At 48.3% G+C, this 60,948-nt stretch overlaps 2 protein-coding genes across 2 annotated transcripts; one reads left to right on the top strand and one right to left on the bottom strand.

Moving 5' to 3' along the window:
• The first annotated feature begins 3,469 nt into the window (after positions 1–3,469).
• On the top strand, positions 3,470–7,669 carry LOC136452319 (uncharacterized). Its single transcript, XM_066452936.1, has 2 exons — positions 3,470–4,739; positions 4,976–7,669. Exons 1-2 carry the CDS (start codon positions 3,491–3,493, stop codon positions 5,008–5,010), a joined length of 1,284 nt encoding a protein of 427 aa, XP_066309033.1. The 5' UTR covers positions 3,470–3,490; the 3' UTR covers positions 5,011–7,669.
• Positions 7,670–8,032: 363 nt separating this feature from the next.
• Positions 8,033–20,693, bottom strand: LOC136452318 (ATP-dependent zinc metalloprotease FTSH 5, mitochondrial). The gene is made up of 7 exons (XM_066452935.1): positions 20,383–20,693; positions 19,426–19,513; positions 18,819–19,079; positions 16,841–17,077; positions 16,640–16,764; positions 9,400–9,876; positions 8,033–9,323 (listed from the first exon to the last, which is right to left on the bottom strand). The coding sequence occupies exons 1-7, from the start codon at positions 20,407–20,409 to the stop codon at positions 8,406–8,408; spliced, it is 2,133 nt and encodes a 710-aa protein (XP_066309032.1). The 5' UTR covers positions 20,410–20,693; the 3' UTR covers positions 8,033–8,405.
• Positions 20,694–60,948: the final 40,255 nt, after the last annotated feature.

Raw genomic sequence — 60,948 nt, 5'->3', positions numbered from 1 at the left:
GCCCAAACCAATATAAACCTTGTGTCCTTTAGTGCACCATCTGGGCCTAATGCGCAACAATTATAAATTTACTAGCCGGTGTTTGTTCGAAAAACCAACACTAGTTAAGAATGATATTCTTCCTCCATTAGAGTTCTCAGATTTAGAACAATGCAGAGAATGCATAAAAGAAAAGTATGTAAAGAAAATTAAGAAAGATGCCAAACGAAGCGTAGGAATTTTATAGATTATTCACACAGACATCTGTGTTCTGTTTCCTGTAAAGAGTGGATGGTTATGATTTATTCATAATATTCACAGATGATTACTCCCGTTATGGCTACATTTATCCAATCAAAGAAAGAACAGAAGCATTGAATAAATTTAAGATATTTAAGGCAGAAGTTGAAAACCAACACAATTTAAAGATTAAGATAGTCAGGTCCGACCGTGGAGGGGAGTACTACGGTCGGCATACCTCATATGGCCAAGTTTCTAGACCTTTTGCAAGGTTCTTACAGGAGAAAGGCATAGTAGCCCAGTATTCTACACCGGGCGAACCTCAACAGAATGGAGTAGCTGAAAGACACAATCGTACCCTAATGAATATGGTGCGCAGTATAATAAGTTACTCCACCTTACCGTTGAGCCTATGGATGGAGGCGTTAAAAACCACCATTCATATTCTCAATAGAGTACCAAGTAAGTCGGTGCCAAAAACACCGTATGAGTTATGGACAAGAAGAGTACCCTCACTAAACCACTTATGTGTGGGGGGAGTTCTGCTAAGGCTAAAGTATTTAATCCAAACATTGGGAAGCTAGATCCTAAAATAGTAAGTTGTCATTTCATTAGCTACCTAGAAAAGTCAAAAGGTTTTTGTTTCTATTGTCTGGACAGACATACAAAGTTTGTGGAAACGAGACACGCTATCTTCCTAGAGGATGAAATGATGAGGGGGAGCATGGTAGCTCGAGAAATTGACCTTGAAGAGAAGCGGGTGTATGCGCCCACTCCAATGATTCATGAGCCATTTTTCTCACTACCTGTTGTTGCTGCACCGACAGTGCAAGATACTATGGTACCAGCACCTGTTGTTATTCCGCCTGTGGCAACAATGAATGACGATGAGGAACCTGTTCTTCAGGATCCTATAGAACCTATTGCCACACATGAGAGGGAACAACAGCCTTAAACAGAAGATGTGCCAAATATGGAGGCCCCTAGAAGGTCTCAAAGAGTTAGAAAATCAGCTATTCTTGCTGACTATGAAGTATACAACACTGAGGAATTTCAAATGGAGGATGATCCCACCTCATTTGAAGAAGCCATGAGAAGTGATCATTCATCAAAATGGCTTGAGGCCATGGAAGATGAAATAAAATCTATGAATGCCAATAAAGTTTTGGACTTGGAAATAATTCCGAAAGGAGCAAAAACAGTAGGCTGTAAATGGGTCTACAAAATAAAACTTGACTCTCAAGAGAATATAGAGAGATATAAAGCGTGACTTGTGGCAAAGGCTTTACGCAAAGAGAAGTGATTGATTACAATGAGACCTTTTCTCCAATCTCATGTAAGGATTCCTTCAGAATCATAATGGCATTAGTGGCACATTACGATTTAAAATTACATCAGATGGATGTAAAGACGATATTTCTCAATGGGGACTTAGAGAAAAATATTTACATGGCACAACTGAAAGGTTTTGTCATAGAAGGAAAATAATGAATGGGATACCGCCTAAAGAAATCCATTATGGATTAAAACAAGCTTCAAGACAGTGGTACTTGAAGTTTGATCAGACAATAAAGAATTTTGGGTTTAAAGAGAATGTAGAGGACAATTGTGTCTATGTAAAGTTTAAGAATGAGAAGTTTATCTTCCTTGTCCTATATGTGGATGATATCTTACTTGCTAGTAGTGATGTCAGTCTACTACTGAAGACAAAGAAGTTTTTGTCCTCAAAATTTGATATGAAAGATCTTGGTGAAGCTTCGTTTATTCTAGGGATCGAAATTCACCGAGATAGAAATAAAGGGGTATTAGGACTGTCACAAAAGACATACATAGAAAAGATTCTAAAGAAATTTAATATGCACAAATGTAGTCCCCCACCTGCTCCTATAGTCAAGGGCGATAGATATGGGAATTTTCAATGCCCTAGGAATCAGTATGAGATTGATCAAATGAAAATGGTTCCATATGCTTTAGCTGTCAGAAGCTTGCAATATGCTTAAGTATGTACGCGCCCTGACTTGGCATTTGTTATCGAGTTACTTGGCAGATTCTAGAGCAATCCTGGAACAGAACACAAGAAATTAGTAAAGAAAGTCTTACGTTATTTGCAAGGAACGAAAAGCCTCATAATGACGTATAGAAGATCAGATTCACTCCATATAGTGGGATATTCAGATTCTGATTGTGTGGGAGATGATAGAAAATTCATGTCTAGATATATATTCACTCTCGCAGGGGGAGCTATTTCATGAAAAAGCTAAAAGCAAACCATCACTACATCGTCCACAACGTATGCAGAGTTTATAGCGTGTTATGAGGCAACGGGGCAGGTGCAGGTGAACTGGCTAAAAAGTTCATACCCGGTTTGAAGGTGGTTGACGACATCTATAGACCACTTAAGTTATACTACGATAATAATCCGACAGTACAATATGCTCACAATAATAAGTCAAGTGGTGCTGCCAAACACATTGGCATAAAGTATTATGTTGTGAAAGATAAAGTCTGGGATCATGTCATAATTCTTGAGCATATAAGTACCAAAAAGATGCTCGCAGATCCGCTTACAAAAGGCTTACCACCCAACGTGTTCAGAGAACATGTAGCCGGCATGGGTTTAAGGGAAAGCATATAATTTCTGGACAAAAGAAAACCTAAAGTTAAGTATCTATTTTAGAACAGAGTGGTGTGTTGTAGTTGTTAAATCTATCGACAATTAACTGTGATGATGAAACATGCTCTATGCGCTAATCTGTAATGAAATGAACAAAAGTAAATGATATGAAATTGAAAGATGGTAGGAGATTAAGGGGGGATTGTTAGATTGATCTCTAATCCCAATCTGGGCCCAATGACCCAGTTGGGCCTTTGATCCGTGCCCTGATCGGAAGTGCCTAGCCCACTGTGGTTGGAGGGCCTTTGTCACACTGCGCTATATATAGAGGTGGGGGCCGACGGCTCTGAGTACGAGGTTCGCCTGAGCCGAGCTCCCCACCAAAACATAAACCCTAATCCCGATCAGAGAGGGACGCAGCCAGTGACGGGAAGCCACCAGCTGCGCCTCCCCGCTCCACGAACATCGACGACTTCATTGACCTCTTCCCCAAACGTCGCTGCTCGTGCGCAGACTTCACCGACGAACGAGATGGTGGCTTCTGGACCATCTCCCTCTGCGGTGTCAGGTTCGACACGTTCTTCTTCTATTCCTCTCTGTCCCTCTACTCTCGATATCTCATTCACAGTAAAGAGAACCCGCTAGACTTAACCCTAGATGATCTTTTCGATCTCAACACAACCCTCTCTTCGAGTTCAACCAGTCCGACGCCGCCTCCCACTCCTCCGAATCCTCCGTCGACTTCGATGCATCCTTGGACGTGCCCCCCATCGCCGCGCTGTCGGCGGCCGTCTTACAGATGGTGAACATCAAGGCGCATGTCCCCGTCGAGCCGACCTCGTCGAATCGAACTACACCGAGTGGCGCTGCTTCTTCGATGCCTTCATCAGCAAGTTCGGCCTCGGCTCCCACCTCTCTTCTCCGCCAACCGCCGATGATCGCCGTGATCGGGACTGGATCATGAAGGATCAATGCATCCTCAGATGGCTATACAATTCGGTGTCCAAGGACGTCCACGCCATCGTCCGCGTTCCTCGCGCCACCGCGTACTCCATCTGGAACTCCATCTACGACCAATTCCGGGACAACCAACTGCATCGGGCTGTCTACCTTGAAGCCGAATTCCAGAGCTTGATGCAAGGCGACATGGACATCACGGCGTACACTGGCCACCTCAAGCGCCTGGCTGACGCACTGCGCGACGTCGGGCAGCCGGTCCGCGAAACATCTCAGGTGCTCAACATGCTCCGCGGTCTCAGCCCCAAGTATCGCCATGCTGTTCCAGTGATTACCGCCAAGAACCCTCCCCATACCTTCCTTTCGGTGCGATCGTACCTCCTTCTGGAAGAGCAGTATGATCGGGAACACAGCAAGGCGACCCAGCAACACGCCCTCGTGGCCACCGGCGCCGGGCGCGCTGCCGCTCCCCAAGCTGCGGACGGCAGTTCCAGCTCCGCCCCGAAGTCGGCGCCGCACGCTCCTGCAACCGCTCCGCGCCCCGATCGTGGCCCCAGACGTGGGCGTGGGCGCGGGCGCGGTCCACCTGGCGGTTCCAGCTCGGGCGCTCCACCTCGCCCATCGAGCCCTGCCTGGACACCGGGCCTGAACCCGTGGACTTGTATGGTCCAAGCCTGGCCCATGCCTTTCCGGGTCCCAGGCGCAGGTGTTCTCGGCTCTCGCCCGGGCGCCCCGGCTCAGCAGGCCTTCTACGCCGGCGCCGCGCCATCATACGCCGGTGCCGCGCCTCCAATCCCTGGCTCTGCTCCACCGCCTTCCTCACCGGATGTCTGGAACCACCAGGCGATGCTCGCCGCTCTGGCAACATCAGGCGTGCCGTCGTCCGGACCCCAGGCCACTGAGTGGTTCCTGGACACGAGCGCCACCTCTCACATGGCGTCGAATGCCGGTAACTTCACCCGCTCCCTCCCTCTTTCTCGTTCAGCGCCAATCACTGTCGGTAATGGCGCTTCGCTGCCTGCGACTCACCAGGCCACAACGTCCATTGCCATTGCTCATTCTCCACTTCATCTAAACAACATTCTTGTGTCTCCTGCACTTGTCAAAAATCTCATTTCCGTCCGTTCTCTTACTCGTGACAACAATGTTTCAGTCGAGTTTGACCCCCTTGGTTTTTCTATCAAGGACCTGCCTACCCACACGGTGATCCCCCGATGTAACAGCGGCGGCGATCTCTACCCTGTGGCGCCTTCCTCGCCAGCGGCGTTCGTTGCTACTGCTCCCACCACCGACCTGTGGCATCTTCGGTTGGGTCACCCCGGGATGTCCACTCTTCGTCAAGCTCTCCAACATCTTGATTTTAGCTGTTCCAAGTCTGCAACACATGTCTGTTCTTCTTGTCAGTTAGGCAAACATGTTAGGCTTCCCTTTCAGACTTCTGAATCCATTAGCTATGTTCCTTTTCAAATCATACACGCAGATGTTTGGACCTCTCCAGTTTCTAGTTGTTCTGGGTACAAGTATTATCTCGTGTTAATTGATGATTTAACGCATTATGTTTGGACATTTCCTCTGCGTTCCAAGTCTGATGTGTTTGCCTGCTTATTAGCCTTCCACGCCCATGTCAGCACTCAATTTCAACTTCCTCTTATTTCCCTCCAAACTGATAACGGTAAGGAATTTGACAATCACGCACTTCAAACTCACCTCACTGCTCATGGCATTGCTGTTCGTCTATCCTGTCCCTATACCTCGTCCCAAAACGGCAAAGCCGAAAGAATCATACGCACACTGAATGACTGTGTTCGCAGTCTTCTTCTTCATGCCGAGATGCCTTCTTCTTTTTGGGTCGAGGCCCTTAACACCGCAACACATCTCATCAATCGCCACCCTTGCCAGGCCAGCGGCGATGCCACTCCTTTTCAACGCCTCCTTGGCGCGCCTCCCACTTATGATCATCTCAGAGTCTTCGGTTGCCTCTGTTTTCCCAATCAGGCAGCAACAACTCCACACAAGCTTGCTGCTCGTTCTTCAGCTTGTGTTTTCCTGGGATATCCTTCCGATCATCGAGGCTACCGCTGTCTTGACCTCAGTACACGTCGTGTTATCACCTCCAGACACGTCACCTTTGACGAACACACTTTCCCTTTTCGCTCGGCACATGTCGCTGCTGCTCCTTCTTCATCCACGGGTACTGTTCAGTATCCGACAACAGACGCTGTTGTTTTACAGGCTCCGCCACAGCCACGGCTTGCAGCTCCCCATCCTCCACAGCAGCCAGGTCCACCTCCTGCTGCATCCAGGACACCCTCGAGCGCCTCCCTGCCGGCTCAATCGCCTACACCATCGCCTGCAGCATCCTCCCCTACTGACGTGCCTGTGCAGCAATCTGCCACTGTCAGCGCGCCTGCTCACCCAATGCCCACGCGTTCCCGCGCTGGCATCTTCAAGCCCAACCCCCGCTATGCCCTCGCCACGACATCGGCTTCTGCTCCAACCTCCAGTGCTAGCGCCGCTATCTCCCCTTTGCCAACCTCGGCACGCGCTGCTCTTCACGATCCCAACTGGCACGGGGCCATGGAGCATGAATTCCGCGCTCTTCAAGCCAACCGAACGTGGCAGCTGGTTGATCGGCCTCCCGGTGCTCATGTCATCTCCGGAAAATGGGTTTTCAAACATAAGCTTCATCCCGACGGCTCTCTGGATCGCTACAAGGCGCGTTGGGTGGTGCGCGGGTTTACACAGCGCGCTGGCGTCGACTTCGGCGAAACCTTTACGCCGGTCACCAAGCCCGCGACGATGAGCACTGTGCTCGCCATAGCCGCCTCCCGCAAGTGGCAGACGCGCCAGCTCGACGTGTCCAATGCCTTTCTTCACGGCCATCTTCAGGAACATGTCTTGTGTCAGCAACCTGTCGGCTTTGTTGATGCTGAACGTCCAAACGCCGTTTGTCTCCTCGATAAATCTCTCTACGGCCTCCGGCAAGCTCCTCGGGCCTGGTTCACTCGGTTCGCCGAGTATGTCGTTCACATCGGGTTCAAGCCGACCCGGTCTGATTCTTCGCTGTTCGTTCTACGACGCGGGAATGACATCGCCTATCTCTTTCTGTATGTCGACGACATTGTGTTGACTGGCTCGTGCCCAGCCCTCCTACACCAGCTCGTCAAGCATCTGCAAGCAGAGTTCGCGGTCAAGGACCTCGGCGAGCTGCGCTTCTTTCTCGGCATCGACGTTAAGCGCACCGCTGATGGCTTCTTCTTGTCCCAGCAATGGTACGCTGAAGACATCCTGGAGCGCGCCGGTATGATGAACTGCAAGCCGACTGCCACTCCGATCGACCTCAAAGGCAAGCTCTCCGCCGACGGTCCTGCCATCGACGACGCCAAGCACTACCGAAGTTTGGCCGGGGCGCTACAGTATCTCACAGTCACACGCCCCGACCTTGCTTTCGCCGTGAACAAGCCTGTCTTCATATGCACGAACCACGCGGTCCACACTTGGCGTTGCTCAAACGTCCGTGGCGCGAGCGAGCTAGGACTGTGGCTGCGCACCTCGTCGGATCTCTCCATTACGGCATACGGACGCAGATTGGGCGGGCTGCCCACACACCAGGCGATCGATGTCAGGCTTCTGTGTGTTCCTCGGTGATGCGCTGGTATCGTGGTCATCGAAGCGCCAGCCAACGGTCTCACGCTCGAGCACGGAGGTCGAGTACCGGGCTGTCGCGGACGCCGCCGCGGAGTGCATCTGGCTCCGTCAACTTCTCGGTGAACTCCAGTGTGGCGTCACCAAGGCTGGTCACCTACTGCGACAACGTTTCAGCCGCCTACATGTCTGCGAATCCCGTCCACCACAAGCGCACAAGCACATCGAGTTGGACATCCACTTAACGCATTCAAACGGGTGATCTGCGTGTTCTTCATGTTCCAACCGAAGGGACTGCCGACTCCGACGTTCCAAGCTTTGAGCTCCAGCCTTTGTGTGTGGCTCCGCTGGCGACATAGCGCCCCCACAGACTTGGGGGGGGGGGGGGGGGGGGGGGGGGGGGGGGGGGGGGGGGTTGAGATGTATACAGTTTTGGTAGAGCTAGTTATAGGCTTGGCGCGGTGACCACGACGTCGCCCACGGCCTGCTCCAGTGCGCTCCTTGTGCACACCACTGTATGCTGCAATACAACAACTGTTGGCCCTGTTCTACTCTTCTACAAAAAGGGATCTCATATCAGTTTGATAAGACATAACATACAACAAACGAGCATCAGAGGGGCTGATGAATCGACTCGGCAGAATGTGTTACAATTATGCTCTGTTAGGGTACAGAAGGCAGGCAGATCAAAATCTAACAATTTTTGGGGTGTAAACAACAGAAATTGTTTTCGATGTGGGTACAAAACTGATTCAAGCACCAGCCAAATGTGCCTACTACAATGCGTAATGTTTTTTGTTTCTGCTTTGCAGTGCAGGCACATGAACAGTAACTTCCATGCAATCAGTATGTTCTATTGCTGCAGCAGTTTAGCATACTACCGATAACCCTAGTCGACTGTCAATTGCTGGAACAGCTTTGCTTGTTTGGTGAAATATACACAGTGCAATCTGGTGGGGTGGTCCATGTGCTAAGATCCCATTCCAGCCACCCCCTTAGCTTTGGCTGCCGCCTGCTGTGCTGCCGCGGCTGCTGCAGCTGCTGCTGCAGCAGCTGATGCAGCTGGTGATGCGGGGGAAGCTGGTGCGGCTGGGGTCTTCTGCGGTGCTTCGATAGTATGCTCCTGTTGCTGTTTGTTATGTACCTGAGCCAATATGTTCATTATCTGAGCTCCTGTGAGAGTCTCATGCTCAAGAAGTGCGTTGGCTAGAGCATGTAGCTCTTTATTGTGTTTTGTAAGAATGGTCTTTGCATTATTATATGCATTCTCTAAGAAATTCTTCACCTCCTGCTCAATCACAAGTCTAGTTTCTGAGCTCAGGCTCTTTCCATCGTCCTCGTAGTTATAAGAAACAAGGCCGACCTGCTTGCTCATGCCATATTTAGTAACCATTGCTCTTGCCATTGCAGTTGCTTGCTGGAAGTCTGAGGACGCACCGGATGTCACCTCAGTATCCCCAAATATAAGCTCTTCTGCCACACGGCCTCCCATGCAGACATCCAATTTTGCTAGCATCTGTTTCCTTGACACACTAGTCTGGTCTTTGTCAGGGAGTTGGGCCACCATTCCTAGAGCCATCCCCCTGGGTACAATGGTAGCCTTGTGGACAGGGTGAGCTCCTTCTGTGTGGATAGCAACAAGGGCATGCCCTCCCTCATGGTATGCTGTCAACTTCCTGCATTCGTCAGAGATAACTGCTGACTTCCGCTCACTACCCATCATGATTCGGTCCTTCGCATACTCAAGATCATTCATTGTGACAGCTTTTGCACCATCCATGGCAGCCTTAAGAGCAGCAACATTTACCAAGTTAGCAAGGTCTGCACCAGAGAATCCCGGTGTTCCTCTAGCAATGATCATTAAGTCCACATCATCACTTTTCAAGATCTGCAATAAACAAATAGGATGGTAAGAGAATACAATTTCATTTGAATAACACAGTAACAAGAGTTCTCAAGATCACCTTTGACATATGGGATTCTAGAATTTGACGTCGACCTTCAACATCTGGGTTGGGAACAACAATATGACGGTCAAAACGCCCAGGTCTGACTAGGGCTTTATCTAGTGACTCAGGAAAGTTGGTTGCAGCAATGACAATTATCCCCTCGTTCTGCTTAAAGCCATCCAACTCGACAAGCAGCTGGTTCAAGGTCATCTTCATATACTGTTGATCCTTAGGATTCCGGCTCCCACCAATTGCATCTATTTCATCAATAAATATTATGCAAGGAGATCGCTTTTTTGCTGCAGCAAAAAGGTCTCGCACTCTCCGAGCTCCAACTCCCACAAACATCTCCTCAAACTCGCTTCCACTGCAAGAGAAGAAAGGAACACCAGCTTCACCAGCAATAGCCCTAGCTAGCATGGTTTTCCCAGTGCCAGGAGGGCCAACAAGCAAGACACCTTTCGGAAGTTTTCCACCAAGACGTGTGAAGCGCTGAAAACAAGAGCACAGTTTGTGAGCATCGTATGAAAAAACATATAATAAAAACGGTACCTTCATGTGTTGTCAAGACGAGATGAGCTTAATAACTCATAACAGAAATATATATACAAAATGGAGGAAACTCGAAAACTATCAAGTATCAACATGGCAAAAATATGAGCCTACAGCTTCACAAAAGCAATAGAAAGGGTAGGTCAATGATAAACTAATTAATGGCAACTTTTACTTAATCTATTCAGTAACATAAAGAACAATGTGGTTACTAATAGCAGGAAGAGTACTGCTGATAAAACGACACCAAACAGTCTAATCACTGATTTTTCACAAGTTTTGTGCAAACAAAGATATTGGTTGATGAGTCCAAAAGTAATACATGGATAAAAAAAAAGGGAGATTGAAGCATGTTAGTTTCACATCACGGCATGGTGATCATTCTTACACCCCCCCCCCCCCCCCCCCCAACCCAAAAAAACAGCAGGCGGAGGAAATATTCATCAAGTAGCATTGTTTGACTTCAAGAAATATACCATTTTTCAAGACTAATGATTTAAAAGTGTTAGAATTAATTGCTATTTACTTTTAATCACCTAGTTACTTGTGTAATCTCCTAGCTAGCTGTGCTGAGTTAATGCCCAGCTGGCCCCTTGGGGTTCGGCTGGCCTCTTGGGACTCGGCTGGCCCTTTGGGTCACCCTCCTCCTCTCTTTTTATATGTAATCTCTTCTGTAAACTCAATTCAAGGAATCTAAGCCTGTTAGGCTATTGTCTATCATGGTATCAGACTAAACCATCGATCGATCTGCTTCCGCTCCCACTCCACCCACCCCAGGCTGCTGCACGCGCCCATGGCCACCTCCAGCTCCTCCGCCATGGCTACCGCGACCAAGCTCCACGACGAAGCCCTCTCTACTGCCAAGCGCCTGGAGGATGAGGCCTCCTCTCTGCGCTCCACCAACACAGAGCGCAGCCAGCAGCTCGAGGAAGAAGCTGCCCTTCTCAAGTCCGCTGCCGCCGCCCAGGAGCGTGTCCACGCCGCCGCTGCTGCTCTTGACAACGACGCCGATCCTGAGGATGACGACGTCCACTCCGCACCGAGCATCCGGACGACGACGCCGATCCTGAGGATGACGACGTCCACTCCGCCTCCTCTGAAGCAGCGGCCATCGCCCACCTCCACACTCAAGCTGCTGCCGTCTAGAACATCAAAAACCTCATCCCTATCGTTCTTGATGTTCAATCCTCCAACTACTCCAAGTGGCGTGGCTACGTCCTCCTCCTCGGCCGTTTCGCCTTGAAGGATCACATCCTCAGCGACGACTCCCGCCCCTACGATCCGGCGTGGTCACGCATGGACTGCGTCGTCCTCTCTTGGCTTTTCAACACCATCTCCGCCAACCTCCTGGACATCATCCATGAGCACGACGGCCTCACCGCCCGGCAAGCATGGCTCGGGATTGAACAGCAGTTCCTCAACAATCGCGAGTCCCGCGCCATGCTCCTCGACGCCGAGTTTCGCACTCTCTGCCAAGGTGCCCTCTCCATCGATGACTACTGCCGCAAAATGAAGAGCATGGCGGATGCCCTCGCCGGCGAGCCCATCCAGGACCGAAATCTGGTGCTGAACGTTCTACGGGGTCTCAATGAACGTTTTCAGTTCATGTCCCAGCTCGTCACCCGCCAGAGGCCGTTCCCGTCCTTCGCCGATGTTCGTGTTGACCTCCGTTTGGCCGAGCTCAACATGGGGACGCCCTCTGCCTCTCCTTCGGCTCTCGTCGCCGCGCCCTCCATCAGGCCGCCCACTTCGTCCTCGCCTGCGCCTCCACGCCATCATCAGGCCACTGCTGGTCATCAGGCTGCTGCTGGACAGCAATCCAGTGGCAACCGCGACCGATGCCGCCGCGGCGGGCGCAGCTCTGGCGGCTCCCACAGCAGTGCACAGGGCGGGGCTGCACCAGCCACACCACAGTGGCCCTCGCTGCTCAACCCCTGGACCGGCTCTATCCACATGTGGCCAGGGTCCACCGCCGGCGGCGCCCGTGGCCCTCCACCACGCATAGTCCAGCCTGCACCTCTGCAGCAGGCTCTGGTGGCCGGCGTGCCACCGGCATACTTCGCTCCACCACCGGCTTCCGGGTCCTACTACCCGCAGCCCCCTCAGGCACCTCCTGCTTGGGCGCCCTGGACGCCCGAGGGTCTCGCTAGCGCCTTCAGCACCGTCTCCCTCACCCCACCTCCGAGTTCCTCAGATTGGGTGATCGACTCGGGCGCCTCCTCCCACATCACCGCCAACCCTGGTATGGTCACCGCTACACCATTCTCTTCCTTTCCCTCCTCCATTGTCGTAGGCAACGGGACCACCCTCCCTGTTATTGGCACCGGCTATTCTGTCCTTCCTGGACCCTTTCGCCTCGACAATGTCCTTGTAGCTCCCGACATTATCAGAAATCTCCTTTCGGTTCGAAAATTCACTACTGACAATTGTGTTTCTATCGAGTTTGACCCTCTTGGTGTTTCCGTGAAGGATCTCCGTACCCGGAACACCCTCCTCCGATGTAACAGCACGGGGCCTCTCTACACTCTTCAGCTCCCTTCATCCACCACTGGCTCCTACACCCTTGTCGCCACTCCTTCACCAACTACCTGGCATAGGCGCCTCGGTCACCCCGGCAAGGCCACTCTTTAGTCCCTTGCGCAGTCCTCCTCCATTGTCTGCAGCAAGCCTGAAGATGACTCCCTCTGCCACGCCTGTCAGCTTGGGCGTCATATTCGTCTCCCTTTTTCTATTTCGCTATCTAGAGCAGCCAAGAATTTTGATTTAATCCATTGTGACCTGTGGACATCTCCTGTTGTTAGTGTCTCTGGTTTCAAATATTATTTAGTTATTCTTGATGACTGCTCTCATTTCCTCTGGACTTTTCCCCTTCGCGCTAAGTCCGATACATTCCCCACGATTTTTAATTTCTTCGCTCATGTGTCTACCCAATTCGGCTGCACCATTAAATCAGTCCAATGTGACAACGGTCGCGAGTTTGACAACTCCGCCTCTCGTGCTTTCTTTCTTGCTCATGGCATCACTCTCCGCATGTCGTGCCCCTATACTTCCCAGCAAAACGGGAAAGCCGAGCGCATGATCCGCACTGTCAATAACATCACACGCACCCTCCTCTTCCAAGCTTCCATGCCCCCCTCTTACTGGGCTGATGCTCTAGCCACTGCCACCTATCACATCAATCGCCTTCCCACCAAAACTCTAAACATGAGCACCCCCTTTTTCGCCCTCCATGGCACCCTCCCCTCCTATCATGATCTTCGTGCCTTCGGGTGCACATGCTACCCCAACCTTTCTGCCACCACTCCTCACAAGCTTGCCCCCCGCTCCACCCTCTGTGCTTTCCTTGGTTATTCACCGGATCACAAGGGCTATCGGTGCCTCGACCTCAACACCAACCGCGTCATCATTTCTCGCCACGTTGTTTTCGACGAAACAACGTTTCCTTTTTCCCTCAGCCGGCCATCCCCTCCTCAGCAGGAACTTGATTTTCTAACTGACGACGACACCATTCCAGTGTCTCCCCTTCCTGCAGGTACACCCGGCGCTGCTGCCCCCTTCCAGTTGGTGCCTCTGGTACCATCTCTGGCACGCGCAGGCACGCCGGCGTCCAGGGCCCCGGTGCTGCCAGCGCCCTCCACCCCGGCACCACCGGCTTTGTCCCGGGGGTCCCCGGCATCCTCTGTACAGGCGCCCCCTATACAGGCGCCGGCTCCACCCGTCGTCCACGTCTACAGCCGGCGCGCTCCCCCCCGGTGATTGCGCCTCAGAAGCCGCCTATTATTCATGTCTACAGCAGGCGTGCTCCTGCTCCTGCCCCGCCACCCGAGCGCCCGGCAGGAGCGCCTCCTCGACGTTCCAGCATGGTCCCCTCTCCACCTCGCTATGTCAAGAGCGATCCTCCGGTTCCTGCTGGTGCTGTTTCCATTCCGCCGGTCGCCAACTCCCACGGCATGGCGACCCGTGGAAAAACAGGCTACCGGCAGCCTCGCCTCGCCCTGCATACCGAGGCCTTGTCTCCCCTACCGCGGTCCTGTCGAGATGCCCTTGCTGATCCTCATTGGCGCCAGGCCATGGAAGATGAATATGCGGCTCTTCAGGACAACCACACCTGGGACCTCGTCCCCCGCCCCACCAACGCCAATATTGTTACTGGAAAATGGATTTTCAAACACAAGTTCCATGCCGATGGCTCATTGGAGAGATACAAGGCTCGTTGGGTACTTCGGGGATTCACTCAACGCCCCGGTGTTGATTATGATGAAACTTTCAGCCCGGTTGTCAAGCCAGTCACTGTTCGGACAGTCATCACGGTGGCACACTCCAGGGATTGGCCGATTCATCAACTTGACGTGAAGAACGCTTTCCTCCACGGGACTCTTTCAGAAACAGTATACTGCTCTCAGCCTACTGGGTTCGTTGATCCTACACTTCTAGATCATGTCTGTAGACTCAACAAATCCCTCTACGGCTTGAAGCAAGCCCCGCGGGCCTGGTACAGCCGCTTTGCCTCCTTTTCTGATCTCTCTGGGGTTCACTGAAGCCAAGTCAGACACATCTCTCTTCATATTCAGCCGTGGCACCGAGACAGTCTACTTGCTCTTATATGTGGATGACATTGTCCTTACGGCTTCATCTCAACAACTCCTTCACCGTGTCATTGCTGCTAAAGTTGAGCATGCAGCCCGCGGGCCGAAGGCCCGATACGGAGCACGATTTTTTGGCCCGGCCCAAGCACGACACGGCCCGGTCCTCACCCGTGCCCGGGCTGGCCCGAAGCCCGTAACAGGCCGTGCTTGGGCCGTCACCTCAGCCCGCCGGACGGCACGGCACGGCCCGCATTTTAGTGGCCGGCCCGGTGCCCACCTTGGCCTGCTAAGAGCCCAAGAGGCTATAACCCTAGCTTCCAATCCTTTTCCCAATCCCCCTCCCGGCAGCCGGCACCCCCACGCCACGCCCGCACTCACCACTTCCCCTCCTGACGCGCCGCATTCGCGCGCGGAGTCGCGGCCTCCCTACGACGCACCCCCTCGACCCTCACTCACCGCTCTTCTTCTGCGGGACATCGCGTCCGCACCGTCGCGCGACGCCCGCCCTTCGCGGCTTCGACCCCACCTCCGACGCCTAGCGGCTCCCTCGAGCAGCGGCGGCGTCAAGCGCAACAGCGACCGGATCTAGGGGCGAGCAACCGAGCACCGGGTCGACCTCCTCCACGCCTCCTCCATGGAGCTTGTTGTTCGCTGCCACCTCCATGCCCCCATGCAGACATAGGCGCCGGCCACCTCCGCCTCCACAGCTCCACGCCACAACACTCCCCCCTCTCTCTCTTACCGGGCCGCGGGCCGCCCGACCTGCTAAAAGGGCCCCGTGCTCTTTGGGCTGGCACGGCCCGAAAATCGGCCCACGTGCCGTGCCTGGGCCGTCAGCGAGGCACGATGTCCTGTGGAGGCACGGCACGGCGGCACGACGGGCCATACGGGCCTGTGCCCTATCGGGCCATGCCTAGCACGGGCCCATGCCGGGCCGGGCCGTGCCGGCCCGTTGCTCAAGTTTAATTGCTGCTCTGAAAAAGGAGTTCGCCATGAAAGATCTTGGACCCCTACATCACTTCCTTAGCGTTGCAGTTCAGCGCCACAGGGATTCTGTTCTCCTTTCACAGCGTCAGTACACTCTGGACATACTTGCTCGCCATGGCATGAGTGACTGCAAGCCTTGCTCCACTCCAGTTGACACTTGTGCAAAGGTACCAGCTGATGCCGGCCCGTCTGTTGCTGATCCCACTGCTTATCGCAGCCTTGTGGGTGCCCTCCAGTACCTCACCTTCACCAGGCCCGACATTGCCTATGCCGTCCAACAAGTGTGCCTTCATATGCATGCTCCGCGGGAAACTCACCTTGTTGCTGCCAAGCAGATCCTTCGCTATCTTCAGGGCACCCTCAGCCATGGTCTAGTCATTCCTCGAACAGCCCCAACACAGCTCCGTGTCTACACCGACGCTGATTGGGCCGGCTGCCCGGACACCCGCCGCTCCACCTCCGGCTACGCCGTCTTCCTCGGAGGCAGCCTGGTCTCCAGGTCCTCCAAGCGGCAACCCACTGTCTCCCAGTCCAGCGCCGAGGCAGAGTACCGGGCTGTTGCCAACGGCGTCGCTGAAGCCACTTGGTTGCGGCAACTGCTCCAGGAACTTCACCATCCCCTGGACTCCGCATGCCTCATCTACTGCGACAATGTCAGCGCCTGCTACCTCTCCACCAACCCCGTTCAACATCAGCGCACCAAGCACGTGGAAATCGACCTTCACTTCGTCCGTGAACGTGTCGCCATGGGTGCAGTCCGGGTTCTTCATGTGCCCACCACGTCGCAATTCGCCGATGTCTTCACCAAGGGGCTCCCTTCCTCTGTCTTCATGGATTTTCGCTCCAATCTAAACGTTCGCTCCACCGACGATCTGACTGCGGGGTGGTGTTAGAATTAATTGCTATTTACTTTTAATCACCTAGTTACTTGTGTAATCTTCTAGCTTTAATCTCCTAGCTAGCTGTGCTGAGTTAATGCCCAGCTGGCCCCTTGGGGTTCGCCTGGCCTCTTGGGACTCGGCTGGCCCTTTGGGTCACCCTCCTCCTCTCTTTTTATATGTAATCTCTTCTGTAAACTCAATTCAAGGAATCTAAGCCTGTTAGGCTATTGTCTATCAAAAAGGTTTTACCTTGGGATCTCGAAGATAATGAACTATTTCTTCAAGTTCAGATTTTGCTTCATCAACACCCTTTACATCACTGAATTTTGTACTAGATTCCATGCTTGGTTGAACCTCTTCATTCAGACCAAGGCCTACATTCAATTCATAAATGGTTAATGGGCTGACGTTCAATTCAGAATTTAATACAGATCTTCCACAAAATCAAACCTTTGCTGATTCCTCTATCCTCGATGAGAGCACCGATGCCCGAAATAAGAAGGAAAGTTAGTGCAATGCTTCGGAAGGTACGCCAAAGCTGATCCTTAAATTGACCTGTTTCTGCTGTGACCATGTGAATAGGTGCATTTGCAGTGCCAAGAGCTCCAACTTTTGTCACTTGACCAGCATCGATTAATGCTGGAATGCTACTTAAGCTTTCTTCCCCCCTTGTCGAGGAAGCAACACCTGTACAGAAAATTCATAAGTAGAGTTTTTAAGTCATGTGAAACAAAGGATAAGGCATTATCAACTTAAGGAATGCTACCCAGGCTTCACTATAGGAATTTGAACTACAGATTCATATACACAGAAGATTAGGATAAGTTTAGCCAAGAGCACAAAAATAAAGTATTATAGAGAGAGCAGATTTCCTTGAATTAGTACTCTAAAAATCTAATGTGTTTGCCTGCATATATAGTATAAAGCAGCAATAAGTGGTTTAAGATTACCATTACTCTCACAATTCTCATTTTAGTAAAATTCAATGTCCAAGAATTTGATAACACGTACAAAACTAGAGATCTCTCTCCAATTACTAAAGAGATTAGTGTTTCAGTCATCCGTCCAACACATGCACCAAATCTGAGTGTTTCTGTTGTCTCAGGCACCAAAAGCAGTTGGAGTTCAACATGGACGATGCGGTCTGCAAGCTGGAGTCATACATGACGCCTAGCTTCATCTACAATTCTAATCCACACGTTGGGAAGAGAGAAGACTCTCGATGCGATGCGTGTTCTTTGGCAGACTCGCTTACACCTCAAATTAACTCTGATTGTTTTTATTCGGTGCTACGTACAAAGCAAGCACGGACAGTGGATGAATTCATGAAGGATGAGCTACCTATTTATTAGGTTATTAGTTTTCAATCTCCTCTCATCACTGAATGCTGAGCCCACCATCAACCAATTCACACACCACGCAAGTCCATCTCACCCCTCCTCACATTCGGCTGGTGCTGCAGCAGGCCAGGCCCCACGGCACTGTCCTGCACGCAGACAGCAGAGCTGGTGCTCACTGAGTCAATGAGCAGGCAGGCATGTGAGCCAGCAGCTGTGACAGTCATGAACTGCATGTGCCAGGCAGCAGCAGCAGCAAAGCTGGCAGCCGGATGTGCCTGGTGAGGCTGCCAGTGCCTCCGGGCCATAAGCATGGGTGATGTTTTTCACGGCCACTAGGATTAGTAGACAGCTGCAGCAGGCTTGTTGTTTTGGCGCGTGGGTGGAAACAGGCAGTAGCATGCATGCTACGCAAGCCCTAAGTTAGAGCCAGGAAGATGGAATAAAGGTGCAGAGGTGTTTTTTGGGCTCCATGGTATCAGGCCATGTAAAACAATTCCGTGCGTTCCTAATAAAAATAATTAAAAAGACAGAGCAAACCCACAGAAACCAATCACAGGTTTGTTTCCCTGCACCCTCTCCTTTCTAATCAGCCGCGCTGCCACAGGTCCCCTTCCTGGCTCCAAAAAGGATATCTGCTACCACATCTCCTTCTCAAAAACGGGTGCTACTGGCAAACGCTGCCGTTGCAACACGTCATGAGAATGGCGTCATGCACAACCAGGATGTGCTAAGTTTTCAAGGCCCTTCACCCGTAGCAAAGCACAGCCATATTTACTAGTCACTACAGTAGAGCATAAAGTTTTCTTTGACAGAGCATCTAATGCCATGGAAGACGAATATGTATGCATTTGTTAACTGCTGTGATTTATTCATAGGGACAGAAAATAATTTGTATACAAGACATAGGCATCAAAACCTACTAGCAGGGCATTGGATGTATCCATAATATATGAACGCAGCCACTATACATGTGTTTTTCAAGTGATGCTACAGCTAGAAAAATAAACAGTAGCTGCATTGCACACAGAATGTAGCAGAATGCAAAAACTTAGCCATGAAATAAAGGAAATGTCTTACGACTTTGGTACCTCTCTGCAGTGTTTTAAGCAAGGCACTCTCGTCCAGCCTATCAACCCTTACAAGAGCTTTTACATACTCTGAAAGTGCTGCAGGATTAGAATGTAATGAAGGTTGGCTTTCAAATATTTGTATGACACGCTCTGGGTCACTTCTGTAGATCTCTTTAAGCAGAGAAGTTTCACTTGGTGATTCTAGGTCTCGCACCCGGCGTGCAAGGCTACCAATGTAACTTGACTGGTTCCTCTCTTGTAAATTTCTAATTCTGGCACCTGCGGTGAGCAACAAGACAATATAGATGTCAAACAAAAAGTGGGAACACATTTTAGTATTAGAAGACTGGTACTGAATAGTGACACTGCATTGAAGAAAGTCGTATACTGTATAACAGATGCATGATCGCCATCACAAACAACTTTAGTGAGTAAAGGAAAATAAAGGATAGAGAGAGATATAAGGTGTGAAATTTTGGACAGCAAATGATATGGAAACTCCTACATTGAGCATGGTAGCTTTGGTAAGATGCAAATGTCCCACAGTTAGGCAGCAACATATTAATAGAGTAATTGGAAACAGATGCCCATTGATTTCTGCACTAATTCATTCACCTCAGTGTACCTGCAGTGATGTCACTTCGAAGAGCGCCCAAAGGGGAGGAAGCAACTAGTTCATTATAGATTGCTTTTGTTGGTCGATGCCTAGCAATCTGCAACAGAACAACACACACACACACATACAAAACTGGATCAGCTAAAGCAACTAACATTCATATGTATACATACATCAACATGGATAGAACACAATAATATTGCAGAGCAGATTATTTGATTACAGAATTGTTACAGAACATCTCAATGTTCATTTTATTCAAAAGGACTTGCCATGAATTTTTAGTTCTGCTCTTCCTAAGAATTAGCTTCACGAGACACAAAATGACAATATAGCAGTGCAGATTATTCAATTGTGATCAACAATTGTTATAGAACATCTCTATATTCATTATTTAAATGGACTTGCAATCAGTTTTTAGTTCTTATTGTTCCGTCCTAAGAATTAGCTTCACTAGACACAGAACGACAAGTTGACAATATAGCAGAGCTGATTGCGAGCAACAATTGTTACAGTAGATCTCAATATCCATCATTCAAATGGATCAATTTTTAGTTATTATTACTGTTCTGTCCTAACAAATAGTGTCCCAGGACACAGAACAACACACTAGATGACATCTGGACTTAAATCTAGAGTTTCCTGTAAATTCTCATACAGATACAAGCTAAACTAAAAGAAGTTATTCTTTCTATTACTAGCGGAAAGTAGTAACGGTTACAAAACGCAAACTGGATCATTGTTTGGCCAAAATTAGTAGCCAGCAGAGACGTCCCCACAGGCAGCTCCCAAGATAGCCATGTATACCAACAAGATATACGCAGACGTTGTTCGTATCCGCAGAGCCCCAACAACGCAGCCCCCAATCCCGCACAGACACCCAAGATCGAAGATTTGAGGCCACCGCCGTATCTCCGTACAACAATAAAGCGCGGCAACGAAGAAAAGATCAGGCAGGAGTCTCACCTGGGTGAGGACGCGCCGCCACGCCATGGGCCCGAATCCCTAGCCCTGAGCCGCTCGGCCCAGCGAGATCCCGAAGAAGAAGCGCCCACGCGGTCGGGGCGGACGAACGATCCCAACGGAAACGAGCCTCGGAACCGCGCGGCGGGGGAGGCGGGATTAGAGGTGGTCGGTGGCGGCGCGGTTGAGGCGGGCGCGGGGATGAGCGGATGTAGGCGGCGGGGGCTCAGATCACGCGCAAGCAGTCGAGGGTGGACACAGGACAGGAGATGTGAAGGAGAGGAAGACGAGAACTCCCCCGATTTTTTCTCTTTTCTTTTCTTTTACCCCTCGGAGACGGAGTCTCTAGTAGAATAAAAATATTCAAATAATAAAGTGCTACTAGTATTTTGATTTTATTTTTGAGGTCGAGGTGGAATAAATTGCCTTTTTATCTGAAGTTAAGCATTTTCTTTAGACCATGACAATGGGCCGGGCCGCTTTAGTTGAGTCCCCAAATCAAATATAGTAAGCAATTTTCTTTAGACGAAGACCATGGGCCGGGCCCCTTTAGTTGAGTCCCCAAATCGAATGCAAATGTTTGGAATCAGAGTCGTCGAAGATTGGGGAGCACAGTCACTAGTGCCGTATCAGATATTGGACCGATGAAGCTTTTGGTTTACGGTTTGATTGATATCTTTCTTCCAAAAATAAATGTATTAGACAAACACTTGTCTGTATAGTCCCTATTTAGGAAGTTTTTGGCAGCTCACGGAGGTGCCCGAGCTAGCCTCCTGTAGCTCCCATCGTAAACTTCTAAAACTCCTATCATCAAACAGCTTGAGTGGCAAAACCAACCCATGCCTCGGACCACATCAAGTCGGGTAGGCCACGCCACCATAGGCGGAGCTTCATTGGGGCCATGGTGGGCCATGCCTACCCCCTCATTTTTTCAATTTTACATAGGATACTATAGATACATGTATGTATATTTTGCTAATGAATTTTTATAATGGCCACCCTAACGTCCCTAAATAATATATATTTTCTTGTTGGTCCCTTCTGCGACATTCTCATCCTCTCTCAACTTCTTAATATAGGCACATTCAGTCCACCCATATAAGTTGAGTCAACAACCAATCAAAATACTATATGAGATTAAAACTATAATGCACATGATATTTAATACGGGCCTTAGGGTCTATTTGATTTACTTGAATTAAAATAGGCCAAGCCCAGTATTAAATTCAATCACCACCAAATTCTAAGACGTATGTTAAATAGTCTCAAATCCACACTTATTTGATATACTAGGGTTTCGATGGAAACTGTTAGGTTGAACATCCACATAGAATATAGGTTATATTCATTTACAGCTGGACAATAGACTATGCCTTGAATTGATAGTTTTGTTCAAGTGAGTTTTATCGAAGTTCTTTTCTGGCATTAAGCTACTATAAGCATCCCCTCTGGTTAAAGCATGTAAGTCATACTTAGAGATTACCCATATCTCATAGACTGTAACTAGTAGTCGAACTCATATAGGTGTGTTCCTTCTAAGATGTTTTGTAGGACATCTCCGCTTAAACAAGTCACTCGGATCATATTAGGAGAAACGTGCATCTCAAATGATATGGACCTTATTATAAAGGGTCTCTCCATCACAGTCAATCCACTAGCTTGTTGTATCATCCTACTTCACATGATCTCTAATCACATAGAACAGGTTACCACTATGTAATGACTTCACGTGGGTCTCAAGCCCATCTCCATCGATGCACCATCTATCACATTACGTGATGAACCCTTAATGAATTGATCCACTAGATTTTTAGATATGAATATGTGAGTTTCTTGATACTTTTTGACCGCCTCTTTACATGTATTGTTGACTTCATGTTACCCTTACAACCGTTAGCTTCTGATTATCGAAGTTCATAGAAATAGTCGATATAGGTTTTTCAACTACCGATAAATCTATAAGGAGTTCATGAAGCCATTCAATCTCAACAGTGGCGATATCTAATGTTGTGAGTTCTGCTTCCATTATTGACCTTATTAAGATGGTCTACTTGCTAGAGTTCTATGAAACAACGCCACCTCTAAGTGAGAACACATATCCACTCATGGCATAAATCTCATCATTATCAGATATCTAATTTGCATCACAATAACCCTCAAGTACCCTCAGGTAGCTGGTATAGTGAATACCATAGCTCATAATCCCTTTTAGATAGTGTAATGCCCTCTCAGGGGCATGCTAATGATCCTCTCCTAAATTTTAAAAAAAAATTAGTTGAGTTTGCTCACAACCGAGATGTCAGATCTCGTTGCACTTGCTAAATAAACAAGAGAGTTGATGATTTAAGAGTATCTCAATTGTTCCCGTGCTATTCCTTGATTTTCCATTAATAGCCCACTTGGGTCATAAGGGGTTGCAGCAAGTTTGCAATCACTATATCCAAAGCAACTCATCACCTTTTCTATATAATGGGGACTGCACAAGTGTTGCCCCACAATTTCCTTCTATAAGTAGCTTTATGTTAAGAATAACATCAGTTTCTTCCAAATCTTTCATTTCAAGCACTACTAGGAATATCCACTGTTGATGAAATATGATCGGCAGTCTACCTAGGGGTATACCCAAGGTAGTAGATTATCGGCAGACAGATACGCAAGCTATAAACAAGATGGTGACGCAAGACAGACACGAGGTTTTATCCAGGTTCGGCCACCAAGAAGGCGTAATACCTACGTCCTGTGTCCGATTTGTATTGCTATATGTTAATGAGAGATGTTTTTAGAGGGGTCCCCTACCCGCCTTATATAGTCTAGAGGGTAGGGTTATAGATCTAGAAACTAATCCTAGCCAGTTACAATTGCCATATGTGGCCGAATAAGGATTCCTATTCTAACCGACCAAGATCTTGCTTGATCGCCAAATCCGCCTTGACTCCTTGCGCGGGACTCCAATTAGGTTGGCTGGGCCGTGCGTCATCTTTTGGTGGACCGGACCCACTGATCTGGGCCGGTCCAAGCCTATCTATAAGGGTATAGGGGTTAATACCCCCACAGCTAGTCCCCGAGCACCATGTATTATGCTGCGACACGCCATTTTAACCTTCTCCGACAAGTAAGGCTTGAGTCCTTGACATCTCTGACCACCGTTGTCGCCGGAGAAGTAGGTTGTCCGAAGAATGTATGGTGCTTTTAAGAAAAAAGAAAAAGATTTCCATCCTGTGAAGTGTGCCCACTTGTATTTCTGAAAAGAAATGTAAGTGAATCTTGAAGCGTAGCATCCTTGATCATCAGAGGTGTAGTGGTCGAAAAGCAAACACATTCAACGCAAGGTGAAGTGTGCCCACTTAGTCCCTGAGCCTAGCAGTAGGTGACGTAGGCACGTGGTGCCAGGGTCTAAAAAGAATTCCCAGTTAAGTTGAGAGCCCAATTGTCGTACAGGCAATACGAGATGCATCGGTAGGTGCATCGTATCGATGTAGTCCCCGGGCTTGCTGGAAGGCGAAGTATGAGCCTTGTAGCAAGGTTTAAATAAATGTCTCTCAACTGTATGTGAGTACAAATCACATGTAGCCGAGAAGAACAATATTCGAGCAGTGGTCGGTACAGTCCCCGAGCACGATAGTAATCCTTACAACCAGTCAAACCATAAGGGTCGATTGAATAAACACATTCACCGCAAGGTGAAGTGTGCCCACTTAGTCCCTGAGCCTGGTAGTAGGTGACGTAGGCACATGGTGCCAGGGTCTAAAAAAGAATTGCTATTGAAGTTAAGAATCCAATAGTCGTGCAGGCGATAAGAGATGCACCGGCAGGTGCATCGTACCGATGTAGTCCCCGAGCTTGCTGGAAGACGAAGTATGAGCCTTGTAGCAAGGTCTAAATAAATGTCTCTCAACTGTATGTGAGTACAAATCACATGTAGCCGAGGAAAGCGATCTCCGAGCAGTGGTCGGGACAGTACCCGAGCACATTAGTAGTCGTAGCAGTCCCCGAGCACGGTAGTGGTCGGAGCAGTCCCCGAGCACGGCAGTGGTCTAGGCAGTCCCCGAGCACGTCAGTGGTCTGGGCAGTCCCCGATCACGTCAGTGGTCTGGACAGTCCTAGATTACGGCAGTGGTCTGGTCCTTCCTTGAGCACAAAACATGCAGCAAAAAAATGAACGCCGCTTGTATTATTATTTGGTGTATTTATTTATCTCCTTACTCTGTCAAGTCCAATCTGACACGTCTGGTCAAAAAAGCAGACGGGTATAGCACGTCACTCTGTCTTCTTACTCTTTCTGGCAAACAGTCGCTTGGCACCTGTATGAAGGTGTGTCAGTGTGGGCCCTCTCACACTATCAACGAAGAGGCGTGTACACTGATAACGAAGGGGCGCGTTTATTAGCGTAGATCTCGAGGTTGTGAAAACAACCGTCTGCGGCGCGTGCGCATGTCTCCCAAGAATCTTGAGCGGACAAAACGATGGAGCTCTTGGTTATTTATAATATAGAACTGGGAAGTTACTTTTTATCGATCCCCATTATCATTCGCCGCCGCAACCTTCATCTTCCTCTTGTCGAACCCTATTCCTCTGAAAATCATCACCAATCCCCCCCTCCACCGCATCCACCCCTTTAGCAAGGGTAGATTAATGGCGAAGAGAGATGCCTAGAAGAAAGGCGGAGTCATGGCGAAGGAGTGGTGGAAGTCAAGGAGCAATGAGCAGACCATTGAAGACCTCGTCACCATGGGAGTGCTCCACAACAAGGCACTCACGGGATGGCGTGTGCCGGAAGGAGAAAGCTTCCTCGATCCACAACTAGGTGAGATTGTGGTTTTTGAGGATTTCTTCAAGCGGGGTTTTGGGGTTCCAGTGCACCCTTTCCTTCAGGGTCTCTGCTTGTATTACGAGATTGGGATTTGCAATCTGCATCCCAACTCGATTCTTCTTGTCTCCACCTTCATCCATCTTTGCGAGGCCTATGGTGGCTTCCAGCCCCATTTCGACCTCTTTCGCCATCTGTTCTATCTGTGGAAGAAAGGGAGCGGCGGCTCGAAGATAGCCGGAGGCGTATACCTCAATCTGTGTGATGGTATGAAGGCCTAGTACTTGCACTGCCCCTGGAACACCTCACTGGATGAATGGTACAAGAAGTGGTTCTACATCCACGAAGAGCCAAACACGATCACCCTGTGCAACATGGGGTTGATTTTGGAGAAGAAGAACAGCTGGTCGGAGAAGCCTGAACACTTGGAGTAGATTGCAGAACTGCTCGAGATGATCCCATGGGGAAAGCTGGATGGTCCAAGTGTGGTCGAGAACTTCATCAGCCAAAGGATCCAGCCCTGCCAGAAGAGGGTACATCCTGGGTACGAATACCAGGGGGGCGCAGATCCAACAAGGACCGGGAAAGAGGCGCTTGACAAGATCGAAGTCAAGGCCAAGATTGGGGAGCTATTCAACTTAGCTGATCCCAACTATGTCAGGTTAAGCGACATCGAGCACGCCTTCAAGCTGGCCCGGCCTCCCCCAAAGGTAAATGATACTTCCTTGTACCTGTAGAGTTATGTTGTAACAAAATTTGACTATGTTGTCACCTATATGTTTCCCAGAGTAATGGTCATAACTGGGTAGCAGTGTTCGTGTCTCCACCCCCTGGTGTGGATTGGCCGCAAGTTGCCGGCCCAACCGCCCAGACCAGTGCCAGGACCAAAGACATCCACTGGGCGGCACTCGAGGTTGGGGAGGAGGCAATGGCCAGGGCTGCTGGCAAGCGGCCGGTGGCCAACAAACGTCGTCAGGCCATCTTCCCTCTTTTAGATGATGAAACAGAGGATGCGGACATCTTCCGACTCGTCCCCCGAAAGAGGACAAGACAAATGGAGTCGACGGAGCAGGGTGGCTCCTCTGTGCCAGCAGGGATCACATCACCGACCACTGTAACACAGAGGACAAGCGGAGAAAGGGTCGAGCACCAAACCCCGGCGCCAGTACTGGTCGTGGAAAAAGACCCGGTGGAACCTGCCGAGCACGTGGAGCAGGTGTGGTCGAAAAGATGCTCCTTTGCCACGTCATTCCGTGCTTCCAAGTTGTAAGTATCTGTAACCTTGATGTAATTTGTATTGAATACTATTGTCTTCTGAACTTTTCTTTGGTATATTAGGTCGGTGTCCACTGAAAATCCTAACCAGCTAGCCGGGTGTGGTATGGCTTCGCCAGTACTAGCAGAAAGAACTGCTCAGCAGCCGGCTGTGGAGGAACCTGTAGAAGAAATTCCACCGGAACCTCAGCAGACGAGCGCCCAGACGACAGTCCCCGAGCAGCTAGTCGAGAGGAGAGCTAAGCCAAGTACAAGTGCTCCGAGCACTAACCCTGCTGAGGTGGATACCTTGGCGCCAAGGGAACCAGACTAAGCCGAGGAGCAGCAGCCGGAGGTGGCACAGAGCACGCTTGCCGATGCTACGACTCGTGGGAAAGCCATAGTGGTCGCAGAGACTACAGACTCCAGACCAGCGTCGCCCCCTAAACAAGAGGCCAAAGAGGATGAAGTAGAAGAGGTCCTGGGCCGTCCCTAAGACAAGTGACAACATGTATATGTGTCGCGCTGGTGGAACGACGAGTGGGTTATGCATGAGGAAATCCTGGAGGTCGAAGAGACCCTAAAAGTTGAACGAGCGGCAAAACGTCTGGTGATAGGAGTTCAGGTATGTTTGGCTTGACCACTTGACCCTGCTATGTAGTCGAACTGTCTAACTTAGCTTGTTTATATGCAGGACTTGATGAAGACCGCAAAGTACCAAAAGAGGTGCTTCGACCAGATTGAGGGAATCACGGCGAACAATAGAGAACTGGTGGCTGAGGTGGAATGCTTGCGCCGCCAACTTGAAGCCACCGACCAGGAGAGGACAGAGCAAGAGGCACAGAACTAGAACCTAGTCGGCCCGCTCAATAACAAAGAGCAGGAAAAAACAAGTAAGTTTTCATTTTATCATAGCAAGTGCATGACACGTGTTGTTGCATTGTTGGTAGTAACAACTGTAGTGTAGGCTTAGAAGCTGAAGTAACCCGCCTCCAAGAGGAGAATAGCCGTGTGACCGTCGAGTGTGGTCGCCTGAAGGAGGACAACGAGAAACTGGCGTGCAACCAGTCTCAACTCTAGGACCGCACAACCAAGATGAAGGAGGAACTGAGAAGTAAGTATTCCAGACCACCTTTCTCATTCTATTGCCCGCCTTATCTTGTCGTGCCATTACATTTGATGTCTTGTACGATTTGTAGTTTTAAAAGTCAATGCCAAGAAACATCTAGAAACCGTGATGAAAGAGTGTGATGGCTGGAAGGCACGATGCCTAGAGGCCACCGAGGATCAGGACACATGGAAGAACCAGTGCCAGGAAGTGGCAACTAGCATTTTGCCCGTCCTTGACCTTATCGACCCGATGCTCATAGAGGAAGAGCTAAGGATGCCCCAGCTCGGACTGGTCGAGAGATGCAGAAAAGCATGGGGATGGTTCCAAGAGTTTGTGAAGGAGGCGGGTGAGTACATGGGTGCCCATGTGCTAAGTATGGTGCGTGCCCACTATCCCCTAATCGATCTCAAGCACCTGGAGGCTGGATACCCAAAGGAGGTAGACCTAGACAAGGCGGAGGAGCTTCAGATGGCCCAGCTGGACTTGTCGTTAAAGATAATTGGCGACATTAACCTGTGTGGAGGTGGGACGGCACCTGTACAGGGTATGCCATCGACAAGTCAGCTGGAAACACCATCAGTTGCAAGCCAAATGATGAAGCCTACGGTCTCGACCAGCCAAGCATCGACGGGGCCATCCCCTTCAGCTCGACCAGCACAAGAGTCCCCGAGACTCGAGTAGGATATCGAAAGTAGCGAGCAGTAGGTGCCACACGCCCCGACCAGCCAATGTAATAGGCTTAGAGCTGTAGAAGGAGGACATAGTTGTGTTATTGTAAACATAGGCCTCTTTAGGCAAGCTTGTAATAACGTAACTGTATATCATCATAAGCTTATTTGGTTTGTATAAAACGTATTTAAGCTTGAGACTCATGTTGGTGTAACTAAGTGAGAATATGTTAACGTTCTGTTTAGTTGTACCATTTTGCTCGACACATCATCCCAAAAAGTTTGTGCGGCCCTAGTTTGGCATGTGGTCGGAGTGTGAGGTGCGTGACCTGTGCACACGTAGACGCGGACAAGTCAAACCAAGGAGGACCTGCCAATCACCCGTAACGTAGAGAGCGGATCCCATGCATGCGTTGGGAGGAACCGAAGACAGGGCCTACTCCGAAAACCGTAGAAGGAGTGGTGGTCGGCTTTTACTAGCTAAGTTAGAATAACCATAAAATTCGAAGTGACACATTAGAGTGGTCGGAGAAATCATAATAGCTTTATTGAAGTAAATCGAAAGTACATGAGGAGTACATATCTCAGTAGTTAAGCATAGAAATGTCTAAGCTTGTCGATATGCCATGAGTTTGGTACATCCGTACCATCCAGGTGAGCTAACCTGTAAGACGTTGGTCGTGTGACTTCCTTGATCATGAAGGGCCCCTCCCAAGGGGTTGCGAGTTTATGGACACCAGCCTAGTTTGTCTTCCACTTCAGGACCAGGTCCCCGACCACAAAGAACCACTCTTTAACGTTCTTGTTGTAGTACCTGTGCAAAACAGCAAGGTATTTGGCCATACGCACACAAGAATCGAGCTGCTTCTCTTCTGCGCTATTCACTTCTAGCTCCCGTATTTCATTGACCTTGCCTTCGTCAAAGTTCTCTACCCATGTTGATCTGAAAGCTATATCTATAGGGAGGACTGCCTCAGCGCCGTAAACCATAAAGTATGGCGAGACGCCGGTGTTATGACTGGGCTGAGTTCTGAGGCCCCAGACCATGGCTGGTAACTCTTTGAGCCATCTTCCTAGAGCTTTGTCATTTTCTCTATACATCCTCTTCTTCAATGCATCCAAGATCATGCCATTTGCCTGCTCAACTTGTCCATTAGCTCTAGGGTGCGCCACCGAGACGTATTTTACTACTATGCTCCTTTCATCACAGAAGTCCCAAAAAGCATTCCCGGTGAACTGAGTACCCAAATCAGTGATGATGCTATTGGGTATGCCGAAATGGTGGATGACCTGGTCAAGGAACGTGACAGCCTTTTCTGAGGATGCCTATACCAAAGGTATGTATTCTATCCACTTAGAAAATTTGTTGATCAGCACAAAGACGCATATAAATTTCCCTAGAGCCGGTTTGAAGGGCCTGATCATATCCAGTCCCCAGCATGCAAAGGGCCAAGAGGCTGGTATTGTCTGGATCTCATATGCTGGTACATGGATTCTCTTGGTGAAGAACTGACAACCCTTATAGTGGCGGACTAGCTTCTCTGCGTCGGCTACTGCTGACGGCCAATAGAACCCTACTCGGAAAGCCTTACCGACCTACGTTCTTGAGGCCGCGTGGTTGCCACAGGAGCCAGAGTGGATTTGGTCCAGGAGATGTTCGCCATCCTCCTGGGTTATACACTTCATCAAGATTTCCTCCTTTGCGTTCTTGCACCATAGCTTGCCATCGACGAGCAGGTACTGCTTACTGTGACGCATCGGGCGCTCATTTTCTGTCCGATCAGTGTAACCGCTGCCATCTATTAGGTACTTGATGAAAGGTATTCTCTAGTCGGGCTCATGAGTGGTCGAAGGTGGCTCGGCGGTGCTTGACGTCGGAACCGTAGCCACCAATTACTGGTCTGGAGGCTTGTCTGCCGTGGAATCTTCCTCTTCGATGGAAGGCATGAGTAGGTCTTGGATGAATACGCCATGTGGGATTTTGGCTCGGGATGATCCTAACTTTGACAATGCATCCACTGCTTGGTTCTTGTCCCGAACCACGTGTATGTACTCGATGCCATAGAATCTGCCTTCCAGCTTTCTGATCGATTTGTAGTATGCATCCATCTTTTTGCTGGTCGTGTCCCAGTCCTTGTTGAGTTGGTTGATGACCAGAGCATAGTCTCCGTAGATGTAGAGATGTTTAATGCCAAGCTCAACCGCAATGCGCAAACCATGTAGGCATGCTTCGTACTCGGCGGCATTATTAGATCCTAGGAAATAAATCCTGAGGACGTATCAGAGTTACTCCTTGGATGGTGACACGAAAAGGACTCCTGCTCCTGCACCATCAATGTTGAGAGAGCCGTCAAAGTACATCGTCCAATATTCGTCGGATCTCGGAGAGGCAGGCATGCTTAAGTCTGTCCACTCGACGATAAAATCGACGAGTGCCTGAGACTTGATTGTAGTACGGCTTGCAAATTCTAAGGAGAAGGGGCATAGATCCATTGCCCATTTAACGATGCGCCCGTTCGCATCCTTGTTGCTAATGATGTCTCGCAGAGGGTACTCGGTCATGACCACCACATGATATCCGTCGAAGTAGTGTTTCAACTTTCGGGATGTTATCAGTATGGCATAGATCAACTTCTAAATCTGTGGGTACCTGGTCTTGGACTCATTGAGTACCTCACTAATGAAATAAATTGGTCCCTGTACCTTGTAGACGTGGCTGGGCTCGTCTCGCTTGACCACCATGGTCGTGGAGACCACTCGATTAGTAGCCGCAATGTAAAGTGTAACAACCCAAAAATCCACACACTAAAAAATACCAACCACAAAATTTTTTCTTAGAACACCCATGTGATGATGAGTGTCATGTATAGAAAACCCAACCTAAGAGATGCATTAGGTCTAACCCCAACCCAAGTTAACACATAAGCATGGCATGTCATTAGTTAATTGTGTTTATTTAAATTCTAACAAATAAAGTATTGCATGCTTTGTTAATTCAAAACGTGATTTGGATTTCCATTTGAGTTATGATATGCTTAACAACTCCAATGAATTTGGTGCACCCATTTTGAATTCAAAATACCCAAACCAAATTTGAATTCAAATCAAGGAAGAAGAAAAAGAAAACAGAAAAAGGAAATGAGGAAGAAGGCCTCGCAGCCCAGGCTGCTCGGCTTAGCGGCCTAGCCAGCCCAACCGTGCCCACCTTGCACCGGTGTGCGCACGTACGTGGCCCACGAGCCAGCCCAGCGCATCGCCCGTGCACCCGTCTGCCTCGCTCGCAGCCACTGCCCGCTAGACCCCGCATGTTAGCCACCCCCATCTATAGTGTCATCTTCCTCACCCATGCCTCAACCGCCTACGCGACCGGCGCTCGACAGTAGTGGCTGGGGCGGGCTAGGGGGTCACGCCTAGGGCATGACCCTACCCCCTTGCGCCGCGCCCACGCAACCCCGCATCACCGTCTGATGCGATGCACACTCCTCCACCACACGATGCCCTCTGCCATGGGAGGCATGGCACTCGGCTATAAAGCCAGCCCGCACACCGCTCATGCCCGATGCCTTAGCCTCTCCCTCAGCCTCTGCTGCTGCTTGGTGGCCCAGCAGCCGCACCACACCAAGAGAAGAGGGCCGTGAAGGGATCGTGAGAGGAGGATCGGAGCCCCACGCACTGCCGAAGTTGCTGGAGCCGAGGGCGACGCCGTTGTCGTCATCACGGTCGCAGGTCAGCACTGCACGGCACTGCTTCTGGAGCTACATGGCCGCAACTCATCACTGCACCACCATCCTTTCTTCCACAGCACCCACGGCGAGCCCCCCGATTTTTCCCCTACTCACTGTCGGACCTTGCTACTCCTGGCCATGGCGCTCCATACCGTGAGCGCATAGGCCAAGGCCATCCTCGGCCTCTAGGCACACCAGCATATCACACCTATGTTGACTGTGACCATCCCCAAGCCCTTGGACGTTGTAGACCTCTCCAAGTTCCCTGGACACCATAGCCAAGCACGCATGCTATGCTCATGACATCGCCGCCATGACGCAGCCACCACCGGAGCACCAGACCACCGTGTCGAGCACTAGACCACCATGCCAAGCACCAGACCACTGGTCCGAGCACTCGACCATTGGTAAGAGCACCGACCACCGTGGCCAGTACTACTAGGAGCACCTAGCGCCTCCTTGACTCGCCCGTCCCATTCGCTGAAGCCATGGGTAACTCACGCGCACGCCGTGACCACCCCGCTGGAGCCACGTGGATCACCCACGTGCCTCACCGTCGTCACTACGTCGCCGTGGCCACTGGGACATCCCTACCAGCCACCTGGGGGTCCGAAGCCTCGCCTTGAGCCCTAGACGCCTTCGCCATGCACCCACGAAACCGTAGGAGCCCTCATCTACCCAGCTTAGCTACTAGAGAGCCTGCGTGCGCGACCTCACCACCAGCGAGCACTACTGAGCTGCCAGCCATCGTGGCCAATGCCCTAGAAGGCCCCAGCCACCACTTAGGCCCTAGAATCATGATCGTCGTGGCCTAGGGAGGCTTTTCCCCTCCATAATTGGACACCAGCACCGCCACGGAGGCTCACAGCGAGCTCACCGCCGACAGCAGCACCACCATGGGAGAAACAGGGGAACACCCCCCTCGCCGGCCACCCGTGTGTGCACCCAATGCACAAGGACCGCGCCTGGGAGAAGGAGGGTGGACTTCGTCCACCATAGTCTTGTCTGCGGTCTATGGACCAACGCCTCTTGGTCCACTATGGACCGCTAGCCGTGGACGACAGCCCAGTGGTGGCCCACAACCACGAAGTGGCAACACCATAGTTTGCCACATGTTCGGCTCGGCCCAGCCTAGACCGGCCCAACCCGAAGCCCGTTTGAGACCCGACCGTATTGACCGTTGACCTGGCACCACATGTTAGTGACCCAGGCACTCTAAACCCACACGTCAGGCACTGACGTCATGCTAACGTCACACGGGGCCCACATGTCAGAGACCCTGACCGATGACCATTGACCATTGACCGTTGACCCACCGTTGATTGACGTTGACTTTGACCGGATCCACCTGTCAGTGCCCCAATAGCCTCTGGCCCCACCGGTCGGGAATGACGACGTTGATGTCATGCTGACGTCAGCTGGACCCCACCTGTTAACTCAGAACCGAGATGATGACGTTAGCATGCCACATGGACCAGTCACTGCGTGACACGTGTCAGCCCAGGATTAATTCAGCCTTTTTCCATTTTTAGAAATGATTTAAACTTCGAAAATTCATAACTAAATCATACGACCTCAGAAAAATATGAAACCAGGACCAAAATTCATCTCAAATCAAGCTCTACGCAATGAACCCATATTTGAGTGCATTTGGCTTATTTGAATTTTCATTGCTTCTTTGTGCTACTCTATAGACGTCGCTAACACGACTATAATGTGATCGTTTGTAGACTCGGAGGAGCACCGGACCGATGAGGATCGTGAGTACCATGAGGAGTATGGAGACGACTACACTGAAGGTGCCACATCCCACCCAATTTCGTAGCACCTATTACGCATGGCTAATACAAAACTGCTATTGCTTTACTTTACTACTACAATAGGACTTGCATGGTAGTATGCTTTCTGGATGGCCTTTACCTTGACACAACCTTACCCCTGCTCACCCTGCTATTAGGCTAGACACACGCTTGCTGCTATCTTACTTATTACTTCTACTACGCCTGTACTACATTGATGCGTGGTGGAAACTGGTGTTATCTGGACCATGGGGAGAGTACTGCGTGTGTGACTTGGGTGCGTGGAGGGTGAGGGTTGTGTTGACCAAGTTGGAGTATACGACGAGCTTGGGGCAAGTCTTGCCATGGGATGCTACCTAGGCACCCCGGGAAATGGATACCTGTGGTGGGTAAATGGTGTATGAGGTGGTCTTGGGTGTGAACTTGTGATGGGAGGAGCCCGGGATGGAGGTGCTGTGGTGGCACAGTAAATGGAACCCTGATGAAGACATTTTGGCTTGGTCAACCCTAGGGACTTACTAGTACTCAGATTCACTAGGAAGCCTTACATACCACTCGCCCTATATGGTGCGGGACGGCTAGACTACTTGGTAGGATATTACCACTACTGCTAGGTTGATAGCGGACAGTGTAAGGAGGTACGGGGTGCGGAGGATTTCCCCCACACCCTTCTGAGACTTCATGGAGACCTTGTGGGCCTAGCTCCTGACTCATAGTTTCAGCCACCCCAGACTAGACTTGGGGTGTACTAGGGCTGAATGGTAGAGTGGCATTATCCTAGGCTAGCAAGCGGCTAGAATCAGCCTAGTTAACGATGGTCAGCGAGGAAGGCGGATCTTGTGGTTATGTAAAACCTCTACAGAGTGTATGGTTGATCGATCGATACATGTGCCGACTTATCGGCTATGGACCTTTTCTAGGTTTCGCTTAAACTAGATAGAGAGATGAGTCCTTCTCTTCTCCCCCTGGGAGTGAGTGTTCGGTCGTAGCCTGGGGCTATGGGCCTTGAGACAGTGCCGAGAGGGAGTTGGCCTGCCGACTGAGCGATGGTATGGTGATGGTGTGGAGATGGTGGTATATCGATCCTAGGATCGAAACCTGGCTCTAGGAAGGGAATGGGGTGGAATATGTATGGGAAATGGTGTTAAAACTTGACTATTACCTATATATTTACATGATATGCTAAATGCATAGGAAACCCTAGCCTTATAGGTTCCTTTTGACTATATCCAACTTGCATCCAATTTCCACAAAGCAATGCTCATAGGGTTGGGAGTGGCCAGTATAAATCGTACTGATAAATTTTGGCACACAGGTTCTGCTGTGGAGTATAGCTCCGAGGAGTTTGACGGATGAGGGGTTCATGCCTACGCTCGAGTTTTGGTGATCTTATCTTCAAGTTGTTCTAAATGAATGCTACTTTTGATTCCGCCAATGCGGCGATGTAATAATTTAAGTACTTCCGCACTACTTGTACTCTGATATTATCATTGTATGGATGTGATATTCGACTGGAATTTGGGTAATATGATCTACCATGGTCTTATTACACTTCAACTCTATGGATTTCCCTTCATAGAAATTGAGGTTGTTTTAGTTGGTATCAGAGCCATACTTGACCTTAGGACGAAACCCTCAGAAATGGACGATAGAATAGGACGTGAACAGCCCTTCTTTCGGTTATATACCGACCCTGCATTTACTTTTATGCAAGGCTTATCTATTAATGGACCTGCTAACACCTATTCCTTAAAACATGCAGATGTCAACGAATGTCGACTGTTCGCCTCTAGGACCGCTACCTCTGGACCATGCCAAGCTTACCTTTGACCTACGTGAGCTTGGGGGTTTTGCACAGACCCTCTGCCAAGTTCTCATCACATTAGGTGTCCTCGACGAGCTTGTCAAGGTCACCTACATCGGGAAGCCCGCTCAGGAAGGAGGAATCGAAGGACTGATTATCACCTCAGTCGAGTTCCCAGCTAGCACTACCTTACCTTCTGTCCCAGCTTCCACCGAGTTGACTATAGAGGACACAGTTGAGGAGGGACTGCGAGCTATCTCACACAGGGCACTTCGTAGAGTGATGAGGGACCACTACAAGCACCTGAAGATGACTGAGTTCCATCTACTTCCCTAGGCCCTCGACCTCAGCCTTACCCCTAGTGAGCAGAGTTTTGTAGCTGGTAGAGTTATCCTTGCCGAGGAAGATAGATGCCTTCGTGTCTCAGCTATTCACCTACTGGAGCAGGACAGGTATGTGACCCAGTTGGAGCAGAGGAGATGTCAGGACTAGGCCCTTCGATGGGAGTACTAGGAGTGAGACTCGCAGGGAGCACAGGAGCGAGCTAGTCTACTAGAGACAGTTGCCAAGCTACAGGATGAGCTCAACCGTCATGAGGAGGTCCATAGTGCCAAGGTTGCTGACTTACAAGGCAAAGCAGCCGACCTATGCAATAGGAACTGCTACCTTGACAGCAAGGTCTTGGAGTTGTAGAGTGAGTTGGACAACAAGAAGGCCGAGTTCAACTACAGAGGAGACATAGAGAGATCCAAGGGGATTGATATGCTGAAGATTCAATCTCAGAACAAGACCATGACACAAGAGCTAGAGGAGTTTAGGAAGAAGGCCGTTCGCAACTAGGGTCACCTAATCGAGGCACTCAAACAGACCGAGTACCTACAGGACAAGTGTGAGAGGACATGGTAGGCCTGGCAGAAGTCTGACAAGAAGCGCCTTAGGGAGATGAAGGGTATGTGGGATCAGCTACCCAAGGAGATTCACAGCAAGATGAAGCCTAGGATAGGGGAGTTTGAGTTAGCCCTGACTCACCTCAACCTAGACACCTGCCCTACCCTACCTAGAGCCAAGCCTATTGAGGAGCTCACCGAGGCCTTGAAGTACGTGTCCCGACTTCACAAGTCTGACGAGGAGATCGAGATTGAGAACAGTCGTATCCCAGCTACGGTATACGAGTTAGAGTAGAATGACCCTGCGTGGTCAAGAGTCATGTCAGTAGCTTCCATAAGTTGTACCCCGTGATGTACCCCTTATGAGATGTATTATGAGACATTATGCGTAGTACGATTCTCGCACGTCTTCAAGTGTAGCTACTGGAGATGATGCTATGTAATAAAACCCATGTAATGAGTGTTTTGGATCTTATTGCATCTTATGGATCTTATTGCTCCTTTGTAATGAGTGTTGGATAGTATAAATGTTTTCCTTTAAATCGTCAAAATCATGTAACTATATTAAATTATAAGCACTCATGGCACAAGCACTAAAGATTCTCTATGATCCATGTTGCAGATGCCGAACCGCCGATCCAATCGCCTAATGAATCGAGGACGTGCGCCCACCCCTAAACTAGTTGAACCAAATGGGGGACATGGTGGCAACAACCGTGGCTATGGCCTGTGGCCGTGGACGTGGAGGGATACCCTTCCACCTAGAGAATACTCCGCTACCTGAGGAGAACATTCCTCCACCACCACCACCGAACCTAGCAGAAGTGATGGCACAATAGACCCAGCTTCTTGCTGCTCTGGTTGAAGGAGCAAACTGTCACCAGGGAGGTTAGCAGTATGACTTCCAAAGGAAGCTAGAAGGATTTCTAAAGCTAAGGCCACCTACCTATGATGGCACCGACCCTGACCCGCTTGTAGCCGATGACTGGCTCAAGGAGATGGAGAAGAAGCTTGACCTCACTACTTTCACCGACGATGAGTGTGTTGGAGCTGCCGCACACCAGCTCATAGGTGTAGCACGCGCCTGGTGGGACAGTTTCAGTGATTCCCATGAGGACCCTGCCAACATCTCGTGGGATGAGTTCACCGAAGCATTCACTGAGTATCACATTCCCAAGGGTATCATGGAGGCCAAAGTTGAGGAGTTCCACAACATCAAGATGGGAAAGGACTAGGGTGACTGAGTACACTACTCATTTCACCAATCTTCTTCGCTATGCACCTTCCTATGTTGTGAACTCTGAGAAGGAGAAGCTGTACTATTACCACAAGGGACTTAACCCGCACATCAAGCTGAAGTTTGGCGGTATTGAGAGCAACACATTACGTGCTCTGGTGGATCGCTGCATCTAGATTGAGAAGGACCATGTTGAAGCTAGAGAAGAGTACAGGGAGAGGAAGCATAAGCCTGAGGAGTCTCTTCGTGGTCAGTGATTCGCAAGAGGTTCCAGCAGAGATGCACCACCTAGGGAACTGCTCTCGCCAGCAACAGGGATGACAACCCTAGATCGAGTAAGGGAAGTGGAGGCTACACCGCCAAATACTCTCACCCTGCTCAGGATCATTACACCCAGGACCGTTATGCTCAGGACCGCAACACTCAGGACTATTTCAACCGTTCCTGCTCAGCAAATGAATGCCTAGCATAGAACCGCTCCGCACCAAGCACTGGAAACTAGAAGGCACCCGCGCCAACCCCTACAGGCGATATGCCCTTCACCTGTTTCACCTGTGGCCAACCGGGTCACAAAGCCGCTGAGTGCCCATAGAACTCAGCTGCTCAGAAGTCTCAGTTCAAGGGATCTGCTACCCGTGGCTGTCTCAACCATCTAGACCGAGGAAGCATAGGCTGCCCCTGACATTGTGTACAGTATGTTTTTAGTTAATGGCAATACTGCATCAGTTCTATTTGACTCTGGAGCAACTTGTTCTTACATATCATCCAAGTTTGCAAGAGAACATGACCTGCCTGTAACCCTGCGTGAAAAGCCTATCATCACCAGTTCACCTTTAGGAGACCTAAAGTGCACCCACATCTATAAGGGAGTGAGTCTTACCATTGAATGGTCTTATCTTTAAAGCCGACCTAACCCTATTACCTCCCACAAACCTAGATGTCATCTTAGGCATGGATTGGTTAACCATTCACCGAGGTATCATATCATGCTCACCTAGATATGTCTAAGTGAATCACCCATCAGGCCAAGTCATTAGATGTAAACCCTAGTCTAGAAAGTCCACCTCTATCTTGTGTGCCCTTAAAGTGAGTTCAGAATCACAGAAAGAGGAGAAGACAGTTCATGAAGTGTTGGTGGTCAGAGACTATCCCAATGTATTCCCCGAAGAATTACCGGGTATGCCAACAGACCATGATGTAGAGTTCATCATTGATCTTTTGCCGGGAACAGGACCCATTGACAAGAGACCCTATCGCATGTCAGTTGATGAACTAGCTGAGCTCAAGAAATAGCTTGATGAGCTCATCTCGAAGGGATATATCAGACCTAGTGCTTCACCCTTGGGATCTCCTATTCTGTTTGTCAAAAAGAAGGATGGCTCAATGAGAATGTGCATTGATTACTAGAACTTGAATGTAGTCACCATCAAGAACAAGTACCCCCTGCCAAGGATTGATGATCTATTAGATCAGCCTTGAGGTGCTAAGTATTTCTCCAAGATTGATCTCAGATCTAGCTATCATCAGATGAAGATTCGAGAGAGTGACATCCCAAAGACGGCTTTTGTGACTAGGTATGGATAGTTTAAGTTCACCGTGGTGTCCTTTGGACTCACGAATGCTCCCACATACTTCATGAACATGATGAATAAGGTTTTCATGAATGAACTAGATAAGTTCGTGGTGGTATTCATTGATGACATCCTTGTCTATTCATCCACCGCTGAAGAACATGAACATCATCTGAGAATGGTGCCTTGAGAAACTAGCCCAACATCAGCTATATGCAAAGTTCAGCAAATGTGAATTTTGGCTATAGGAAGTTGCCTTCCTAGGCCATGTACTATCAGCTGAAGGTGTTGTAGTTGACCCAGCTAAGATTGAGGCCATGAAAGAATGGGATCAACCCCGTAATGTGACAGAAGTCAGAAGTTTCTTAGGATTGGCTGGATATTATTGCCGATTCATTGAGAACTTTTCCAAGATAGCCCGTCTAATGACCAACCTTCTGAAGAAGACCAAGGAGTTTGAATGGACGCCCGAGTGTGAACAAAGCTTCCAAGAATTGAAATAGAAGCTTACCACAACTCCTGTGTTAGCATTGCCTGATATCAGCAAAGATTTCGTATTCTATTATGATGCATCCCATCAAGGACTTGGTTGTGTATTGATGCAAGATGGAAGAGTGATAGCTTATGCTTCTCGACAGTTGAAAGAACACGAGAACCGTTACCCTACTCATGATCTTGAGTTAGCAGCAGTTGTGCATGCCTTAAAAATCTGGAGGCACTACTTGATAGGCAACAAGTGTGATATCTACACGGATCACAAGAGCTTGAAGTACTTTTTCACTCAAGAAGATCTGAATATGAGGCAACACCAATGGCTAGAGTTGATCAAGGACTATGACCTAGAAATTCACTATCATCCGGGAAAAGCTAATGTAGTCACAGATGCTCTCAGTCACAAGAGCTACTATCACACTTTAATCACTGAATCCGTACCACCCAAGCTCAAGGAAGAGATTGATGATTTTCAACTAGAGATACTACTGCATGGCTTGTTGAATGAGCTCCGCGTATAGTATGATCTCACAGATCATATCCGTCAAGCTCAGAAAAGTTGTGAAGAGATCAAATATCTCTGTGGTCTAATGAAACTAGGCTATAAGACCAACCACCATGAAGATGAACAAGGAACCATCTGGTTCAAGAACAGAGTCTGTGTTCCATCTGACCCAGTGCTATGTGAGGGAATTCTATTAGAAGCTCATGATTCTAAGTACTGTATCCACCCTAGAGGTTCAAAAATGTATCAAGATTTGAAGAAACACTTTTGGTGGAAAGGCATGAAGATAGACATTGTAGGACATGTGGCACGATGTGACACCTATAATAGAGTCAAGGCTAAACATCAAAGGCCTGCAGGTTTGCTAAAGCCTCTTGATGTCCCCGAGTGGATGTGGGAGAGCATATCCATAGATTTCATAGTTGGATTGCCCTGTTCATAGAAAGGCAATGATTCCATCTGGGTGATTATTGATCGCTTGACCAAGATTGCTCACTTTGTACCAGTAAAGACCAAGACCAATGCCAAAAAATTAGCAGATCTATATATTGAGCATATTCTCAGACTGCATGGAGCTCCCTCTAGTATTGTATTTGATCGTGGTCCTCACTTTGTGTCCTGATTCTGGGAAGCTCTGCATAAGTCCATTGGAACCAAACTTGATTTCAGTACCGCTTACCACCCACAGACAGATGGACAGATAGAATGAGTAAATTAGGTCTTAGAAGACATGCTTCATGCTAGTGTACTAAACTATGGCTCTGATTGGGAGAAATGCTTACTCTATGCTGAGTTCTCTTACAACAACAGCTACCAAGCCAGTATTAAGATGTCACCATTTGAAGCTCTGTATGGCAAACCATGTAAGACACCTCTGATGTGGTCCCAACTGGGAGAAAGATCATTCTTTGACTCCACCAAGATTCAAGATGCCGAAGAAGGAGTTGCTCAAGTGAAGGAGAACTTGAGAATTGCTCAAAATCGATACAAGAGCTATGCTGACAAAAGGAGAAGAGAACTTGAGTTCAAAGTGGGGGACTTCATCTATCTCAAGGTATCCCTGCTATGTGGAACAGTCAGATTCCATGTGAAAGGAAAGCTTGCCCCTAGATTTGTTGGCCCATACAAGATTTGCAAGAGGATTGGAAAGCTCGCCTACAAACTAGAGCTACCCGAGGAATTGATGGGTGTACATCCCGTATTCCATGTCTCACAACTATGCAAGTGTTTGAGAGTACCCGATGAAGTAATTCCAACTAATACACTTGACATTCAAGATACACTTGAGTATAAAGAGCATCCTATCAGAATTCTAGGTAGAGATACCAAAGAGACCTGAAGCAAGACTATCCCTATGTGCAAGATCCAATGGAGCAATCACACAGAGAGAGAAGCAACATGGGAGAAAGAGTCTGACCTCTGGCTATGATATCCTTACCTTTTTGAAGAGTACGTTACGCTTTAATCTTCGGGACAAGATTCTGTTAAGAGGGTAGGACTGTAACAACCCAAAAATCCACACACTAAAAAAATGCAACCACAAAATTTTTTCTTAGAACACCCATGTGATGATGAGTGTCATGTATAGAAAACCCAACCTAAGAGATGCATTAGGTCTAACCCCAACCCAAGTTAACACATAAGCATGGCATGTCATTAGTTAATTGTGTTTATTTAAATTCTAACAAATAAAGTATTGCATGCTTTGTTAATTCAAAACGTGATTTGGATTTCCATTTGAGTTATGATATGCTTAACAACTCCAATGAATTTGGTGCACCCATTTTGAATTCAAAATACCCAAACCAAATTTGAATTTAAATCAAGGAAGAAGAAAAAGAAAACAGAAAAAGGAAATGAGGAAGAAGGCCTCGCAGCCCAGGCTGCTCGGCTTAGCGGCCCAGCCAGCCCAACCATGCACACCTTGCACCGGCGTGCGCACGTATGTGGCCCATGAGCCGGCCCAGCGCATCGCTCGTGCACTCGTCTGCCTCGCTCGCAGCCACTGCCCGCTAGACCCCGCATGTCAGCCACCCTGTCTATAGTGTCATCTTTCTCACCCATGCCTCAACCGCCTACGCGACCGGTGCCCAACAGCAGTGGCAGGGGCGGGCCAGGGGGTCATGCCCGGGGCATGACCCTGCCCCCTTGCGCCACGCCCACGCAACCCCACATCACTGTCTGATGCGATGCACACTCCTCCACCGCACGATGCCCTCCGCAATGGGAGGCATGGCACTCGGCTATAAAGCCAGCCCGCACGCCGCTCACGCCCGGCGCCTTAGCCTCTCCCTCAGCCTCCGCCACCACTTGGTGGCCTAGTAGCCGCACCACATTGAGAGAAGAGGGCCGTGAAGGGATCGTGAGAGGAGAATCGGAGCCCCGCGCACTGCCGAAGCCGCCGGAGCCGAGGGCGACACCGTCGTCGTCATCATGGTTGCGGGTCGGCACTGCACAGCACTGCTTCCAGAGCTACACGGCCGCAACTCGTCACTACACCGCCATCCTTTCTTCCATAGCACCCACGATGAGCCCCCTGATTTTTCCCCTGCTCGCCGCCGGACCTTGCTACTCTGGCCATGGCGCTCCATACCGTGAGCGGGTAGGCCAAGCCCATCCCTGGCCTCTAGGCACACCAGCACAGCACACTCACATTGACCATGACCATCCCCGAGCCCTTAGACGCTGTAGACCTCTCCAAGTTCCCCGGACACCGTAGCCGAGCACGCATGCTATGCTCACGACACCACCGCCATGGCACAGCCACCATCGGAGCACCAGACCACCGTGTCGAGCACTAGACCACCGGTCCGAGCACTAGACCACCGTGCCGAGCACCAAACCACCGGTCCGAGCACCCGACCACCGGTAAGAGCACCGACCACCATGGCCAGTACTGCTCGGAGCGCTTGGCGCCTCCTTGACTTGCCCGTCCCGTTTGCTGAAGCCATGGGTAACTCACGCACACGCCGTGACCACCCTGCTAGAGCCCCATGGATCACCCGCATTCCTCACTGTTGTCACTACGTCGCCGTGGCCGCCGAGACATCCCTATCGGCCACCTGGGGGTCCAAAGCCTCGCCATGAGCCCTGGACACCTTCGCCGTGCACCCACGAAACCACAAGAGCCCTCATCTACCTAGCTTAGCTACTGGAGAGCCTGCATGCACGACCTCACCACCGGCGAGCACTGCCGAGCCGCTAGCCACTGTGGCCAATGCCCTAGAAGGCCCCAGCCACCACTTAGGCCCTAGAATCATGATTGCTGTGGCCTAGGGAGGCTTTTCCCCTCCACAATTGGACACCAGCACCGCCACGGAGGCTCACAACGAGCTCATCGCCGGTAGTAGCACCGCCACGGGAGAAATAGGGGAACACCCCCCTCACCGGCCACCCACATGTGCACCCGGTGCACAAGGACCGCGCCTGGGAGAAGGAGGGTGGACTTGGTCCACCGTAGTCCTATCTACGGTCTATGGACCAACGCCTCTCGGTCCACCATGGATCGCTAGCCGTGGATGACAGCCCAGTGGTGGCCCACGACCATGACGTGGCAACACCATAGTTTGCCATGTGTTTGGCCCGGCCCGGCCCAGACTGGCCCAACCCGAAGCCCATTTGAGACCTGTGCGTATTGACCATTGACCTAGCCCCACATGTTAGTGACCCGGGCACTCTAGACCCACACGTCAAGCGCTGATGTCATGCTGACATCACACGGGGCCTACATGTCAGAGACCCTGACCGATGACCATTGACCATTGACCATTGACCCACCGTTGATTGATGTTGACTTTGACCAGACCCACCTGTTAGTGACCCAATAGCCTCTGGCCCCACCGGTCGGGAATGACGACGTTGATGACGTCATGCTGACATCAGCTGGACCCCACCTGTCAACTCGGAACCGAGATGATGATGTCATGCTGACATCAACATGCCATGTGGACTAGTCACTGCGTGACACGTGTCAGCCCAGGATTAATTCAGCCTTTTCCATTTTCAGCAATGATTTAAACTTCAGAAATTTATAACTAAATCATACGACCTTAGAAAAATATGAAACTAGGACCAAAATTCATCTAAAATCAAGCTCTACGCAATGAATCCATGTTTGAGTGCATTTGGCTCTTTTGAATTTTCATTGCTTCTTTGTGCTACTCTATAGACGTCGCTAATGCGACTATAATGTGATCGTTTGCAGACTCGGAGGAGCACTAGACCGATGACGATCGTGAGTACCATGAGGAGTATGGAGATGACTACACTGAAGGTGCCACATCCCACCCAATTTCGTAGCACCTATTACGCATGGCTAATACAAAATTGCTATTGCTTTACTTTACTGCTACAATAGGACTTGCATGGTAGTATGCTTTCTGGATGGCCTTTACCTTGACGCAACTTTACCCCTGCTCACCCTGCTATTAGGCTAGACACACGCTTGCTGCTATCTTACTTATTACTTCTACTACGCCTATACTACATTGATGCGTGGTGGAAACTAGTGTTATCTGGACCATGGGGAGAGTTGTGCGTGTGTGACTTGGGTGCATGGAGGGTGAGGGTTGTGTCGACCAAGTTGGAGTATACGACGAGCCTGGGGCAAGTCTTGCCATGGGATGCTACCTGGGCACCCCGGGAAATGGATACCTATGGTGGGTAAATGGTATATGAGGTGGTCCTAGGTGTGAACCTATGATGGGAGGAGCCCAGGATGGAGGTGCTGTGGTGGCACAGTAAATGGAACCCTGATGAAGACATTCTGGCTTGGTCAACTCTAAGAACTTACTAGTACTCAGATTCACTGGGAAGCCTTACGTACCACTCACCCTATATGGTGCGGGACGGCCGGACTACTTGGTAGGATATTGCCACTACTGCTAGGTTGATAGAGGATAGCATAAGGAGGTACGGGGCGTGGAGGATTTCCCCCACACCCTTCCGAGACTTCATGGAGACCTTGTGGACCTAGCTCCTGACTCACAGTTTCAGCCACCCCAGACTAGACTTGGAGTGTACCAGGGCTGAATGGTAGAGTGGCATTATCCTAGGCTAGCAAGTGGCTGAAATCAGCCCAGTTGATGATGGTCAGCGAGAAAGGCGGATCTTGTGGTTATGTAAAACCTCTACAGAGTGTATGGTTGATCGATCGATACATGTGTCGACTTGTCGGCTATGGACCTTTCCTGGGTTTCACTTAAACTAGATAGAGAGATGAGTCCTTCTCTTCTCCCCTAGGAGTGAGTGTTCGGTTGTAGCCAGGGGCTACGGGCCTTGAGACAGTGCCGAGAGGGAGTTGGCCTGCCGACTGAGCGATGGTATGGTTATGGTATGGTGATGGTGTGGAGATGGTGGTATATCGATCCCAAGATCGAAACCTAGCTCTGGGAAGGGAATGGGGTGGAATGTGTATGGGAAATGGTGTTAAAACTTGACTATTACCTATATATTTACATGATATGCTAAATGCATAGGAAACCCCAGCCTTATAGGTTCCTTTTGACCATATCCAACTTGCATCCAATTTCCACAAAGCAATTCTCACAGGGTTGGGAGTGGCCAGTACAAATCGTACTGATAAATTTTGGCACACAGGTTCTGCTGTGGAGTATAGCTCCAAGGAGTTTGACAGGATGAGGGGTTCGTACCTACGCTCGAGTTTTGGTGATCTTATCTTCAAGCTATTCTAAATGAATGCTACTTTTGATTCCACCAATGCGGCGATGTAATAATTTAAGTACTTCCACACTACTTGTACTATGATATTATCGTTGTATGGATGTGATATTCGACTGGAATTTTGGTAATATGATCTACCACGGTCTTATTACACTTCAACTCTGTGGATTTCCCTTCGTGGAAATTGGGGTTGTTTCATAAAGCAGGAGTGTTTCGTCTTCTCTTGGAGCGGTGAGGACCGGAGGTGACATAAGGTATTGTTTCAGCTATGTGAAGGCAGCGTCTGCTTCCTCTGACCACTCAAACTTTTCGGATGCTTTGAGTAGCTTAAAGAACGGTAATCCTTTTTCGCCTAATCTTGATATGAAATGGCTGAGGGCGGCCATGCATCTGGTAAGCTTCTAAACATCCTTCACCTTTTTGGGCGGCTTCATGTCCAAGACAGCTTTGACTTTCTCTGGGTTAGGGCGTTTGCTATCGTGACTGACGACGTTGCCGAGTAGTATACCAGAAGAAACACCGAAGATGCACTTCTTTGGGTTTAACTTCCACTAGAATGTGTTAAGTGCTGCAAAGGTGCGTTACAGGTTGTCAACAAGGGTATGTGTTTCCTTGGTTTTGACAACTATATCATCAACATAAGCCTCAACGAGGTCGTCTTTTATCTCGTCTTTGAGGCAAGCTTGTATAGCACATTGGTAGGTAGCCCTAGTGTTCTTGAGCCCGAACGACATGGTCGTGTAGCAGTAGGCGCCTAAGGGCGTGATAAAAGATGTCTTGATCTGGTCATCCTTTTTGAGAGCAATCTGGTGATAACTAGAGTAGCAATCGAGAAAGGAAAGCAGCTCACAACCGGTGGTTGAATCTATGACCTCGTCTATGCGAGGTAAGCCGAAGGGGTCCTTAGGGCAGTGTTTGTTGAGATCAGTGTAATCAACGCACATTCTCCATTCATTATTCTTTTTGCGTACAAGAACCGGATTGGCTAACCACTCCGGATGATACACTTCTTTGATGAATCCGGCTGCCAAAAGCCATGTAACTTCTACCCAAATCGCCTCCTTTTTGTCGCGAGTGAATCATCGTAGCTTCTACTTGATAGGTTTGGCCTTGCCGTTGACATTCAAGGAGTGCTCGATCAAGTTCTGAGGTACACCGGACATGTCGACAGGTTTCCATGCGAACACATCCACGTTGCTCCTTAAGAACCTAACGAGCACGTCTTCCTATTTGGGATCCAGGTTGGCCCCAATAAGGGCCATTTTGCTGGGATCATCGTCGACCAGCTGGATCACCTTATGCTCCTTGGACTTGATGTTCTTGCATGGAGCCTCAAGCTCCGGGATCTCCAGGTGGTTGATCGAGGTTTTCTTGGCGTCGATCATGGTCTCGGCCATGCGAATAGAGAGGTCGTGAGCCTCTGCTATTTTGAAACTATCATCTTCATAGGTATAAGCTGTGTACACATTGCCTCGAAGGGTTAGAACTCCTTTCTCGGTAGGCATCTTGAGCACCAGATACCTGTAATGAGGTATGGCCATGAACTTGGTGAGCGATGGTCGACCAAGAATAGCATGGTAGGTGCCGTCGAAGTCAGCGACCATGAAGTTGATGTAGTCGGAGCGGAAGTGGTCCAGGGTCCCAAACTGCACAGGTAGCGTGATCTGCCCGAGAGGTGTAGAGCTCTGTCTGGGCAGAACACCCTAGAACTATGCCTCGTATGGCTTGAGGTCCGCCTGAGCTATCTTCAGGGTGGGTAGACTATTCTTGAATAGTATATCAATGGAGCTACCGCCGTCGATCAGTACTCTATTGAACTGAACCTTGTTGATACAAGAATCGAGAACTAGGGGAAAATGCCCTGGCTTAGGTATTGTGGCCCATTGGTCCTTTTTGCTGAAGGAGATTTCGCAGTGAGACCATGGAGGGAGCCGCGGATCGGTGAGGAGGTTGTCGGTGTTGGCCACGTTCAAGCAAGCATGGGCGAGTAGCTTGCGTTCTTATTTGGTCTCGATGGACACTTTGCCTCTGATGATGGTGTGTATGCGATCGGTTGGCTTGACGTACTTGTGACGAGGGTCTGCATCGTCATCGTCATTATCCCTGTTGCGCTATCCCCCTATGTCGTTAGGCTTGTCGGATGTATCTGGAGCCTATTGACGCGTGTAGATAGACTTGAGAACGCGGCAATTCTCCATGGTATGGTTTGACTTAGGATGGAGCTGGCAGGGCCCTTTCAATACTTTGGCATAGTCATCTTCATAGTTACGACATCTACCACCCTTTTTAACGGTGTTGACCTCGCCGTCGTCTTCCCGAGCACGCTTGCTCCTGTAATCGTCACGGCGGTTACGCCGCTGATTACATTGGTCACGGTGGTCGCGGGAGTCATTGCGCTGGTTGCGGCGGTCAAAATTATCATTCCGACCACGGTTGCCGTGGTAGTCGTCGTGGTGTGGGGGGTGGTCGGAGCATGGAACCCTTGCTGCTTCTTCAATAATTATCTTTTTTGCGTCATCGGCATCCGCATATTTCTTAGTGGTGGCCAGGAGCGCTGTGACCAATTCAGGTCTCTTATGGAGGAGCTTGTCCCTTAGGGCGTCGTGGAAGCGGAGGCCAGTGTTGAAAGCCTTGATTGCCTCATTGTCGGAGATTGATGGGACCTTGATGTGCATCTCTGAGAAACGCCGGACGTACTCATGTAGTGGCTCATCTTTTCGATCTCGAATCCGTTGCAGATCGTATTTGTTGCCTGATTGTTCACAAGTAGCAATGAAGTTGTCGATAAAGGCTTGCTTGAGCTCCTACCAAGAGTCAAAGTAGTTCGCTGGCAAGCTGACCAGCCATTGGTGACCTGCATGGCTAATAGCGACTGGGAAATAGTTAGACATGACGTGCTCGTCAGCCATGGCTGATCTACATGCAGTCTCATAGAGCATGACCCATAATTCGGGGTTTTCCTTGCCATCGTACTTCTAAAGTTTTTTGAGCTTGAAATTCTTGGGCCATATGACTTGGCAAAGGTGTGGAGTAAACTGCTTCAAACCCGATGGGCCATGGGCAGTGTCATATTCCATATGGCAATAACTTTCATGGGATGCTCGATTGTCAGCTCTTTGGTTGATGTGAGCGCAGAGATCGCATCCACCGAGGTAATGGCAGAGATCGTTATTGCCATCACGGCGATCTCGATTGCCATCTGGATTAGCCCTATGACCGTGGTTATCATGGCGATTGTCGCGGTTATCTCGGTGGTTATCGTCCTGGACATCGTGGTGGTTGTCATCCCGATGGTGGTTGTCATCCTGGACACCATCATGGCCACCGTTTCCGCCTTGATGGTTGTCCAATGGGTCGTTGTTGTGTGAGCCATGTTGGTTGAGTGGCTATGAGCGACTTGGGTGCTGGCGGCTATGGCTTGACTCGACTGAGACAGATGGAGCCCGGGCTTGGTTTACAATCTTTGCGGTCTAGGCCATAGCAGCCATCAGATAGGCTTGTATTTCATCGTGAACTGCTTGGGTTTCTGGGGTGTTGGGTAGCCATTGCATTGTCGCCATGGCGACGGCTATGTTGGCGCTTGGAGTCCTGAAGACCTGCTTGTCCCCCACCCTGTCGAAAGCATTGTTGAGGTCACGTGGCTGGACCCTTATGCGTCGTGCCTCCTGGTCTGCTTCGACTTTGATTTGTCGGTGATTAAACCGGTCAATATTGCGTGCTTCATGTGTAGTCCTTTCTTGTTCTATTTCGCCAACTACTGGCGGTTTGTCATTGCTGACAACATGGATCAAATCCCCTCGTCTCGGTGGGAAAGACGGGAATTGTGAGTACCCCGGGGCATGGTCTGGGATATCTAGATCGTACTTAATGCCTTCATCTTCGTGATGCTAAAGCTCAGTGTGGACAGATGCATTAGATGCGATGCTAGACGAGGAGCTGGAGTCATCCTCTTGGACTGTGTGGATGGATCCTTCTTAATAATCTTCAATCCGGATCATGTTGACGAAGTTGCATGGCTTCGGCCGAGGTCAGTGCATAAAACATAGATCCAAGCAGCGTTGTAGGTTATGCGCATAGCTAGAGGCAGTGTTTCATAGGCCGTAGGGCTGGACCTAGTGGTTCTCCATCGAGGCTTTGTACTCAAAGAGCCAGAGACTCGTCGCGGAGGCTGGCCGGTGATGAGCGGAGCACCCTTTAGGAGTAGATATGACCACAAGATCTGTACCAAGTCGTGCAGGACGACTAGTCTGAGCTGGTCGAGTAGATCTATTGTGGGGAGCGGTTACCTACTCATTAGGTTGACTTTGAATCGTACTTACCAGAGCTAGGGTTTCAGCGAGTTTGGTGCCGACCCGATCGATAGAGTCGAGTAGGTCGGTGTTGTCGATCTGCTTCCCTTTGTAGTAGGGAAACGAACGACGAGTTGTCAACGTGGCTGAAGATGATGCAGGCATGGTCGGAGACAGATGTACCATGGTCGGAGCTAGATCCATCATGGTCGGAGCCGTATCCACCGTGGTCGGAGCCGTAGCCGATGCAAGTGAAGCAGTGGTCGGCGTAGACTAAATCCACGCCTCCTCCGGGGTCATGGCAATGAAGTCGTCGGAGCCGGTGGTCCAGGTGATCTGGCCAACGGTGAACGTGAGGCCGTTTGGCATAGCCATGGAGCTAGAGATGATGACCATCTTGTTTGCTTGGAGAGCAGTATGCACACCCCCTACCTGGCACGCCACTGTTGACGAAATATGGTCGGCAGTCTACCTAGGGGTATACCCAAGGTAGTAGATTGTCGGCAGACAGATGCACAAGCCACAAACAAGACGGTGACGCAAGATAGACACGAGGTTTTATCTAGGTTCGGCCGCCAAGAAGGCGTAATACCTATGTCCTATGTCCGATTTGTATTGCTGTATGTCAATGGGAGATGTTTTTTAGAGGGGTCGCCTGCCCGCCTTATATAGTCTGGGGAGCAGGGTTATAGATCTAGAAACTAATCCTAGCCAGTTACAATTGCCATATGTGGCCGGATAAGGATTCCTATTCTAACCGACCAGGATCTTGCTTGATCGCCAAATCCGCCTTGACTCCTTGCGCGGGACTCCGATCAGGTTGGCTGGGCCACGCGCCGTCTTTTGGTGGACCGGACCCACTGATCTAGGCCTGCCCAAGCCTATCCGTAAGGGTATAGGGGTTAATACCCCCACATCCACTTCTATGACAAACAACTTTCGTCATTGAAGGAGCCAATTTCGTCATAATTTCAGTTTTATGATGAATTTATGATGAAAAACGGTTCATCATAGAAGTCGTGTCATTCTTGAACTTCTATGATGAATCTAGAAAATTGTCATAGAAGTGTATATATCTATGACAAAAACTGACCGTCATAGAACTATGTTGGCATGCGTGATGGGGGCAACCATGTTGGCGGTTGCTTTCATTAGAGATGCTTTTCCACGTGTACATGCTATAGACAGTTGTATTGGAGATGGTTCGGGTACGTGTCACATTATTACGCAACATGGCTATCTCTGGTTCTTGCACGTTTTAGGTTCTTACTGGACCACGTGTCGGGCCCCTATTGTCCCACACGTTAGTTTTCTTGTGGCACACATGTCATGTTGCGGTTGGGTCATGTGTCACTTCTTCATTGGACCATGTGTCATAATTTTATTGGTCCACGTGGTCTAACCACAATATCTCATGTGTCTTTCTTTTACTCGACCACATGTCTCAATGTTGTACATCCGCGTGTCAATATTTTATTGGGCCACGTGTCGTGCCCTGAGCTATCCACGTGTCTTTTTTCTGATTCAACCATGTGGCAAGACGTATTTATACCATGTATTTGGTTTGTATTGGCCCAGATGTCCTATTTTGGCTCTTACATGTGTCATTCACTGGTTCGTCCACGTTTTAGATTCTTTTTTAACAACATGATTGTGCCAGATCTACCACATGCACACCAATCATTACATCAGAAAAAATGATTTTAGATCTACACTACTGCACAAAATAACAACATGCATAATTATATTGAACCTGAATCAAAGAATAGTAGTTTAGCTCAGCAGCAAACCACTAATAGAGTTCACATATCAAGCCACCAAAAGTTCACATCAAAATAATAAACAAACCACATGTTCACTGCATCAACAAGACTAAGAGTTACCAGCACTTAAGAGCATAATATGCTCACGGAGCTTATTATACTCCTCCTACTGCTATTTCATGAACTCCTCAAACTACCTATCAGTGTTTTTTTGTCTTCCTCTTCAGTTGATCCACTTGTTCGGCGAGGACAGCTAAACTTTCCTGTTGAGCAGCAAGCCATTCCCGAAGTCTAGAGTAGCTTGTCCTAATACCAGCATTCTTCTAAGAAAAGGTGTTGCAGGTGACCTAGGAGAGGACCTTGGAAACAGCATCAACAACAGGTTCTGCCCGTGTAGTTTCCATAGCTTCCTACTCAAACCAAGGAGTAAGCATTAGGAAGAGGACTTAAATTGCAGAACCAAGAGATTATTTCACTACAAGTAATGCATAGGTCTTCCTTAGCCTACTGCTGATAGAGATTCATAAGCACAATGCATAGGTAACATATTAACTGTGGTAACATTACAACTTCAAAATAATGGAGATTCATAAGCACAATGTATAGGTAACATATTAACTATTGTAACATTACAACTTCAAAATGATGGTGCTACTTTACGCTCCTCCTACTTTTCCTTCTTTTATGCCAATGGCTTCAGCAGATTTCAAGGAAAGCAAATAAGGGACTTACCACTGCTTCTCTTGCAGCATCGCTTAGTCCATGGGTGGGCTTTGATTATATGCTTAGTATAGTTGGATTATCATTATGTTCATGTATAAGTTCGTATAGCGCTCACTCTAAGGATCCATGGGTGGGTGGTCGGCATTGTGTAAGCGTGGTTCTTATATGTTGTTTACCTGCTGATACACCCTATATTCTGGGTCATGTGGTGGATCACGGATGTGACACTCCCATTGAGTCCTTTGTAGTCCACTCCCTTAATATAGACGCACGTAGGGTTCTGTTACAAAGGAAGAGCAAGCTCTGTTCTTAATCTTCCTTAGTAATATCCCTTATGTGTAGATATAATGATGATCTTATCAATAATTACTAGGTATAATTGACTTAGGAATTATTCCTCTAATATTTTACCTGACCATGCTAATGCCATAAAAAGGAGTACTCTGAGTGATTTATCATTATCATTGATCAATACTATATATATATTATCCTATGACTTATCTCTGTTATGAGTAGAATATTGGCTATGGTTTACTTCTCCTTAAATAGTATAAGTTATCAATACATGTCCATGCTAGACCTTCTGATGTAGACAAGGCCCGATCTTCCGAAAGGTATGATAGCGTCGATTGGTGGAGACTCGATGTTCACGATCTAGACTTCAAACCAAGACTGATTCGGCAAGGCCCAATCTTCCAAAAGGTATGATAGCGTCGATTGGTGGAGACTCGATGTTCACAATCTAGGCTTCAAACCAAGACTGATTCAGACCCCCGCAACCATTACACCACTGCTCCGTTGGTTATCAATCACGCGAACGCGATTGACCTCGCTGAGAAGGCTTTCCTGCAAGCAAATCAAGAACACAAGCAAGAACGAGATAAACGCAATCTGAAATTGCAAATAAATATGAGGCTTATGATAATGAGAAAGAGTTCAAGTCTTTATTCAAAAGGACTAATCGCCACAGGCGAACAAGATCAAGAACTAGGGCCCTGATTCACAGCAAGCGGCCTTGGCGGCGACAGTTGCAGCAAAACGACGTCGTTTCATGAGGAAATCAAGAACTAAACAAAACTCAAACCCTAAGGAGAGCGATGGCTACTATTTATAGAGTCTTGGGCGTCACCCCCCTGGACGCGCCCCTAATGGGCCCAAACACGATACACGGTCCAACAGACCAAAAGATGGTGTCGCAGCACCCTGGTAGATTCTAGACGTTGACTTGTTTTCGACGATTCCCATTGATTTCGAAGGTCTTTTGATGTGAAACCAATTGGGTTGGCTTCCTTATCAAATTAGCTTTCCATCCATATGTGGATCATCAAAAACAGAGTCTGGATATGTCCTGGGTGACCAATTTATGGCAGACTGGTCCTAGAACCCGAGACAGACTCGAACTTGAGTTGCTTTAGGCCTCCACCTCGGGGATTCGAACCAAATTAGCCTAGGACCTCCTTCTTGACTTGGACACCCTCGCTGATCTCCTTGGTCTCCATATGGTTCTCCAAGCATGGTCATATGTATGGAGGTCATGTCCTCATCATCCTCCCTTTCTTGACGAAAAGCCATCCTCGGCGTCGATTTTGCTTGAAGTCGATCCTGCACAACATGAGGACAAATGAGGTTTCCAAAATAATAGGAATGGACAATGTTGTGAGAAAGAATATGACCACATGTCCAAGTTTGTAGCATGTCTTGTCCTATAGACATGTAGTCTACTCGATTAAAATACACACGTTCTTTGCCAATACTATCCTACAAACGATTAGTACTAACAAGAAATATATGCTCCCTTTCTTTGGATTCCACTTGTGTTCGAAAAGCAAAACTAGAGGAATATGGCATAATAAAAGTATTGATTTTACTATCCTCTAGTTGATCATTAATTTGTACAACAAAAGAAGAATTTGGATTAGTACAAATGTAAACTCGTTGTATCAAATATTGCCCTTGGTTGTTATATTTACCAAAAACATGATATGTATGTCTAGAGAACCATGGCAAATCAGCATATGCATAAAGTTTCTCCTCTAAAGAACTAAGATTACACGGAACATCAAATTCAATATAACCCAAAGTATTTAAAGACAACAATTTCAGTTCATCAACTTCACTAGCATTATGAATAACAAGTCTATTTTCAGCACAAGTGCTCGATTTCAGCACACATATATCATGATCATTCTTCAATGATTGCATAGGTATAACATAAATATCATCATGCATGTCATCTTCATCACAAGAAACATCAAGCAAATCATCTTGTGACAAAGGTAAATCAAGCGAAGGCTCCAATAAAATTTGCTCTATCATAGTATGATTGGTGAAAAAATTCAGCACATCAAGAGAACTCTCACGTTCCGTGAGTTTAGCATCATGGCCATTACCTTTGCTCTCATGTTCAGCAGGCGTAATAGTTGATGGTTCTGACTTTTCACATGAGGCTGTGAGCATCTCCTTTTCTGTCATGCCATCCTCGCTCTTTTATACATTGTCCTGCAAAAGGTTAGGCATAGCAGGAGGAATAATAAGAGATTGATCTAGTTGATGCACCTCATCATTTGAATTAATTACAAGAGATGGATTAACAAATTTTTCTCTCATAAGATATTTCATATCATTCCAAGTTTGAGGTTTATCAGAAGGATCTAAAGACTCCCACCAAGATAAAGTAGAATGTTGCAAAACACTGGCTGCATTTTTACCTTCCTCCTTGGACACATAAAGCGAGTAGCAAATATGCTATCGATGGCAATTTCCCACTCCATGTACTCATCAGCACCTATACCATCATAAGTTGGTGGATACGAACAACCTGTCATTGGTAGAAGACAGCAAAGACAACACAAAAGTATTATCCCAATCAACTACTTAGGTTGTGGACAAGAAAAAAAAACAAGGCACTCAACTCTCAAGCGTCTTACCATAGTCTTACAAGTGTTCTTACCAAAGCAACAGGTGGTGTGATCGGTCGGTGACTGTGATACCGTTGTAGCTTGAGTGTAACAGTTGCAAGGTGAATCTGTACTTAGTTAGAAGAAAGTGGAGCTTGGACATGCACAATATAGTAGCAAGAAATAGCAATAATTTAATTCAGAAATTGCAAGATTGAAAAGTAGTCCCAAGCTAGTCTATGTCACTGGCCCAAACTGGTCCTAGACTAGTTCAAGCAAGCAATACAATACAACTCAGCACAAGGACTCAAAAGGGTGCAAGCACTTCTGAACTCTTTTTTCACTTTCTTTTTCTTTCCTTCTTTATTTTTTTCTCTCTTTTTATTAGGTGCGGCTTTTTTTTCCTTCTTTTGGTTTTTGCACCTCTTTGCCTTTTTCTTTGTTTTATGTTTTTTATCTCACAAAAGTGCCGCACATAAGAGATTAGACTTTAGATATTTCCACCGTGGAAGAAAAATACTTAACTAAGGAAGCCGTAGAAGGAATTGCTAGACAAAACAAACTCAATCACGCAACCCACTCCATGACTATTTTAGATCTAAAGAAAAACTGGAGATCAATCTGATGCAAGCCACACTAGGAAACAAGACTTAACACTAGACCAAGAACAAGATCAGAACACAACGAACACTAAGACGTGGCGAGGGACGACAGTTCAATAAAGCAAACTAAAATTAAAAAATTGCAAAGGCACAGCGGGGCTATAGGACTAGAGATATGTGATAGTGTATATTTTTTTGGCTTTTTATGGACTATAGGTAAAACAAAAATAGTAGCAATCTAAAGGGAAAACAAAGTTATACCTAACGGGCAACAAGGTCTCTGATACCACTTGATGTAGACAAGGCCCGATCTTCCGAAAGGTATGATAGCGTCGATTGGTGGAGACTCGATTTTCACAATCTAGGCTTCAAACCAAGACTGATTTGGACCCCCGCAACCTTTACACCACTGCTCCGTTGGTTATCAACCACGCGAACGCGATTGACCTCGCCAAGAAGGCTTTCCTGCAAGCGAATCGAGAACACAAGCAAGAACGAGATAAACTCAATCTAAAATTGTAAATAAATATGAGGCTTATGATAATGAGAAAGAGTTCAAGTCTTTATTCAAAAGGACTAATCGTCATAGGCGAACAAGATCAAGAACTAGGGCCCTGATTCACAGCAAGCGGCCTTAACGGCGACAGTTGCAGCAAAACGACGTCTGTTTCACGAGGAAATCAAGAACTAAACAAAACCTAAATCCCTAAGGAGAGCGACGGCTACTATTTATAGAGTCTTGGGCGTCACTCCCCCTGGACACGCCCCTAATGGGCCCAAACACGATACACAGGTCCAACGGACCAAAAGATGGTGTCGTAGCACCCTGACAGATTCTAGATGCTGACTTGTTTTCGATGATTCCCGTTGATTCCGAAGGTCTTTTGACGTGAAACCAATTGGGTTGACTTCCTTATCCAATTAGCTTTACATCCATATGTGGATCATCGAAAACAGAGTCCGGATATGTCCTGGGTGACCAATTTATGGCAGACTGGTCCTGGAACCCGAGATAGACTCTAACTTGAGTTGCTTTAGGCCTCCACCTCGGGGACTCGAACCGAATTAGCCTCGGACCTCCTTATTGACTTGGACACCCTCGCTGATCTCCTTGGTCTCCATATGGTTCTCCAAGCATGGTCATATGTATGGAGGTCATGTCCTCATCACCTTCCCTGTGGTAAAAATATAAATAATGATACCTAGAATACTCTCGGGTAAATGCTACAATAGTATATTATCTATGTGCTTGTAGATCCTTTTCATTCATATATTTATTTATTCTTTCTAGTCACATAATTATTAAAGAACTACTTAGTATTATTCTAGTAGTAATGCTATGTAGTACCAACAAATATCTCTGATATCATCACTAGGGATGACAACCTAGTAAAGTTAGGAGATATAGGTTTATAATAGGTGGCTATTTAAAAACAAGTGACACGTTAATAAATACCAACATGCATTTCTGGCACTGTTGCTAGGGACTAGATTTAAAACTCTATTCTTAGTAGCGATGCTAAGACATGTCAACAATGACTCAACTCTCTTTGGATTCATTGTTTGACTTTACAATATATGCATTGTAAGTATGCTCTAGCTTTCCCCCTACCTATGAACTCCATATAAGCCCTAGTAGTAGGAAGAGAAAAGACATAACATTGAAAGTATCAAGGCCCCTTGTTGGGTTTCGATGATTAATGACAATACAAGATTACTATAACTAACGTGTGTTTTGTAGAGGCAATTAAGTTAGGTCATGGTAATGGAGATCGATTGGGCAATCAAGGTGGTCATGCCCCTATGATGGAAATCATTTTGGTTTTCAAAGGATGGACGACAAGGTTAAGGATGACTAGTTCTAACTATCGATTGGAGTTGGAGAGACACTTAGAGTAGTTTAGGACTTTGTTTTCCTTTGGCCGTACTATTAAGGGGGTATGGCCGGGTAGCTCGACCTAGATGAGTCTAGTGAGTTAGGTGTGGTGCACACTTGTTAAAACTAGCACTAGGTAGCTCCACAATAGCCCTATGATCCTATGGAGCAAACTTCATTCACATATGTTCGAAAGTTGGAAGTGAATGGAGGGTCAAATATTGACCGGACGCTGGCTCCGGTGCGACCGGACGCTGGCCGCAGGGTCCGGTCAGTTCATTTAACTAAGGTGATTACGTTCGGTGCGATCGGACGCTGAGTGGTCGAGTGACTGGACACTGAGGACCAATGTCCGATCGACTCCAGTAAGGTTTCAGAAGAGTGAATCTGCGACCAGACGCGTCCAGTCAATACTAACTAGACCCTAAGGATCTAGCGTCCGGTCGAGTACAGTAAGGTTCCAGTGAGGGTTTAATGCGATCGGACGTGTCCTGTCAGTGGTGATCGGACCCTGCCAGCGTCCGGTCAACACTTAAACACTGGTGTGTGGGTTGAACTGACCGGAGCATCCGGTCAACATGACCAGAGAGTCCGGTCACCCCGTAGAGGCACATAACGGTTCATTTTCAGGCTGCCTTATAAATAGAAGCTCCACTCATGTGAGGAGTTACTTTTGCTCATTCCAACAGTTGAGAAACACGTCTGTGAGTGCCAAGAAGAGCAAGGTCCTAGTGAGGTGATTGAGATTCAAGAATCCAAGAGAGTAGCCTCATTAGTGAATCAAGAGTAGCAAAGTGTGCATCCACCGTTCTCATTAGGCTTTGCGTGGTCAAGTGAGAGTTCGTGCTTGTTACTCTTGGTGATTGCCATCACCTAGATGGCTTGGTGGTAATTGGGAGCTTGGTGATCACCCGGCGGAGCTTGTGGGTGACCCAACTCAAGTTGTGAGCGGTTTTGGGTGATTCACCGCGATGGAGTGTCGAAGAATCAACCCGTAGAGAGCACTTGATCCTTGCGCGGATCAAGGGGGAGCTACACCCTTGCGCGGGTGCTCCAATGAGGACTAGTGGGGAGTGGTGACTCTCCTGATACCTCGGCAAAACATCACCGTATTCCTCTCTCCCTATTTACTTTGAGCATTTACTTTAAGCAATTCAATACTTGTTTTTACATTCATAGAATTGTCATGCTAGAGTAAGTTTGGAACATAGGTTGCAAGTCCTTTGTGCGTTAGATTGATAGAAACACTTTTCTAGACACAAGGGGTTAATTGGGCTAACCGTAGGATTTAATTATTGCAAGAAAATTTAGAATTAGCCCAATTCACCCCCCCTCTTGGGCATCTTGATCCTTTCAATTGGTATCAGAGCCTCATGCTCATGTTTTTAAGCTTAATCGCTTAGAGCAAGATGTCTCACGGGGATAGACCTCCTCCTATCTTTGAGGGAGATGACTTTCCATATTGGAAAATCCACATGGAGGCGTACTTAGAAGCTCTAGACGTTGGTATACTTAGAGCCACCACACAAGGCTTCCCAAAACCTCGGGATGCTACACACTTACAAGGCGATGAGGTTAATTATGAAAAGTAGAATGCAAAGGCTCGAAACACCATCTTTAGAGGCCTTTGCAAAGATGTGTTCAACCGCATAAGGAACCACAAAGACGCCCATGCACTATGGTCGGATGTTTGTGCGCTCCATGAGGGAACCAAGAGTGAGCATGAGGAATGCTATCATCTTGTGATTAAAAAGCTAAATTCATTTGAGATGCTTCCCAAAGAATATGCTAATGAGATGTATTCACATTTGAATGTTCTTGTAGAGGAAGTCAATGGGCCTTGGACTTACTCAAATGTCACCATCCGATGTTGTGAGAAAGATCTTGAGTGTCCTCCCCATTGACAAATATGGGCATATTGTGCCCATGCTACACCATGGTGATCTTTCCACCGCTACACTGACACAAATCTTGGGAAAGATCAATGCTCATGAGATGTACATGCACATCACGTGACAAGATGGCTCATCCTCTACCAAGAAGAAAGAGAAGGACTTAGCATTCAAAGCTAGCCAAGATAAGGGCAAAGCAAAACTTGAGTATGAGAGCTCAAGTGATGAAGAAGATGAAGATGAAGATCTTGCTCTCATGGTGAAGACAGCCGCCAAAATGCTAAAGAAGCTAAACAAGAGTGGCATCAAGTTCGACGGTAAGAAGAAGTTCTTCACAAGCTCTAGAAGAAAGCTAATCTCCGAAATGGATTGCTTAAATTATGGTGAACTTGGTCATCTAGCACATCAATGCACCAAGCCCAAGAAGAACAAGTTCAAGAACAAGAAAAAGGGCAAGAAAGATGACTCAAGTAATGGAGATGAAGATGAGAAGAAGAAGAATAAGCCATACAAGAAGAGAGATGGCAAAAAGAGGGACTTCCACAAGAAGAAGAAGAGTGGAAAGGCCTACATCATCGGTGATTGGCTCACGGACATTGATTCATCTACTGGATCATCCGATGATGATAGTGAAGATGAGAAGGTGGCCGCCATTGCTATTGATCTTTCATCTTCACCGCCACTATCGCCATCATCCTCTACACACCTATGCCTTATGGCCAAGGGTGAACGCAAGGTAACTAATAATGATGATAGTAGTGATGATGAGCAAGCTAGTGATGATGATAGCGATAGCAATGATGAAGATTCACCTTCATATGATGATCTTGTCAAAATACTAAGACAATACACTAAGATCATTAGAAAGAGTAGAGCTAAAAATGAAAAGCTTGATGCTAAAAATGATTCACTCTTAGCAAAATGCGATACATTGGAAAGGCTAATGTTGAGCTTAAAGAAACAAATGATGCTATATCATCCAAAC

The sequence above is a fragment of the Miscanthus floridulus genome, chromosome 5, assembly GCF_019320115.1.
Source record: "Miscanthus floridulus cultivar M001 chromosome 5, ASM1932011v1, whole genome shotgun sequence".
Taxonomy (NCBI): Eukaryota; Viridiplantae; Streptophyta; class Magnoliopsida; order Poales; family Poaceae; genus Miscanthus; species Miscanthus floridulus.
The sequence above is the reverse complement of the archived record's forward strand: the minus strand, read 5'-3'. Positions and strand labels throughout refer to the sequence as shown.

Bases quoted from the DNA above. Each gene is read 5' to 3' on its own strand.
- LOC136452319 (XM_066452936.1), top strand. From the start codon at position 3,491: ATGATCTTTTCGATCTCAACACAACCCTCTCTTCGAGTTCAACCAGTC. The intron at 4,740-4,975 runs GTAACTTCACCC...TTTTCTATCAAG, and splicing joins TCACATGGCGTCGAATGCCG to GACCTGCCTACCCACACGGT.
- LOC136452318 (XM_066452935.1), bottom strand. From the start codon at position 20,409: ATGGCGTGGCGGCGCGTCCTCACCCAG. The intron at 19,080-19,425 runs GTACACTGAGGT...TGCTCACCGCAG, and splicing joins TCGAAGTGACATCACTGCAG to GTGCCAGAATTAGAAATTTA. The intron at 9,877-16,639 runs GTAAAACCTTTT...TCTTGTTTTCAG, and splicing joins ATTATCTTCGAGATCCCAAG to CGCTTCACACGTCTTGGTGG.